The sequence below is a fragment of the Ostrinia nubilalis genome, chromosome 7 (genome assembly GCF_963855985.1).
Source record: "Ostrinia nubilalis chromosome 7, ilOstNubi1.1, whole genome shotgun sequence".
Taxonomy (NCBI): domain Eukaryota; kingdom Metazoa; phylum Arthropoda; class Insecta; order Lepidoptera; family Crambidae; genus Ostrinia; species Ostrinia nubilalis.
Window position 1 is genome coordinate 17,107,188 of NC_087094.1, and position 72,089 is coordinate 17,179,276.

The following is a 72,089-nucleotide window of genomic DNA, read 5'->3' on the forward strand; positions in this document are numbered from 1 at the left end:
TTAACAACAAAGCTTCCCTCTCGAAACAAAACGCTTCTTTTTCTTCTTCACGAAACAAAACTCAAAGCGGATAAATAAATAAACAAATCTTTGGACAATTTCACAGTGCCATCTAGTCCAAAAGTAGGCAACCTATATGCTTGTGTTAAGGGTGCTAGCATAATGGATATACTGTTTTATAATTTATTTATTAAATTAAATACATGGTACCTACATATTATACATAGTTACACCCAGATCCGTCAAAGAAATTAAAATTCATCATTTCAATTTCTGCTCGGCCGGCCGACTCGAAACAGCCTCTCGGCATAGTATCAAATGCATTTGGTCGCCGTACAAATCACCGCTTCACGACACGAACGCACGTAAACGTCACGGCGGGAAAAATGACACAGGTCCTGCCTTGACGGGCGCTCGCGCCATACTAATCGATGTCGGCTTGCGTATTGTAATTTATACTGATATTCACATCAATATTTTGACAAAGTGGTTACTAATATTTAAACAATAACTGTAGAAATCAACTCTACAATGAATATTCTTTATTTTGGGATACTTTTATTGCAGTTATTGCTGTGTTTTTAAACCAAAAACCACGATCAAAATGTGACGTTAATCTTCAAATTTGCCAAATTATTTTTAGATTTTACTCAATGATGGTAATGAAATTCAAGAATCTATTTCATTAATGGACTACAAGAATATATGTCCGATGATTACTATATATTTTTAAGCTTATTATATGAGCATAAATAATAGATACAGGACTTTGAAAATGAGTCTGCGGCATTTTTTCCGTAAAATGGTTGTGGGAGATGGGGCACTGTGAATTAAGCAAAAGAGTTTTAGTAAATCCGTTTCATTAATGGTCAACACCAAGGATTGACCTATCTTTCGCAGTTATTAAATAATCTCTGGGTGTTGCTTAAGATAGTAATTCATGCTTCCAAAATCTTAGAAATTCGCACGAAAATGTAAAATGGCTCTTAAGCCTACTGGAAATTGGAAATTTCGGACAGAGCTTATTTATATTGTGTTTTGTTTTTGTGTTCCGATTTGGATTCCGATTACGATGCAATCAATAAGAGGGTCATTTATATTATGTATTCGTGTGTTATGAGTACTTGTTAGTAGTTCTGGAACTTTTCTAGTTTACAAGTCGTGAATGGAATATAAATGAACTCTAATATTCTTTATCTCAAAATCATGAAATTTCGTTTCCAAACGTGATGTTTTAGATATTTTATTACTTTTTTCCCATTTATTGTGTGGAATTTTAAGCCTAAGAAAATAAAAGTCACGAATTGACACGCATTTTTAATTTAAAGGAAATTGTTTCCGGCCTTTTAGACAATTTTTAATACATTTCAAAGGAGCTGCTCAGATCAAAACGTGGCGACAACTCTTTCCGGAATTCATTACACGTTTATACTCGGGTGTGTCCAGTTCAGTGATTTTCGGGAGCGAGCAAGCCTTTTCTACCTCCGGAATCGTTCCGTTTGTATATGAAAGGTCAATTTTTTACATGAAAGATATTTTTTTGTTTTTGGTTGCTACGTGATTTTTAAATTAAGTATTTTTACCTTTGTGATAAAGCAACTGAGCTTTTGAATATTGTCCTCTTTGTAATAATTCAAAAGTCAAAAAATTAATTAACTTGTTTCAAACAGGCCTTGTTAAGCCAAAAATAATAACATACCATTCTTAATGTATGCTCATCGTTAGTCCACACTTTTATGTGCCCTCAAACTATAAATTTAAAGCAATAAATGTCTGTAGGAGGCATGAAAAGCGAACGGGTGGCCTTTGAATAAAATAGTAAATACCTAACCATTTATTACTTTGAAACAGAAAGCCTGAGCTGGGTAAATACTTTGTTCCTTCATTACTTCTTATTTAGGGCTTAGTATTATTATTTAGTGATAAAAAATCGAAACATTTATTTTTATTTTCAGTTCATTGTGGATAATGTACCTACTCGTACCTTTACCTACATACCCATATTTGAAACATTAGAATGTGATATACGGAATCTCACAAAAGTGTAAACCTTTATGCAATTGTGCGAATTGGAATATACCTACCTAGTGCTTTGAAAATACACCGTTTGGTCTTCTTGAGTTACAGTGCGGGCAGCTGCAATGCGTCAAGGATATCAAAATTAAACATTCATGGAGGCTTGAAATGACGCGATTTCCCCGGGATACCGAGCTAGGCCTCTCCCGGTGCCATAATTATGAAGCACGTCTTTCACTGAGATCCAACTACAGGCTTTGTCTTAGATGTAATTAGGAAGTATGGCGGCTTTTAGTAAGTTCTGTTATTGCGCAATTTGCGCATTTACAGTGCTTAACTTGATTAATTATTGCCAAAGTGCTGACATTATTTAGAACTAGCTTTTGCCAGCGGCTTCACCCGCGGTAGAAAATCTTTTGCTGTAATAATAATACTGTTACTTTTGGTCAATTATTGGCTTACTCATGATGTATATTAAAATTTAAATTAGGACTTCTAGTATTATGGTAATTCATAGAAATACTTCTATAGGTTGAAATATTTTACATGGCAAAAAAAATGTATGCTACATGTTTAAGTTAAATATAATATTATTAGTTAAAGATAACTAGTAGATCAACCAATGGCCATCTCAAGTAATGGAGTAAATATCTGTAAATACACTAAAGACCTCCCGAGGTGCCTTATCAGGGGAGCGTCTTATTTATTGTCTCTCGGGGCCCTCTGAAAAATTGCACCAGATAATAATATATTTCAAGTTGAATTCAAAGGACCGTTTAGCGCAAGGACGGGGGCCTTGGAAACGCTATAATGCTTTGATTAGACGTACCGTAAGACGAGGTTAAATTGAATTTGATAATATTGATAGAATTTTAACCTTTATTTTATTCATAAAATAACGCTGACTCAGAGCTCAAACGTTATAAAGCACTAAGAAATGGTTATTAATAATTGCATAGCAGACTACAAAATACATGATCGAAACATTCTAACATAATATTATCTACATAATGTGTTTCATAAACTCCGAAACCCCATAGGAGCATTCAAAACAGAATCTATTCAATTTTGGTTTCATTTACAAGCCCCTCCAAAACACCAGCTAACTAATTAACAAAACAAACAGAAAATGTTTTCACTAATATGACATCGAATTAATACAGCCCATTCCGACGCGAGAGCTCTAATTGGCGGGAAAATAATCTGCCCGTGGTTATTGAGGCGGCCGACCACTATTCGGCCCGCATTAATTTTCATGAGGGAGCGCACAAGATGTCCGCTGATTAAATTAGTACAGCGCCTGTTGGTTACCTTGAGAGTGACGGCATTAATCACGCCGGTTAGCGAGGGACGCGAGTCGGCACGTGTGTCTACTAGACAACGAATGTTGTTTGTACCAGAGTAAATACAAATGAGTAGGTCATCTTCATAGAAACGCCCGAGCGCGGTGAGGTGCGCTGAATTTTGTCAGTGCGTGCGTGCGCGCCGCATACGTATTGGCGCGCGCTCACATACAAACCGCGCTCGTTGCGTTTCTATGAAGATGACCTACTCATTTGTAGGTATTTACTCTGTTTGTACGCTACCTGTCATAGAGACGGCATGTGAACAGCAAATATTTCTTATGATTGTATCTTTGTATTTATTTTGTCTTTAGATTATGAGATTATATCACCCGTCTCTATCGCTCATAAACGCAATAAGCTATGGCGTTGGACGCTAAAAAGTCCTCTTAGATTAGACACATATTATAACGATGTTTTGCACGTGGTAGGTAGGTACTACTTAGTTTTGTTTTAGTGGAATAGCATGAGGATTTGGTCATCACAAAGAAAATGTAGCTGTATATCCGCTCGCTCACTGGATCCAAACGTAGATAGGTAGGTACATAGTTACATCAAGTCAGAATTCCCAGTGGAAACATTTCAACGATTTAACTTGAGAGCTAAATTCGGTACGTTTAACATTGCGTTGCCAGGCCAAAACATCCGTAAGAAACCTAAATTGGGCGAGCTCGTCCACAATAAAGAGGAAAACTTCAAAAATGTTTGGGAGAATTAGTGTTCAGTTCAAAGTGTATTCTGGGTCGAACTACTATTAAGGTCGACATTAAATTTCATGAGGGTGGCTCACGTAACGAGATGACCGGCCAATTGAATTAGGCCCACTGTTAATGGGGATGTGGGTGAACTATTGTTACCTTGGAAGTGCTGAGTGTCTGTGGTAATGTGCTGAGGGAGTGACATTATTCCTTGTAAGACGTCCAATATACATTGAAAGAATTTGTCGGTATTTAGTGTGACTGCTAGAATTATTTAAATCATTCGTGTTTGAATCAAGATTTATTTACCTACATTAGGAATCAGACTCGCATTAGTAATTTGAATAGAGAAATTAAGTTTTCCCAGGAATTAAAGTAAAATGAAATCTAAATAAAGAAGGACAATCTTAATTTTTTCTTCCGACTCCCTTTATAAATTGTTTAACAAAAGAGTACAATATCTACGTTTTTTCCTTTCTCGCTTTTGCGGTAGAAATTGTATTTCTCTGGACTTTTTTCTCAAACCAATTTGACTTCGTAACATTTAATTTAAAATAAATAACTCGCAAAATAGAACGTTCATAAGTTTGATACTCATTACCTACCTCAGTTACAGTCTCGGGCAATAAGGAACGAACTCATCTAACTACTGACAACTTCAAACTACTTCTGGATCCACCCTGGAAGTTAAATTAATTTCTTATGCAAAAAATACATTGGGTTCAGATTAATTTTGCTGTAGAGCTGTAATTCCGACCAGTTGATCTTTGTAGGTTAAAAGCTTTCGCAACAAATAAAGTGGCTGCGTGGGAAAATAATTCTAGTAAAATATCATATTTATTATAGTTAGGTCGTCGTATTCGTAAAGAAGATTCAAGAAAAATACTTGTTACTTAAGATTTTCATCAAATAACTTATGTAATGAGTATCAAAAAGTATTTTCTTCAATAAGAATCACAAAAAGACAAAAGGAGCACCGATTTTAGCTACACCACTTCGTAAGTAAATACCGAAATGCTCAGCGTCTGTTATGACAAACAACATAATCTGTCCATTTAGTCACTAGCGTGACATTAATCTCCGAACTACATTATGGCAGAAGTCGTAATAATAGATTATCTCGACTGCCGCGCCTTCATCTTGTTGGACAATCGGAGAAAGTGTAGAAGACTCGCTATGTGTATCTTAAAGGTACTTAGGATTTAATTAAAGGTTTATGTTCTTCCGAAATCTTAAGGCCACCTAAAGGCCCTAAAGCCATTCTGGTCAGAAATCAATCTACTTATTTTGAAAGCGTGATTATGATGGTAAAGCTATCTATCGATTTTACAGTCAGTAGTTTTAAGAACTTACTTACATTGCCTTGTCTTGAGTATTATCCAGCACATGATTGCTTGATAATGTTTAGCTTGAAGAACTGTCGTTTTATGCTAAGAAACCGTAATTTCATTGGTCTACTTAGCAAATTCAAAGTGAAAATTATTAAAATACTGCTCATTTAGATTTTCTAAATATCAATCTGTTGACTTAAGTGTAGGCCACTACATGAAGCTGAATTGTGTCAAACCCTGTAAGGCCACGTCAGTAATTCGATTTGCACCCACGTGTGTGTATGATAACATGCATTATGTATGAAGAGCACACCCATTGTTTTCCGAGCAAATTATATGCGTGAACGAGAGGAGGAAAAAGCGACAAGTTCAAGTTTAAACGGCACTTGCGTTTTGGATGATATAATAGGTACCTATTCATATTATTACACGTTTTGACGACTACGACACACGTAGGTATATAGGTATGCTTTTGTTCAATTTTACTCTTGCACATCTAACTTTGTATAGTCTACTCAATGTGTTTACTTTATTTCTTATCTGCAATCAAAGTAACTAGGTACTCTGAAAATAAGTGGTCATTCTCATCATACTAAAGGGTAAGACAGTCTCGTCATAGGGAACATGAGTATTTTTTTAAGTAAAGGAAATAAATAAATTTCATAACTTTAATCAAATATTTTTGGTATATAAAAGTGAAATTTTTAAGAATGGACGAATATAATTAGTTGGTCTAGATATAACTTTCTGTGACAGACAGAAATCCACCCGAATGAAGCTGCTTGTTCAGTGAAATGTAAATGACAAAAAATTGTTATGTAATGGTGCCTCAAATAAATAAAATAAACATGAAGATACCCAGGACTCTTGTTTCTATCAAAACATGTTCCTAGCACAAATCACGCCAAAACTTGGCGGTGTACCTATTACATTTAGGCTTAGCAATTTGTTTTTATGTGGTGTACCACATGTAATACAATATTTCAATTGTATGCTGCGAACAAAATATTATATTCCCACGCTCCATTTACCTCGTGTTCGCTTAAAATTTATCTCAGATCTGATAAGAGCTAACAGCTTATTTACCTAAAAGGCCGTTTCATAAATTATACCAATTCTGACACTATGCGATATTTTACGTGTAACCGTTTTTACTGGAATCGGCGGGAACATTTGGGCAGAAATATTTTCTAGTATTCCCACAACATTGAGAGCGGGATGTTAATCTCTGGGGCGTTATTCTGCGTCGGCTGGTCTGGCGTGGGAGAAGTTTCATAACAACTTGTCAGTAGTTTAAATGGCTCGCCGGTGAATCTTTTTATTCGTTTATATTGGCCACTGCTGTGCTGTGAACTGTAAAGGAGACGATTTATTTGATATGTTTCTTTTTGTTTCTCTTTTGTATCATTGACATTTCACAACATTTTTGTTTAGAAATCGAGTGCTCGGTGTATTGAAAGCAAATTATTCATTTTCAATTCGATGAACTTAAATATTAAATCTTATTTCTTAATGTTATGTTATTTTGTCGTCTCTTTAAGTAAACACTAATAAGTAATAGAAATAAGTAGCTTTGTTTGTAACTTAAGCCACCTTTGTTGCTTAATGTGATCGTCACCTAAACCGGTGTTAAAAACGCCTCCGCAATTTTATTTAAACCGAAATACCATTTTTAAGCGAAAAGGAACATAAAAACAATGGCTTGTATCCGCACAATGCAAAATAAGTGACAATCGCCCTCGTTTACCCAGTAACGAATACAAATCGCACGCAACATAACGCCACATTACCCTGTTTATTCGCAAAAATTGCCTCAAAACAAATACTACATTACGAGCGACTCCCAGATACCCCCCACAGCGCTCGCAAATAAAATTTTATTGCCAGAATTCGTGTTCTAGCCGAATACATTCGCGGCGTATGAAAATTTGTTATGCCCGCGTTTCGACGATACGTTCTATCCGAACCTAAGTATAACGGATGGCGATGCCTTTCCTATAATGTTTTATGTAAATAATCTTGTTTTTGGCAGTAGTTACGGTTTTTCTTGTGTGAACCGGATATTCGTGGGTTCTGTGAATACAGAAGTTTCTGAAAAAGGAATGAGTCAACTTTCAAATCTCCTGTCCTATATTCACTCAATATCATTTTAGTTTAGAATGTATTATTTTAAAATGCGTTTTTAGAAAAATTAATGTTTTGAAATTAAATAAACTACACAAAGTCTATTGTGGGATGATATACATTTTAGACAAAGTACGTCTTGTCATGCAGCCCGCACTCCTTTTGATCCGTGTCTGGAGGCTGCGGAATGGGGCCGTTTTAAACGTCTTGCATCTCAAAGGGTCCACTGTTATTTAGAACACATTGTACATGTAAACGTTGGTCGGATACACGACTACTATCAGTAACAACTAATGAAAAAAAAGGTAGAGCTCCTGATGTAAAACTTGAACTTTCCCATGACGAGATTTTATAAGACGTATTACATGGTTAGTAAATTCTTGCTTTGTTTTATTTTAATTTGTGAAATATTCGTTCGTTCGTTCATTAGTTTCATCTGAAAGACGACACTGCTGGACAAAGGCCTTCCCCAAGATTTTTCACAAAGGCCGGTCCTATGCCGCCTGCATCCAGGCACCTCCCGCGATCTTCACCAGATCGTCGGTCCACCTATTGGGAGACCTGCCCACACTACGTCTTCCGGTTCGTGGTCGCCACTCGAGAACTTTACTGCCACGACACTGCCCTCACTGAAATATTATGATCTAACATATTTTAATTACATTTCCAAATCAGAGATTTTATCGTCAAAACAGATCCTCAGCAATATTAGAGCTGTAAAGTACAATAGACAAAGCAGCAAAATGATTGCCCCGTCGACTGCATTTCCCAGTAACATAATACTGCTGTATCCGAACGCTCGCGGCAGAAGACGGAACAATTATATGCGTCCGTGAACGCTCCAAGACGACTCCACGTAGAGCCCGCCACTAAGAAGCTTTAGAAATGCATACATACTACTACTATGGAACTTCCTAGAGAATAACGTAAGATGATATTTGAGACAGGCATTAAATTAAATGTACGAGTAATTCAAACGCCTGGAGACGCGTGATACTGAGAGCCGACCCCAAATAAAATGGGAATGAGCCAGGCAAAGAAGAAAGAAGACGTAGTAACGTAATTCAAACCATAAAATTTCTCAGTTTTCATCGTAATTATAGTAAAGTTAATATAATTTAATTTCAGTAGGTACTAGGTATTAAAGATACATAGATATTTATTTTGTCTTCTTAGTTTATCTAAATATTTAAGCTGTCTCATGTCAACTTGCTACAAACTAGATTTGCGATAACATGACTCACCCGCGCAAAATTAAGCCACATTAAGATTGTGTCAAAACTTGCAAAAACTGGTCATTCCGTCCGAAAGCCGCCAAATGTTATTATTTTAGCAGGACGACATACCCCGCGTGTCCTTTGTGACGGTGGCATGTCGATGTCCCTGTATTTTTTGATGTCCCGGCTCAAAGGCTTCCGGGACAGGGATGCCTCTCACGCCGCCAGATGTCGCGCGGGTGCCCGCAGCGCTGCCTACACCGAGCTTTGAAAGCTCAAAGCTTTAGACGGGAAATGAGAACTGTTTCGTGCGAGAATGTCACTTTCCATTTGTGAAATCTTGTGCGTTGTTTTGTTTGCGTATAATATTCTGACTTTTAAAACTCTGAGCACTTGAAATATCATTAAAATATAATGTCATTATCTATTTATTTTTCTCATTTCATAACTGCTAAATAATAACATGAAGTATATATTTTTCTAACTTTTACGTATGTATACACGGCCACACTGTTAACTATCCATTTCCGTTTTTGCTCTCGCTCTAATCAAGTGGTGATTCTTTGCGATAGAACGAGACGACATGATAGGCAATGGATAGTTAACATTGTTGCCGATGGTACCTACCTGAGTTGGTTAATTTAAAAAAAACTTGAATTATGATATTGGTAGGTATTTTGTACGATACAATAATTTATAGCAAACCAGCGTTTCATTTTATCTAAAAATCTTACTTTTTAAAAACAAGATTCTTATTCTCATCTCCACATCATAAAAATACTTTTGCAAAACTCCAAAGAAAAACAGATAGCGATAGCAAAACGAATTGAATTTACATCAGTCGGGCACATTTCGCGGGAATCCTTCAAGCAACTTTGAAACCGGCGTCAGGCGTCACGTCGTATCGCGTCCGTCAGTCCGTCAGGCGCCCAAGCCTGCCTGTCGTAATTATTGCGCTTGTTACTTGTCCGACGCGTTTGTGATTTTAGTGGCTGGATTCCGGTACTGTGAATTCATGATAAATGACACGATAACAGGATATGACCTTGCCATCTGTTTTGAAAATGTTGTTAGTTTAATTATTTCGGAATCAGCTGTTCCTTTTATTTATATTTTGTAATGTTAAAATAATTAGTTAAACCACATAATAATCGCACCTTAGTGGCAGCGGAGTTGAAGCGGTCACCATTACTGAAAACATTTGTTTCACATGATTATGATAATTCTTGTTCTTGTTCCCCCCTGCTTTCAAATTATTTGGAGTCATACCTTAGTCTCATTATCAACAGTAAAATTTGCTCATCCCTTAAATATTCTCAAAATGACTAGGGTTTATTTTGAACGCAACAGTGAAGTTGATATATCCTTACAATTTCTCGGTGGAAACAAAGAGGATCATTTTATTCCACATCTTGTTCCAATCGTGTTCAAAGTACTGCGCGAATTGCATCAGAATGCAAAATGTAGGCGGAGAGATTTCGTAGCGCGTGTTGTAGACTTGAACGCGTAGCATGTAGGAGATTTCGTAGTACGTGTTAGTGACTCGTAGCGCGTAGCACATATGACTCGCTACGGCTACGCGGCTGCTTGCTACGATGTGAGCTTACGCGTTACGAGCTGCTATGGTCTACGTGTGTAGTATATTGGACAAGAATGTGTGACCTTAGGTGTGACCTTAAATGAAAAGGCTTTTATGCTGGAATGTTAATATCGCAGCATAATATCCTATGTAGGTTATTGACCCCATCGTGTTGGCGATATGCCAATTATGTTGAACTGGATGCGGAGTTTATACTAAAAGTTTGCCAACAGTGCGTGGTTTCGGCCGTTAGGAATTATTTACGGTTTTATCTATTATATTCTTCTTAGCGATCTCTTCTTAAAAGTAGTTTCTGTACAAGAAAATGTTTACTCAAGATAAATAATGTACATTCAGCAGTAGTCTGTTTCTTTTTAATTTATTAACCATTTTATTATTAACTAGCGGCCGCCCGCGACTTCGTACGCGTCGTGGATCCCGTTTTACCCCCTTCATCTATCTTACGCGGTTTAGATTTTTTCATACAAATGTTTTTTCCCGCTAACTCCCGTTCCCGTGGGAATTTTGCAATATCCTGTTGTAACTAACCTTTAAGTTTACTAAGGTACTTGCATGCCAAATTTCAAGCGTCTAACTTAAGCGGTTTAGATTTTTCATACAAAAGGACTTTCCCGCTAATTCCCGTTCCCGTGGGAATTCCTATGTATACTATAACCTGCCCAGGAGTATGAAGAATAATTGTACCAAGTTTCGTTAAAATCCGTCGAGTAGTTTTTGTTTCTATAAGGAACATACAGACAGACAGACAGACAGACAGACAGACAGACAGACAGAAAGACAGACAGACAAAAATTTTACTGATTGCATTTTTGGCATCAGTATCGATCACTAATCACCCCCTGATAGTTATTTTGAAAATATATTTCATGTACAGAATTGACCTCTCTACAGATTTATTATAAGTATAGATTAACGTACAATGTGTAATTTACCATGAAGAAACTTAATATGATATTTAAAATAACGGTGTAAAAATAAATATTCGTAATTAAAGTACAAATTTATTTATTAAATGTTCAATATCAAGACTTTGGTTAATTACTCGTATTTTGAAGTCGAAATTCAGTAAACTTATCCGAGCTATTTGTAAAGTCGAAACTATGAATTTCATATTTTCACAGCAGTAATTAAATTCAGGCAGAATTTCAATCAGCCTTTTGGATATTTAATCTTTTTATACTTTTATTCGGCACTGAGCCGACGCGACCCTTGATTAAAAGTTCCGAGATAATTGTAGGAAAAATTTATAAAAAAATTAAATAAGGTAATTTTTGGTCTTTTATCATAAATAGAGTTTGACTATTGTGATAAAATATAATTAATGAAATAGAGACCGTATTTCCATAATTAAAAAATATTTCACTAAAGACTATGCTTGTTCAAAATACTAAGGCTATGAGGGTTCAGTGTCAATATTAATCGGCTCTATTGTTTGCACAAAGCCAGTGTCTATTTGCTCGAATAATTTTAAATACCTAAAATATTGTAAAGTTATCTCCTGGCCTCAACGAGACAGGCTTGCCTAGTGTGCAGTCCAAGATTAATATGAAAAATGTAATTGTATTTATTATTTATTCATGGTACGGTTGAGTATTACAATTTCTCATATACACTATCTCCTTGTTACAGACTAAACCACGCTCTCTGCGGGTTCGCGCCGTGGTGGTGGCACGCGTGTAACGTGGCACTGCACGCGGCGTGCTGTGCGCTCGTCGCGCGCACAGGCGTAGTCGTAGCGCGACTGCAGCGCCCCTTTGCGGCACTAGCGGCGCTACTGTTTGCGGTCCACCCTGTTCATACGGAGGCGGTGAGTTTTATTTTGCTTGTACTAGATGGCACTGGAATCAAGATAGCTCGCGCGTATACTCGTTTGAAATTACTTTAAGTGATCGTTGTAAACTAACAGCTGTCTTGAAATCTCATTAATACACGGCAAGAGAATCTCTCCAAAAGCAATTTTTACCCGGCAGTTAGAAAACTTCATTGTCATAAAATAATCACAGTCGACGCCTGATATGTCTTTTATTCAAATAGGAAGATGCCTCGGGCACAATTTCTTAAAATAGCACCACTCTAGCGCGCCTGAATTGTCACATGACACGGGTAAGCTGTTCCCGTATTAATAGCTTATTGATTTCCTTTAGTTTGAACTCAAACAACGACTAGAATATGGATTTCTTCATATTGAGAAACGTTTGACGAGAATCAAAGTTTTATTTAAATAAAACTCTGAAATGGGCATTGATGTGCCTTGCCTACGTGATGTAGCAATGATCTGGTATATTAATAAGTCATCATGACATAGCTACCAAGAGTCATGCAATGTATATAGAAAATTAGGTAGTGCTTTTTTAACAAGTAGGATTTTATTGAAGAGAACAGCCGAAAGTAATGCTACTCGTAAATAAGCAAAATCGGTCATTCGCGTGATAGTGTTCTGCAAATGCATGGCATGTACAAAACATTAATACGACATGTGTTGCAGACAGACGTAAATGAAGAAAAAAGGCTTTATGAAAACAACCACAGTCACAACAGTAAGCGCCACTCACATATGTTACGTACATACCTACTTGTAAAATCAGAAACATTCATTTATAATTTTACTATTTAAAAGTATATCTACCAAACTATTGCGTACAGATGTGATAGTTATACAAAGTCAATGAACGAAACTATGCCCATGAAAATGTACGTTGCAAAAACTGGCGCAGGATTACAAAACAACTGAATAGTTTAGAAACAACAAACGGAATTCCGTTCCCAGTAAAATGGTTGTCTAATAAAAGAAAAAAATTGGTCAAGTCCGACAAAATAACATATCCATGGTTCCGTTCTGATGACCATTGGTGCTAACCCTTTTTAAATATTTTGTTTTTTCTTTAGGTCAAAATTTGCTGGATGATTTTAGGAGGTTAGAACGATTGCTCAAAATGCGTGTGTGTTGATTTGCCGCCTGTTTTTAAATATACTATCATAGCAGAAAATATAAACAAAGTCATGTCAAATTCGTTTACTAGAGCGTCATAAATTCACATTCTGCATTAAAACTCTAATCCAATAATCAACTTTTTTGTTTGGAACCCTGAAACCAGCTAAAAACCGCGTATTTTGACAGAACCGCGGACACGGGAGCAATTTCCGCGGTGGAAATAACGCGCACTCACGGCCGTCAATGGCGGCCGCTTTCGATCGAAACACCCGCGGTTTAGTTTAGATGATCCTTTAGTGCGCATACAGCTGCCAGGCCGGGGATTAAAAAAGTGAATACTCGAATAGGTACAGGGATATGCAATGCTAGTCACAGGTTGGATTAATAAACAAAAGCTTCTACCAAGCAATTCAAATGTCGATATTTATCAAAAAATCAATTTAAAGTACGAGCTGGAAGTTTACCATAACATCAAACCGCGTGGACCGAACCGACGTAAATTTTGTGTGTAAGTATTTTAAACTAATACTTTTTAAAGCTTTTCAAAGATTTCGTAGCTAAGGTACGTTACTAAAAAAGTAACGAAACGAAAAACGAGTTCGAACTTTTGTTGTAATAATTTGATAAATAGGTATTAAAAACCGGATTTCTAGACATAATACAAAGTAAGAAATATTATGTATGCGGACAAAGCAGCCGCATACGACTGCATTTATGTGATTTATGGAACGCCTTCTGGAATGCGCTAGCACGTACAGCCAGTCTCAGAAAACACACGCATTTCCTTGATAAAGCGAATGTTGTAAGTTGTTTCACAATAATGATAACCTGACTCCGTATTTTAGAACCTTTTTATTATTTATTTATAAAAATGTATTTTTATCTTTAGTAAGTCTTAACATTTTATTTATTTATTCATAATTTGTGAGTCTACCAGAATGAATACGATTTAAGCGAGTTGTAAGTCAGTGCCAAACTCAACATGACACTACGAAATGTACACTTTAGGTCGCATCTCAAATCAATAGAACTGAAACACCCACGTTCTATTGATAACTATGTCAATTTTCACTCGACATTGGCAGAAATAAACCTCCCAGAGAGGTTTGGTTGCCATTAAAAAAAAAAAAAAAAAAAAAATCAAACTGGCATGTTCAAGATTATGTCTGTAAAAACTTTTCGAAACAGAAATCGGAGAAGTTTTGTTACCATATCGTCTGGACTGCTCAGAGAACAGTATACATTTGGATCTTTGATTTTTTGGTATAGCCAGCTGCAAAAAATATAGTTATTCATAAACCTAATATTATTATGGGCATAACAATATTACACTACGTTTATGAATCTATGCATAAGATTGACCTAGAACTGTTACCGCATGTGTGAGGCCGACTATACATTTACAATGACACCGCAGTGTTGTTTTGTTTTATGGGAGCTCACGTAATGCGCATTTTCATTAGTAATGCTGGTCAGCGAAAAATGAACAAGAATCTAGTAAATGTAACACAACGTACCTACTACGTGTACACACAATGCTAATGAATCAAAAATAACTCTCTAATTTACTCCTTAAAACACACTTTTACTTTACACTTTTATAAATAAGTTATCACGTGAACGTTTATGAACGGAGAACTAAAAATCTCCAAAATGTCTGTATTTGTAAAAAATATTTTATCATTATGTTTATATTATTATCATGAAGTTTTGTTTTGTTTTTGTTTTCATCCAGCATCTATTTACATTGAAAATAAACGAATACTTTTTGTTGGCTTACCTACCGTTGTACGCTTTGAAACAATACTTTTGTTTAAATAAAATATGTAAATACGCAAGTCTGAAGGTAATTGTTTGATGTAATATCCCAAGCCTCATTAACAAAAGATGTTCGACCCATAACACCGGTTTAATAGGAAACCATCCGAGCAGGAGAAAGCGTAGGATATTGTTAGCCTCTAGCCTAACAAGTTGGTCGGAAGACGCAGATGTTGTGAACCTGCGGGACATTGTGCTTCTGCCTCTCGTTGGCTATTCAGCGCCGAGGCTGCCTGCGCCGGACAGGTCTTTCAAATAACGAGGTTGCTATTGTACCGAGTGTTGCCTGCATCTTACAGGTCACAGATTTATAAGGGTTGTTATCAATTGTTGATATAAACATGCGCAGGACGAGATCTAAGATTCAAGTTGGTGGAGTGATTACTAAGAAAATTTCGACTTTCTGTCTGCTAGAATAGGGATGTACTAAAGAGGCGTGCTGTTCTTTCTTCAAAGATAGATTAGCCTTTGACTTTAACAACTTGACTGCCGTTTGAAGCATACCTGTATCTTGTAACTCCACGCTCGCCTTCAGAATTATTGCTCCACTCCGCATTGAGGACGTGAAAATCCGTTTTCATTGTTACATGACAAATAAAGTAGGCACTGTACATTCAGGCCCAGTCCCCACTAAAACATTTTACTGCCCAAAAACAAAATCTGGAGCCTCACAATATCAGATTCAATATCGGGTCGCGCCGATAAAACAACTTTATAGATTTCTTCTCGTCCGGACTCCAGCCGGCGATAAAACTGCCGTGCCGGTTTCAATCACGGCTTCAGGAGACATCGTTGCCTAAAGGAGTTATAAAAGTCGACGGAATAAATCAATGTCAATTCGCAGTAAACGTGACCACTGACCATTTTGATTAGCCATATCTGGGTATATGAATATTGAATAGGTACTTATAGTTAATACCTATCTTGACTTTCCTGATAATATGCCTAGCGATAAAAGATTTATAACCAACAGATTCAGTGTTTTCTGTAACGAACCAATTTATGAATAGGTACACACACTTGAAAACAACCTACCTTCGGTGACGTAGTTTTTTACTCGACTGTCTCTAACACTGACTTGTAGTAAGTTTTTCTCATTCTAATAAAGCAACAACTGTTCGCCAAATTCAACCAGAATCGGAAATGGCCGCTCTTAATGGCCTGTATTCGAACATTCAAACTACCATACCATAACTCCCCGCGCCGGCCGCAAACAAGCTCCTCCGCAAGTGAGGGATAAATCCCGCGGGATTTAGTGGCATCGGGAAAGAAGCACTGCCTATTTACATTCCAATTAAGGAGAGCCGATGCTCAGTTGTCTGTGCGACGGGTTAACTGGACAATAACTAATGTAAGTAATGGGAACATACGGGAAGAAACTGTACAAGATTTAGCGTTTTAGTGGTTACTGGGTGAAGAAGAAACGGGTGTAAGTTTTGTCGTAGTTAAAATGTCTTAAGCTAAATAAAATACTTTGTGAAAAATAAAAGCCAGTATGATGTGAAAGTTAGTATCGAAATCACAGTCTTTCTTTAGTTCTTGAGTTAGTTGTGTAGGTATGTGATAAGAATAAGGCCCATTAATATATTGAGTTGTTTATATTGTGTTGTTTATAACAATTTAATTTTATAAAGTTAATAAATTGTGCTTAATCTCGTGCCAAATAGAATCCTGTATATTTGGATCCTCAGTTGCTCCGTTTACGGCTTTTCATTATAATGCTAAGAGCGTTCGTCTTGCGCCGGTTGCGGTTCCTTCTAAGGAGAAATTACATTATTTTTCGTATTTTGTTCCGTGAAAAGATCTAGTTTCGACAGTTTTGCCCGAATTAATATATGAAAAAAGATAAAAAATACTTTCTATACCCACTAAATAAGTAAAAATTCAAAAGACCTACTAAATTGGTTATCTGTCATGCCACTAAAGCTATTAAAGCTGGACTAAAAGCATAATGGAAGGTTAAGCTAAAACATTTCGAATACAAATGATCCTTATCATATGCTTCATTAGAATTAAATAAACGCAATCGTAATGGCTTAGTCAAAGATACAATCGGTTTTGTAAGCACAAAACTAAATAATGTTTAATAATTACAAGCTTCTGTAAGCTCATCATGTTATCGTTGTCAGTGAAATGTAGCAAAGAAACCATGCTTTATGGATCTTAGATGGCATGCTGCTCCATATCAGTATCATTTTATACTAATAATGGGCAATGCTAAATCCACCTATACTCAATACTCAATCGTTTATTGCATAACGACATTAGCACATTCACATTAGGTCTCACAATTTTAACCTAACCATAACCTTCGTTAGAAGTTCTGTTTGTTAGTCAGTCCCATTAACAATAACGAGCTTTACGGCACGTGTAAAGCCAGAAAACGAGCACAAGCACTAACCTACCATTAATGATATGCCTGAAAAACGTAACAACACATATCATACCTCATTATTTTACACGTGCCAATAATACGTCACGTGACCTCTGACCTACCGACCACCTACGGGCCTATTTGTCTAAATCAATAAAAATATTTACGTAGAATGAGAAGGAAACGTCAAATCACGTTCCCAAGTACATAAATAAACTTCGCCCGGCTCTTAACAATTTTTCGGGCACGTATTACGGCAACACGAAAACCCTTTTATCCGTAAATAGTTCAAGTGTTCGCTCGCAACGAGTACATGCAAATATTTTTTGTAAACCATTTCGAGCACTCGTGACATAGAAATATTATTTGTATGGCTCGTTCGGTGCGATTTGTGTGGCGCGGTCAATGTGGTTTAAGCGAAGTGGAATTATAGAAAATCAATAAATAAATTCAGTTTTCAAATCTGCGCTGAATTCGGAACTAGTGCATGCAAAGATTTAGTTTTGAGAGCTTTACATGATTAGAATATTATTTTGCACACACAATGCACAGTCAATAATTTTTATCATTCAATCGTTCGTTCTAAATAAAATAACTTTTTCGTCTTTCTTCTCATAACTCGAAGTATGAATTTGAATTAGAAATGAACTATCATCAGGTAATCTACCTATACAATACCTGTACATACTCCATAAGAACACATTATAAGATATTCTATTTCAAGACGTACCTACGTTTCGAGCAATGCTCGTATATTGGCTGAGACCGCAAACAGCCAAATAAACTTAGGTTACTTAGCGTTCGGATGGCATCTTGTTTAATCACCTCAACCTCTGCGAAGCAATATAGCATTCAATTTCGAAGCGCAGCGCAGCGCCAAGTGATATGTAATCAGACGTCGCCGCCCGATAGACAGCGGCGAGATTACAGCCGCTGATTTACGACTTGAGAACGAGCGGCATGTACAGGGGCTGGATAAACTGGCAATTAGAACAGCTTTTCCTGAAATTCTAGATAACCTACGAAATAAGGTAGAAGCTGGATGAAAAAAGCTTGCTTTTGTACACTCTTTGGATGAGGCTTACGCCCATTAGTAGACTGGCATAGGCTAAAGGGATGGGAGAAGGAGATAAATTGGCTCGAGCGACTGTCAAGTCTGCTTATTTTATTTTAGTCTATAAAATAGCTAAGTTAAACAATTAATTAGACTTTGTGTACCTACCGTAATATTGACTATTTGACTGTAAGTAATTCTCGTTTTAATTAACTACAAGTTTTATCACAAACGCCTTAATTACGGCGACGTGAACGTCTGCCTCATTTTTCTCGCGACACTCATTACGTTTAATTTATGTGTCTCGTTTATATTTCATAATGTATTCTCTGTTTGCGTTTAATACACTTGCTAAATTAGTTTCGTTATTTGAGTTGACGGTGTGTGAGACTTATTTATGCTTGGTTGCAGGTGGCTTGATTTATTTAAGCCACGACGTCGGGGATTTGCTCAAACAACATGTCATGTCTTGGTGTAATCAGTTTTGTGAAATTAAACTTCGTCTTTTAATTACAATTTGGTGTCAGACTCAACTGATAATGAATGACATCTAACAGGGGCCAATCACATCGACAGCTTAATATTAACTTTGTATTATTATACCTGTACTAACTTTTTTCGGCCAATCAGTTCATTGATTCGTATTACATGAAATAATTTTAATAAATCATATTGAACTTTTTTTTTATTACAAATATTTTTCCAGACATGACATTTTTAATCTAGGCAATTTTAGGCATGCCTCGATGGACGAATTGCCGCTCGGCGAGACGGCATTAATGCGAATCTTTAATTTAACTTAGAAATAAGAACCCGAGCTAACTGCCAATTAGAATACCTTTGAAACACTGGCTCCTTCTAGTCTTATAGACAATTATTATCCCGAAACTTTCGCGTTGATCTTTTTGTCTTTAATAATTTTGTGTCTCAGAGTCTTCAATTTTAACAAAACAATTTTCAAGCTTTTAATAGAGTTTTGAAATTGTATTTTATTTTCAAATGACGTCAATGGGATTGGATATTTTATCCTTTTATCTGAAACAGATCTTATTATAATTTTTATGAACTTGTTTTGCTTACTTTAAGTAGTATTAAATTATTATAGGTTCAGCATCTTTGAAGGTTTATAATATAATAACTTAGGACCAAAAACAATGTCAAATACCCTGTTTATTTATTAAATGAGGAACTTGGAGAGAGAGGTCTGCATCCATAATATAATCGCCCTACTCAAAATATAGTTTCGTAAACTCATGGATCAACACTCTTTAAAAACTAAAGGAACGAGATCATTAAAAGGCGATAAGCGTCCAAAAATATCTCTTTATGCACGGCGAGTGCCACTAATAAAAGTTAACATACTTTTAATAGCTCTAACTTCCATAATCCGCGGATTCGGTAGTAAACCAGATTCAGGCGCTAACGTTAAGACGCGAGCTGCCGGTTTAAATATTTTAAATTTCGCGAGTAAAAGTTTGCGTTGCCGGCAAGCAGTTTGCGAACTGAATTATTTAACAGGGGACGTATTAGTGCCGCTTTGGACGGTCAAATGGAGTTAGCATAGCGTTTACTGTTGTTTGATGGCGTCCGTCTGAAAGAGCAAGCGTTGTGGCACGAGCGGTAAGTGAATTCTATTTGAGTTTGAGTTTTCTTTATGGCGGTGAATTGTTTTGTTTATTACCGTACAAGAATGGTGATGTTAATGATATCATAAATTCGTAGCTGTTTATATTAAATTGTTTGTTCCTCTTACACTCACTAGAATACTGGAAATGCGGAGCAGTAGTGTTGTGGAGTGACACAAATGACTGGACTATTTAGTATTGTGTTTTCATCTAAGTACCTACTCGTAGTAAGTAGTGCATTATTATAAACAAACGAAAACGATGAAGCGTGAAAACCTATTTTCAGCCCAAATCACACAAATCATTCTCTACATTAGTATAAAGACAAAAGTTTCTAGACTTTGCTTAATTGGAAGATTTTGTTAGTCTACCGACTCCTTCGGGATTCGTAATAGATCCAGTTGGCTTCTGTCGAGCTGGCGTGTGTGCTGGTAATTACCGAAAATAATACTGTTCTTGCAAATTCTCCGGAATATCGCCGACTCGCGCGGAATCCGCGCCGGCGTTAATTATTAAAGACTCGTCTGTCAATCGAGTATAAGCTAATGATATAGACGCGTAATTGGAGTAATGTTATTTGATATAATTCGCTCAGCGTTGAATGATTGATTTAGCGACAACCTGGATGGCTCGGTGACGGGCGGGGAGATGTGTTCCGGGAATCCAGTAAATCAAATGATATGACTGTAATATGCTATTTTAAGCTGATATTCGCAGAATAAGTGAGAAAATTTGGGACTTTAACTTCGCAGTGCGTTGTCAAAAAGGATCAACATCATCGAATTTATAATGCTCGTATTAGAGGCATTACCAATAAGCAAGCTGCTTTTTCCTTTTCGCTTTTCCCGTAATTCTAAATTGAATAAAACAAAACAAAAGCTTTGTAAACCTAAACCACTAAAATTTTATGGGCTTTAGTTAGTATTTAGTGGAATTTTAACCACATAAAAGCCAATATTTGGCATAGCCTAAATAGCATGAAAGTGCTCGGCGAACGGTATTAAAATGCACGTAACAAGCGATCAAACAATAGCAAACCGCAACTAAGCTGATTCCAGTGTAATTCAATACAGCTTTCATACACTAGTTTTACAGAACATTTTGGTATCTACCACAATTATTTGGTGCTACGTACCAATGAGTAGTATTATCTGATGGACAATCAATAAAAATGTTACTGGTTCAATTGTATGCATTATCCAGTAAAATAATTAACAAGTTGAATAAACATTAATTTACTCATAATAAAACTACAAAGATGTAGTCAAAAAGATGTAAGGAGCAAGTGTTATTTAGGCATTTTTTTGATAGACGTATGAAAATATCGCGCAGTGCTCACGTCACGTCACTCACGCTTGCTGTTAGATGAAGACTTAAATTCTTTACGTGGCTTCACTTATCATTCTTAACACGATAAAAACATTCTTGGTTATCCTTACAATTCGGGATTCTCTGCCTTCTTGTATTTGAATATTTAAACACTAAATATGATTAATACCTATACCTCGTAATATACTCTGCAGAGCACAGGTAAGCTCATGAATTTTGCTCGCAGAATACCTAATTCCGCTACAAAGAGAACCCAAAGGCCACTTACTACTAAAGCTGGGTAATGAACGTCGCTTACCATGTAAAGCGCTGGCTCGCATGTTAAACGGTCAGAAGCTTTGCAACACTAGTGGCTCTTCCTGATACTATTATATGACCTAGTCTTTGAACTGAAGGCTAATGACAGAAAACAATTTCGCTTGGTAAAATAAAACGGCTCGTGTTTGTTGTGTACTAAATAAACAAGTAGTTTACTGTTAAAATAGACAGGTAACGCTTCGAATAGTCTGTTGAAGTTTTCAGTGGATGATGGTGATTGCATACCTTACTCTAGGTTGGGCTCGTATACTTTATTTTGAACCAGATTGTGTGGATTAAACTTGGGGTTAAAACTCCAAACATGAGTTAAACTCTATTTTATATGAGTTAAGATTTAATGTAGTATACTGAATGAGTAGTAAATGTTAGTCAACGCACGGGAATGTTTGGCTCGCGTACGATTGTTGATGATCGCCAATTTTACTCCCTTCAATGGTATTTTAAGCACGTTACACTTAATAGGCATGTTTCCTGGGTCAAAAAGCAAGAGTTTTAATTAGTCCGTCAGTTAACTTATCAAAAATACTCTACACGTATTTTTCAATTTTTCAAACTAATGAAAATATAAAGAGAAAGCGCGCCAAAGTTCATAAGAAGAGGCCCGTGACGTCAATAAGTGCATAAAAGTGCCGCACTTTGTGACGTTGCGCGGAACTTCAACGCACCATAACTATGTAATTATTTGTTAGATTGACAAATAAAAATATATGTGTCCAATATTTTTGATATTAAACATGACGGACTAAAAAAATTTTTTTAGGAAACTAGCCTATTTTTCTTGCCAAAATAGTATCTTTTTATCTGCGATATCATGTTGTCATCGGTAATTTGTTTTTGGTAAGCGACAAGACGAAGAACAACATTTCATTTCATTCATTGTACTTTGAATTTATCAAATGAGATTCAACAGCGAAATAATTGACTACATAAATCTCAGTGTGAATCCAATGTTCAGCAAGTTTTTAGGCATAAAGCCGTGTTTATATACTGGAGGTTTGCGAACGTTTTATCAGGGCCATTATCGGTAAGCCATGTTCAGCCGAATAGATAAACTTTAGCCGCGCAAATGGAATGTAAGTCCCACTAAAATATTGCCGAGGCTTTTGTAAACACCATTTTAATTTAGTGGAATTAAACATTTGCGTTTGGGATGTTTTTAAATCATTGAGTACAAAAAATTGGTCTAGAAAAATGTAGGTATAAAAACTAAAAAGTTACAAAAGGTGAGTAAGTGACAAAGTCCATCGTAGGATCTTAGGTACATAAGTGCTCAATTTTAGGCTTGACACTCCTATAAACATACGTATTAGTCATAGATTTATAGACACTACCTACAGATGTGTATGTACCTACCTAAAACATCCAAGTATTAAGAGTTTCAAACAGTTTCCATCTTAAAATTTCCAATTCTCAGACGTTACTGCTGCATCTGAAGTGCGGTGCGGCTGCATTGCGCTCAAGCTCAAGTGAATAGCCAAAGGGATGCGGGAAATTTGAACTTCTGTACACGCGCCGCCGAACTGTGGTAGGACATACTAATATTTTGGAACGTGTAAAGGAGCTTTAAAATCCTATTTGCAAAAAAGAAACGACAATAATCATGACTTCGAGCTGAAGAAAAAATACGTTCAGTTGAACATCCTCCTTTTTTTGAAGTCGGTTAGTAAAAATACACCGTGCCGCCTTTACGTAAAGAGCAAAGGAAATAAGCAGAGGTATTCATTCACCTTTCTCACATTTATTACTTAAAATAGCGTGTTTTAACCTTCTTTTTTCTTTTTCGATATTTTATGAGTTTATTGTGTGTAATTTGGTCTCAGTTTGTTTGCATTTCGATGGAAAAAATAAATAAAACCAGTTAGGTACCTACTAAAAGTATTTTTAACCATCGACTTACGATTATTCTAACTCAAATATTAAATTATTATGGTCCAATCGCAGATACTAAAATTCAATCCAAGAAATAGAATAGGCTTAAAATATTTTAGAGACGTTGAAGTTCTACCTCAAAAAGAACACCTAAAGAGGTTCGGCACGGAACTTCTTCTACACGTCGGCCGAATTGAAATGGGAAATGTGTACACATCTCTAAAACGCCGGGTGAAATATTCTCGAACCGAATGTACAGAGACTTCCGAGAATTTCTGATCAGTAAAGTAATCTCCAGCCATTAATCAATAGTGGTAGGTACTAAAGTAGGAAGTGGTAGCGAATATACACGTAAAAATGGTTAGTAAATAAACTTAAGTGAGTGTAATTATTTGCAGGTAAACACTCAAACTATCGAACCGATGCTTAAAATAATTTGAGTACACGTCATATTATTATGTGTTCTGTAAGTTATTTTTAGCCGTAGATTCTCAGAAGCAATGAGCGTATGTGATTGCAGATATTAAGGCATCAAAAAGCTCCCGTTAAGACCTCATTCCAGAAGCTATTTCAATAATAATTTAGACAGGACATTATAAGAGTACATAGCGTCACACACATTTCGAAATTTCAAAAACCCAAACGCCTGTGGAATCTCCTAAGATCTGCTATGAAATTGAGCCTCTCAGTTTAACAATCACAACGTTTCATCGCGGCATAACCGAATGTGCAATAAAGGTAAAACTTTTTTTTTTATGTGACATGAGGCTAACGAGCAGACGGATCACCTGATGGTAAGTTATTACCGTCGCCCATAGACACCCGCAGACCCAGGGGCGTTACACTTAACGAAAACATACATCTTTGTGACAACTGACGCCGCCTAAGTCTTGCTGACGTTAGTTCAGCGCTCTCTACATTGGCATTTGAAGAATTCTCATCCAAAGCGGCGCTTATTCCGCGAGAGCAAAAGTCAGATATGTGCAAACGACGTCTCCAATATCGGCTGACAGCGACAGCGGAATGCATCTATTGCGCTTTGTTCGAGGCGCGCCTTTGTGGTGCTGGCGACAGGAGCCACTGTTAGAGGATAGAATGTGGAAACATGAGACTTTTTAAACATATGACGCCATAATAACCCTTCCTGTTAGCTGTTAGCTTCGAGGAGGTATTCCTCGAAGCGCACCCATTTTGAGGCGCACCTTATAAAGCGCATCTAAACTGTTCCTTGAAGCGCACCTACGAGTATGTTATGTTGCCCTGGTACTTTTTATTCATCTTAGTGGACATAAAGTTCAAAATCTTTGTAAAAGTAAACATAGGTGCGCTTCGAAGAATACCTCGCTTAGAGTGCAGAGATTCTAAGTGAGGGAAAAGTAATGAATTCATACACGAAGCATTATAACCATAATCCAAAGTAGAATTGGTTTCCATGAAAAAAGGTCTTCTAGTGTAGGCACAGTTAGAATAAGTCTGATTAGAAAAGACACATTTAGTCCATGTTAGGCTACGGAACACTGTTTGTGAAAACGAATGGGTAATTGCCGGTACTGCCGGTGCGGCGAGCCGTAAAACGCTCCTCCATCCAAAATACATTCACACAAATGTATATAGCCATTATATGGTCCGTCCGAGCCACATTGAAACGCTCATATGGCCTAATTTAATAGAAATTTGATCAAACACATGACCGTATATAAAATATGCGTTTCACACGGAATGATGTCATAAAAAGACATAAATAACGGCAATAGGGAATGTTTACGCTCCACCTATAATATTGAATATTTCCATAAAAAGCCCATCAAACCCGAGCCTCGTTGTTGAAGGGCAAGCACGCCCTCTACTTCCGTCCCTACTGAAACATACTACTTTGCCGCCATTAATTTTGACTTATTTGAACTTAGTGTAAATAGCGCCGTTGACATGCTCCAGTTTAACTTCAAACAAAGCTTAACGGAGAACATACAATAATGAGGGTAGGCAAGTATAGGTAATATTTACGCGACATGGGGCCCTGGCACCATTTTTCTTTATTTCAACCAATATTAGGTAAGATACAAGTTCCTCGTCAAACAATATACGAGTACATGGATTCTAAAACAATAGGTACGAGTACTTAGATGTAAAACTAAATCGCATGAAGTAACCATAAAAACATAAATTTTAATTTATGTATGAAATCTTCATATTTTTTAATTTACTCTATTCGTTTTTTTATTTTAAATCCAACATTCGGTCAGTTGACCTAAAAAAGTAACCATATTTCCATTTCACTACATATCTACATAATATCTAGCTGTTGTTATAAGTTAGCAAAAACAATAGAATGTCGCTGGCGGCTGCGCGAACACAAAAGGTATTAACCGTCACTGCCTACTTTGCGAAAACGGTGTAACCACCTTGCAAAGTTTAATACCATGTCCAAACATTGGTTAGATACATATAATATTTACACTAATATAATAGACTTCGAGCCGCCCACACAACGCGTAATTCAAGTAACACAAACCCTAAAATAAGTTTGTTCAGTGTGGAAAGTATATTGGATTACCTACACTACTTTTTAGTACAGGTTTTGTACCGAAAATAACATTTTGTATCTTATAAAGAACAATGTACGCCTACGTCATTCTTGTGCCGCGGAGATACGACACCTACACAAATATAAAACTCATAAATAAGATTAGAAAATAAGATTTAATACAAGTTCTCCTTTTTGAGAAAAACCTGGCCTTGGTTTTAGTGATACGTTGATCGGCATTCGGCATTCGGCATTTAGGCAAGAAAAATGAAGGGATAATATGTGTACGATGACAAGAAGTCACGAGTGCATGCGAAAGATACTCGTATTGGGGACAATGTTTGGTGACACATTTTGATTGATAGGATAAGACTATTCAAATAGAGCTAAGCTTATTTCCAATTGTAGTTGTAACTCATAATCTAACGCGTGGACGTGGCGTGACGCGAGCGATTGTAACAGGATTTCGGACTTGGTTGTTGGCCGCAAATTCAAACTAGTCATAATTAACAAAAGCCGAGCGTTGCCGCCGGCCCCAAAAGCTTTTGATTAAATTTGCTATTCCCTGCCGAAATCGAAATCCGACCTACTAAGTGCATTAGCCACCGAATGGGAAAGACGTTCTCCGAACTCAGCTGATTTAGACGTAAAAGCATAGGTAAATAAATATAAAGCAGCTGTGACTCGCCCTTGACGCGACTCTCCTTAATTTGATTTGCGTAAGAAGAGAGACTGAAAGACTTATTATATTTGATGACTCGTACGCACAATGGCCATCCCATTAGCTTAATATTTTGGTACAAGACTGTGACTGACTACAGGCAAGACCCGCGTTTAACAATTGGTTTTTGTTTGGCAATAAGGTTCAAAAGAAAATAAATAAATACAGTCTTTAGCTATTAAGTTAAACAAAACACTGTTCATTAAAATATACTCATAATATAATATTATAATGAAATAGTAAAACATATAATCATTAAGTTATAAAATTATAATGAAAACAAAAATATTTTATAAAAACTCTTTAATCTCAAAAGTTAAATTTTCGGTTTTTTAAAATGTTGCAGAAAATTTCATTTATGAACATAAGAAAATACCTTCAGTAAATGAAGCTCATTTATATTTAGAATTTTATTTCAACAACAACTAATAGCGCTCGACCCATTTCTGCGTATTTTTATCTCAAAGTGAAACCTTAGGATTTACCTTTCCTTTTAATTTTTTGCGAGATTCATAATCATTGCTCTTTTACGCGGAATTCAGCAAACAAAAATTAAAGTACATTCGAAGCAAAGAGACGGCGGAGATCATTTTCAAGGAAATTTAATCCTATGAAAGGAATATCAGAGATTTGTTCATTAGACGAATTTCTGGTCGGGACACAACTTTGCTCTTACCTGTCGCCGACGCTGAAGAACCAATAAATCCGTATCGATTGGAAACTTTGCGAATAATAAGGTGAGTATAGCCTGCGTGCCTACAGCAGTGCCATACGGTAACCTTGCTGTGACAGTTAAACAATACCTAATGATTTAGTTTAAATTAAATTATAACAAACAATACATTTAAATTTACCTTCATAATAAAGTAGTGTATAATATGTATTACGAAATATGAAGCGATCCTTTCAGTTAAAAATTCTAAAACTTTGACGTTACGTGATTAATCAAGCAAATAACCAACTTACCATCAGGTGATCCGTCTGTTCCTTTGCATCCTGTCACATAAAAAAAGTAGGAATATTACCTCGAAATAAATGTTTTGGAATTTAAATGGCACACACCCAGTGGGTCTACTGCATTTTTGTACATTTTGCTACCTATCTTCAAACTGCTATCAATTTTTACGGCACCCCAAAGAACTCGGAGCGGCATTAAAAAAGTGAAATGGGAGATTTATGGCGTCACGTCTACATTTGCGTGCAACTATACGGATTGGAAAATGCCGATAACTTTTATGGCGTATAATAAAGTTATGGAAGAGCGTTTTAGTGTTGTGTTGTCCGGAAGTTGGTTTTCGTCAACGTCAGCATATTGAAGCTTAAGGAAATCTTTCTTAAACCTTTCAAATTCTTGCTAACTTGGTCCCCAATATAAATTCCTTCACAAAAGTTTGTTTTGCCATGGCTCATCAAGTCGGGATTAAATTAATTAAAAACATACAACTTTGTACATATTTTCACTTACATATATTATAATATTTAACAAAAAGGTAAAATATTATTTTAACGGTTCAGTATTAGTTCATGTATTAATGAACAATTGAATACCTAGCCAAACCAAATCAATTAAGTTCCTATCAACTTTGGCTTAATTATTCCAAAGAGATTACTTACATATACAAAGTAAGGCGCTTTTGTCAGAGTCTTCTCACGTTCCCCAAAGCTCGTCTCGTCTGCTTTCGTCATTTCCGGTTTCATTTGCCGGAGACGAGCTTCCTGGCCGCGCCCTGAAAGCACTCTATAAATAAGCATGCAGGTCCGATACGGAAGCACTTAGCCACCTTCCTTTGCTCTGTCCGGAGCTGTTTCTGTGGCTTGTACGAACAAGTCGATTTTGTATTCAGTCAAGACCAAGATCAAAGGTTCTAAGTGGTATGTTCAGCTAACTTCGTAACTAGTTGTTCTGTTTGGTGAGCGGAGGTATACTGGAGAGTTAGTGAATTTATTAAGTTACTTGAGGTTTAAATATTACTAGCTGACCCGGCGAACTTTGTTCCGCCTTAATGGCAATAAATAAGCAGACTTTTTTTTTAAATTTCGAACGGGATAAAAAGTATCCTATGTCCTTCTCCTGGCTCTAAACTACCTCCCTGACAATTTTCAGCTAAATCGGTTTAGCCGTTCTTGAGTTATAAGTGGAGTAACTAACACGACTTTCTTTTATATATATAGATAATATTCATAAGGATTAATACAGAAAAAAATGTTACCTATTAGTTTATTGAAGTTATTTTATAAAGTCCCTTCTAATAAGTCAAGAATAATGTAAGTACAATACTTTAGTGGTAAATCTGTCTGGAACAATTGTTCAATGGCTTTCAAAACCAACACCACAGGACAATAAAGGTTTAAGCAGTTCAATCCAGAGGCTTAGATTACGTCACTTTAATTTACTTACGCAATTAACTCCGCTACCCTCGTCCATTCCGTGGGGCTTCATATTTTGACGTCACACTACCGCACGGATTTGAACATAATGGCTTTGGAGATTTCAGTAATTAATTTCACTTATATTGTTAAAGGCAATCCTTTGCTAAAGTGTCTTACTATTCATCGTTTCTATAGTGATTGTAATGATTAGGATTATTTGCCAACCTACAATTTGCCTTGTCTGAAATACTGTTTTGGCTTTTAAAGAACTTTTACAGCCGTCGTTCGTCATTTCAGTCAAATGTCGTCACTGCTGGATAAAGGCCCCAAAAAAATAATTAAATATGCATTTTCTGTACTTATAATTCTTATAATTCATCATCATCATCATCAACAGCCCTTTATAGTCCACTGCTGGACTATGAGGACTATGAGAGAGTGGAGGATTTTGCCATAATCCCCACGCTTGGCAGGCGGGTTGGAGATCGCAGTTTAAAAGATTGACGTTTTTCAGAAACCGCTGCTTCCCATTCTCTGTTTGATATTTTCTGTGTACTATTCTCTGTGTACTTATAATTATTTTATCTTAATTGAGCCAAAAATTATCACGTAAGGCTGCGTGTCTTTGAAGATCAATTCGGTGTAACACATTCATACTTAGAGATGGGTTTGTAGCCAGCTAGTTTGGATAATAACTGATTATTATCTATTAATAGCCATTATTAGCCATCCATTGGCTAGTAACCCTGCTATTAATAGTTTCTTACGTTTTTTCTTCCACCTTTAAAATCAAATCAATATTAAAATCAAATATTACTCAAAGAAACAAAAAAGAACTAAAAAACATCAATGTAATTTATATAAACGACATTGTAGTTAAAAAAGAATCTAAATATATAAAAGGAGAAACTGACTGACTTAGTGACAGATCAACGCACAGCCTAAACGGCTAAACGTAGGCACTTGAAATTTGGAAGGGACGTAGCTTAAATACCGTAGAGGTGCACTAAGAAAGGAATTACCAAAATTCCCAAGGGAACGGGAATTAGCGGGAAAATCCTTGTGTATGAAAAATCTAAACCGCTTAAGTTAGACGCTTGAAATTTGGCATGTAGGTACATTAGTAAACTTAAAGCTTAGTTACAACAAGGAATTCCTGATATTCCCACGGGAACGGGAATTAGCGGGAAAATCCTTTTGTATGAAAAATCTAAACCGCTTAAGTCAGACGCTTGAAATTTGGCATGTAGGTACATTAGTAAACTCAAAGCTTAGTTACAACAAGGAATTCCCGAAATTCCCACGGTATTGGGAATTAGCTGGAAAATCCTTTTGTATGAAAAAAGTAAACCGCTTAAGTTAGACGCTTGAAATTTGGCATGCAGGTACCTTAGTAAACTTAAAGCTTAGTTACAACAGGATTTTCCAAAATTTTCGCACGAGACCGAGATTTAGGAAAAAACATTTGTATGAAAAAATCTAAACCGCGTAAGATAGATGAAGGGGGTAAAACGGGATCCACGCGTACGAAGTCGCGGGCGGCCGCTAGTGCTTAATAACAGGCGATACTAAAAAAATACGTAAAATACCCAGAAAATGTCAATAAATAATAAAAACTCAGATATTTTTTGACTTTTTTTTATCGATAAAAATAGGTTTAGTAGTTCCGCCTATTTTCATATATGCACTTTCTCAAGACTCATACTGTACTAGCGGCCGCCCGCGACTTCGTACGCGTGGATCCCGTTTAACCCCCTTCATCTATCTTACGCGGTTTAGATTTTTTCATACAAATGTTTTTTCCCGCTAACTCCCGTTCCGTGGGAATTTTGCAATATCCTGTTGTAACTAAGCTTTAAGTTTACTAAGGTACCTGCATGCCAAAATTCAAGCGTCTAACTTAGGCGGTTTAGATTTTTCATACAAAAGGATTTTCCCGATAATTCCCGTTCCCGTGGGAATTTTGGGAATTCCTTGTTGAAACTAAGCTTTCAGTTTACTAAGGTACCTACATGCCAAATTTCAAGCGTCTTTCTTACGCGGTTTAGATTTTTTCATATATTTTATTTTCCCGCTGATTCCCGTTCCCGTTGGAATTTTTCAATATTCTGTTGTAATTAAGCTTTAAGTTTACTAAGGTACCTGCATGCCACATTTCAAGCGTCTAACTTAAGCGGTTTAGATTTTTCATACCAAAGGATTTTCCCGCTAATTCCCGTTCCCGTAGGAATTTCGGGAATTCCTTTCTTAGTGCACCTCTACGGTACCTAAGCTACGTCCCTTCCAAATTTCAAGTGCATATGTTCAGGCGTTTAGGCTGTGCGTTGATATGTCACTAAGTCAGTCAGTTTCTCCTTTTATATATTTAGACTAGCGGCCGCCCGCGATTCCGTACGCGTGGATCCCGTTTTAGCCCCTACATCTATCTTACGCGGTTTAGATTTTTTCATACAAATGTTTTTTCCCGCTAACTCCCGTTCCCGTGGGAATTTTGCAATATCCTCTTGTAACTAAGCTTTGAGTTTACTAAGGTACCTGCATGCCAAATTTCAAGCGTCTATCTTACGTGGTTTAGATTTTTTTATACAAATGTTTTTTCCCGCTAACTCCCGTTCCCGTGGGAATTTTGCAATATCCTCTTGTAACTAAGCTTTGACTTTACTAAGGTACCTGCATGCCAAATTTCAAGCGTCTATCTTACGTGGTTTAGATTTTTTCATACAAATGTTTTTTTCCCGCTAACTCCCGTTTCCGTGGGAATTTTGCAATATCCTCTTGTAACTAAGCTTTAAGTTTACTAAGGTACCTGCATGCCAAATTTCAAGCGTCTAACTTAAGCGGTTTAGATTTTTCATACAAAAGGATTTTCCCGCTAATTCCCGTGCCCGTGGGAATTTCGGGTATTCCTTTCTTAATGCACCTCTGCGGTACCTAAGCTACGTCCCTTCCAAATTTCAAGTGCTAAATTTGTAAACTATGAAGGGATATGTTTAATCATTAGTATAACATTAATAGCAGGGTTACCATCTGAAATCGGCTATTATTGGCTATTAATGGCTAATAACTGCTTTTAATCCGTTACTAGCCAATTGCTATTAATCGGATTATTAGCACTTACCCATCTCTATTCATACTCCTCATTTCAGACACGTCCTTCGCCTAAGTTCTTGCCTTTGATATTCAATCAAACCTTTGGTCTACCTTTGTCAATCAAATGAGGAGGTCTTGTTAATTTCCACCGGGAAGGTAAATTATATTTCAGTGTGACGGGCTTTGCCCACATATTTATACATTTTCGTATCACTCTGCTAAGGGGTAAGTAAGTAAGGTAAGGGGTAAAGGGTAAGGGGTAAGGGTAAATACCTACTTTTATGATCTACTGTAAATTTCCCATGTTTATTGCGCAAATAATGTTATTAAAGCATTCAAACTTGATAAATGTTTCTCTTATTTCCGAGTTGTTAACTGTTGAGCTTGTTATATTAGAAGAATAACAATATTTGTATTTGCCCAACAACCGCCGTAAACAAATTTAATTCGCGTTTGCTTCGCGGTACGATAGAATAACATTAATTTAACACGTGTGTGGGAATACGACAAATGTGTGTCTGTCTGTACGCTACTTTACGTCTGTTCGTTTCATATTATCAAATAATATTAGTTTAAAAAGTTGGTATATTTTAATGGCAGTGAACTACTATACAATACGAAAATAATAATGGCAATAAGTAACTAAAATTTCATTAAAAAACACTTTATATAAATAGAAGGTTTTAGCAAGATTGTGGTTTCTTATAAATAAAACATTTATGAAGCCCTTTCTATTTCAAAAGATGATTTATTACTTACAGGTGTAATAAATCAATCTAGCTAGTTTCATTTTGATAAAGTGTATTTTCAGAAGTTTCTGTAGATTACAAAAGAGTATTAAGGTCGGTAATACTCTTAGGCTGGGTTGCACCATCTTACTTTAACTTTAACAAACGTTAAAAGCCTGTCAAATTCCATACAAAAACACCGCTTATCGTTATAGCTACGGTTAAAGTTAGGTGGTGCAATCATTAAATCAGCCTAAGTGTATTTTTATTAAGTTTCCTTATTTTTTATAACAACAGTACTACGATTTACCACCAAGATTCGTGCATGCTCGGTAAAGTTTACCTTAGTTAAGGCCGGGTAGCAGAGAAAATGGCGAAAATGAGGTTTTCATTTTTCATTTTTGAGGTACTAAACACTAAAATTAAAGGCTAAGATTTTTATTGGGCATAGTTGAGGATATTTTCTAGGGCTATTAACGGATGGAAACACGATTTGATGAAGTTGACTCGATAGAATATATTCCCAAAGTTACCTCTATTCGTTTTCTATTTATGGTTTTATTTTTAAAATAAGCGATTTGAGATTCTAAATCTTTTACTAAACTAAAGTTCAGAAATAACTTGAGGGCTTTTAACGGATGAAATTTTTATATTGCGTCTTATTTAGTTACTATGTTAAAAAATGTGGAAAAAATCGTCCATGACGGCTTGGACAATCTCAATCAGTCGCGCGGTGGCGCTTACAGAGGACGGACGCGTGTCAGTTTTTTGGCCGTGACAGTTCGCGATTTGTCAATATTTTTGACAATGATGACTTTGATGAGTCACAGTATAATAATATCAGTGTTACTGGAGAAAGCTTAAATTTTTGATAATTAAGAATTATCAATTTTGTCTACCTATTGAAATTTAAATCGTTCGCATCCTTTTAAACGAAGACTCTACTCATGATACATAGTACATTCCTCAAATATGAGACAAAACCAATGAGTTAAAATTACATTTTAATAGTACCTACATACAATCGTCTTACACTCTTTAGAAGATCACACTGACACAAATAAATAATAAAAAATACTGTCTAAGGTCTGTAGCTAAAGGTCTAAGCTGTAAGATAGAAGAATCTTCTAGCCAAAAAGATGGCAGATGCAGCAGATGTTAACGGATTTAAAACTGGAGTTCATATGTCTCCTTGTAGACTTGAGTCTCTAGAGCGTCCCTTCCTCCACCATGCGTAAGAATTTTCAAAAATATACTGTCTAAGGTCTGTAGCTAAAGGTCTACGCTGCAAGATGGAAGAATCTTCTACCCAAAAAGATGGCAGATGCAGCAGATGTCAACGGATTTAAAACTGGAGTTGATGTGACTCCTTGTAGACTTGAGTGTCTAGAGCGTCCCTTCCTCCACCATGCGTAAGAATTTTCACAAAAATACTGTCTAAGGTCTGTAGCTAAAGGTCTAAGCCGTAAGATAGAAGAATCTTATAGCCAAAAACATGGCAGATGCAGCAGATATCAACGGATTTTAAACTGGAGTTCATGTGTATCCTTGTAGTTTTAAGTCTCTAGAGCAGTGGTTCTTAACCTTTAAGTCATGAGGGACCATTTTACCAAATTTCTGTCTTGTCAGGGACCATCTCATAATCGGTCAAAACCAGTTTGACTGCAAAAATCAGTTAAAAGTGGTTTTGACCAAGGTGTGCAAGTGCACATCGTGGACCACTTGGAATGCCTCCAGGGACCACCAGTGGTCCGCGGACCACCGGTTAAGAACCATGCGTAAGAATGTTTCAAAAATACTGTGATAAATAAAAAATAAATATACTGTCTAAGGTCTGTAGCTAAAGGTCTAAGCTGCAAGATAGAAGAATCTTCTAGCCAATAACTTTAAAACTATAATTTGAATGAATTTTGCTATTAGTGGACAAATTTCTGCTCACGATAGACTTATTATCTGCTATACTCTCGACTCTCTAAAGCACAACATTTATAAAATTTTTGCTGCGGTAATGCACTCCAGGTAACAGTGTGTGATGCTCATTGCTCATAGTGATTTTCGATACAGAGCCCCGTACATACGTTATACATAAATTATGGAAAGAAAACACCCAGACCAATACAAACAAATATGTATGCAATTTTAGTATGATATTTTTATTTATTAATAAACAAAAAGACTGAACAAAATTGATGCATGTACTGATTAATGTAATTAACCACATGCAAAGCTTTGTGAATTGCAACAACTATAATTTATTATCCAAGCTCTAAATAATTACTACTACGAGTAACTGATCATAAAATGTTTTTCCAATCGCTCAAGCTCCCGAGGATCTACCGATAGGTCGGGTGACGTAATCTTGAAATTCTTTTAGCCGGCGCGGAACTTCCGGAAGGTCGGGTGACGCCACGCCTCTTTGAACCGTGTTTACTTTGGCAGTTATATTCTATATTTATTCGATTCTAAAATATATTCCCAAAAATTTTGAAAGTTGTTTTAATTTGTATCACTTGGATATGATTTGTATTAGAAAGTGCTGTGAGTGTGACGCTTGAACGGAAGGAAGTCAACCTAACCTAACCAACTGCGTATTTCTAAACTGCGTATTTCTATACTGTGTAGCCGCGAGAGCTCTTTGGCGCGCTGTCTTCGGCGAAGTATTGCGCGCGCAGATTTTGACAGCGCGAAATACCTACTTTAGCAGAAATACCAAGCCTTAATATTATTTTCTACAATGGTTGAAATAATGGCTAATGATATTAAAATAGAAAATGATTCTTGTTTTATAAAGGCTACAGTTATTTATTAGTAGGCATATTCAGTTATTTACCGCACTGCATGCGGTTAACCCGCCCAGGCGCTTTCCGGAAAATGGAGGAACAACTAATTCTAAGCGCGCTAGTTTGCGGGCTTTAGGCGATGCCTTCGTCTATTAATGAACTTTGATGCACACCTACATCTTCCTTCCGAATTTATAACCAAACATTTCACAAGCTTTCTTGTGAGGATTAAAACTTCTTTCTTAAAGTATAAGTAAGAGTTCTGCGATTAAACTATCATTTAGCACGTCACTACCTTGTTTAATATACCACGCAATTTTGTATACCCATTCTTATAAGATACACTATACAAGAATGCATGGTAAATTCAGTGAACTGCTCCTGAATCGAATGTACCTACTACTGCTATTTCTATTTATTTATATTAACCGGCAGACAGTGGTGACTGAGTTTGTTGCGGCGCTTCTTCTCAGCACTTGCCAAATGTTGGTCTCGAAGCGCTGGTAGGGTAAAAAGATTATGAGACATGTAGAGGCTCCTTAAGAGCAAAATGACGATTTGTAAGAACTATTTATTAGTCTAAACAAATAAAGAAATTTTGACTTTGACTTTGACTATTTAACTCGTTCATAGATACAGGCATATAATATATGTATATTGAGAGCCAGTGGTTTACGTATCCAGACATCGAGTGTAACCTCAAATACGATAGCATAGGTACGAGTAGCTCTGTTTGGTAAAATTTTATGTTTGTTAAACATTGCTGCTTTATATCTACTCGACTACGCCACATGGAGAGTTATGTTTTATTTCCTATTTACATATTATGTAGCTTTCTACAAACTTTTCAGTATATTTTTGAATTAACTCAAGTGAATGCTGCACACTACGAAGACGCGTTCTCCATTGAAACTTATTTGTTTCGGGCTCAACAGGAAGTGTGACCGGCCCACTTCCGTTTGAGCCTCTGCCCAAAGTACCGCACATCGCGAATTGCCCGCACAAAGGCGCCGCGTCATTATCGGCGTTGTTTATTGACGCCGGCGCTTCCGACTCGTTAACATCACTCGTGAGCTTCACGACTTTCCGAATTAATATCTCAACTTATTTATTTTTTTGTTAAAGGATAGTTCAACTTATTATAAAATGAGGTCAATATTTTACTACGCAACAAAATTGTAGCATAGTCCACAGCACACTAGACAATATTTTTTACAACAAACCAAGACACTCCAATGTTCATATTGATGACTGTACGGTCTTCCGATTTTTCATCGAATTTAAAATGAAAGATAATTTTATATCGTGACAATAGAATGAAACTCACCAAGCTATTCCCTTTGTAGTTTGCCGAGTTTCATATTGTTTAATAACTCTACAATAACTGACGCACCTAAACACCGTTTGATTTGCGTTTCTTTGCTCGCAACTGTCAAATAATTATCATAGCTTCCCAACTGCAATGAATCCCCGCTAATCTGGCAGATAATGTACAATTATCAGGCGGGTCCGCGGAGACGCTAATTCGCGCCGTTATGCGCTGAGTTACGGCCGGACAGGTAAGTGTTAACGAGTTAGATAACCGTTAATGTCGCTGTTATACAATAAATTCGAGGGAAATTATGGCGGAGTTTGTGGGGTCCGTGAAAACCATTGTGTATTTGGGGAAATAAGCAAATGGAAGAATGGAACCACAAAATATCATAAGATACCTATAGGTATAAAAGTGCTTTTTAAAAGCCTATTTGCAAAAATAAAATATGTTGTTTTATGAGTTTTTTTTTATTATGTCTATGTTAATCATGAAATGGTAATATGTAAACTCATACACAGAATCATCTAAAATAACAATCCTTTCATTTTTGTAAAGTGCATTCTTCACTACAGGTGGACATTAACATAGTGTTCGAGACGAGCAAATTCAGAGAGAGTAGTTTCTACCGATAAACGCTAAACTATTTCAACTCGACTATGAGTATGAATAATATCAAACAGCATAATAATATCTTAAATAAAACACATTACAAAAGTTAAATACTGAATGGCAACTACACAACGTTCAGCGCCCAATGCAAACAAGCAAATGACATGCCATCCGTTCATATTACGAATTCATCTGAGCAGGGCACACTCATTTGCCGAGGCAAAGACCTTGATTAACGCTCGCAATTCGTTCCAAATTCAAACAGAAGATAATTAAAATGGCGTTGTTCAAACACAGCGTTCGGATTGGCTGAGCGAGCGCGATCACGGCCGGACCAATCACGAGCGCGCGTTTAAACGTGTAACGTTTATTGTTTGTCGCGTTCCTGTAATTTGAGATAAGTTGTTTGGTTTCAAGCAGTGTTTTTAATTAACACTTGGAGGAATATTTTCAAAACATTAAGGGCTTTACCACAAAACTTTTAATCGCGCGTTGAACATTAAATTTAAAATTACATTTCCATAATAAACTTTTTGTAGGGAGTGAAAGGGTTGAAGCAAAAATTTTTCAATGGCAAAAATAACAAGATAATAATAGTACATAATAAGAGTAAACAATAATTAGCATGTGAGAGTTTATGTAATTAAAAAGTTCAATTTAAAATCGTCCTTCAGATACAGTACCAGAACAGCTAGGGACTGGATTTCGCTACCTGCTGCTGTATTTTCTCAACACTATAATCCGGGCGTTTTCAAGGCGAGAGTGAATAGGCACTTACAGGGCAGATTTATGTACCATCCTAGACTGCATCTAACTTAACACCAGGTGCAATGGCGGTCAAATACCTGCCTTGTCTTGCATAAAAAAAAACCTTTATGTACTTACCATTTACATGTTATCTATTAATTTCAATATTTATAAATTAGTTAGTCACATGAAATAATTATCTTACTATCGTCACGCAGATGTGGGAGCTAAATATAGAGTATCAAATTACTAGCGCAAACGCTAATAATAATTATAATCACACCTAATTTGAGCTCATCTAAAATACCGTCTCTAAACTATAATTTAAGGAAACTAAAATAATAACCTGAAATAGATTCTAGTTTACTTGACAAGTGTATTAGGCGGCAAGCTTCCACCTTCTCCGTTTCAAACGCGATGGAGTGCCACGTCCTTCTTCGTTACCAACACAAACATCTCGACTCAGTCGCAGAAAGTTACAAGCGCTCTCGAAAACAAGATTCAATTCTGTTCAAGATGTCGAAACGAAGTTTGCCGTACTCGCGAGCTCTCGAGTGGTGCAATTAAAAATGTAAAACTTGCGATTTTATATCTTACACGAGTTTCTTTCGCTGAAGTTTCTGGTGTTGACTGTATCTTGGAAATAATGCCTTTAGTATTCAATTGTCAGTTAGAATGTTACCTTCTTTAAATTTAATTCAATGTCAAGCTCGTAGTCTAATCTCTTACTCTTCTTTTGTTATGTTAAAAAGTGTTACTTAGTTTATGAATTATTTTGTTAAGGGAGAGCGAGTCCTTCTGTCACAAGGTGCCATTGCACTTACAAGAAAGAGTCCACCTCAAATTCTATTTAACTGTTTGTTAACCAAATAAACATATTTCTCATTTTCTAGCTAGCAATAAGATCGTCAAATTGTACTCTTGTAAGTTAAGAGCGAAATACCGCTTCTCACAAAATCTTGTTAAAACGCTGTATTTTTTTGTACTGAAATTTTTGAAGTATATTGAGATAAGTGGCACTAACATGCTCAGTGAAGAAAAATGGCAGCAGCATCGTGCAAAAATAAGGCCCTCGTGTTGAGAGAGATGCTCCAATGTTATTAGGTTAGTTGCAATATATTTCAGGCTTGATGCACTCCATTCATATATTATTTATAGTTCAGTCCGTAGAAGATTTCCACTGTCTTAAACAGGTTATCTAACTTCTTTTCTAGTAAATAAAAGGGTATGTTAATGGATTGCGATATTGAAAAGAGAGAAAGGGAGAGCGATAAATGAAAAGCTCTCTACATAAATGGTTGCAATTTTTTCACATATATCAACAATATTGCAGCATTGTCTTGTCAGAATACCTTAAACCAATAAAAAGAACTTTGTTTTATCGACAACACCTATTTATAATTCAACTTAAAATTTTCAGCATCATCTTTTAGTAAAGTTTTTATTACTTTTATCATTAACCTTTCTTAAACCCATCTGTGCTCTATTAATGTTTTGGCATTTAGTTTTGTCTTGTGTACTTTTACAATTCCTCGTTCATAACGAGGAGGGGTGCGCCTAACAAAAATAAAGCACCTAATGCCGAGAGATGCTGCAACTTTATTGGGTTAGCTGCGATATATCCCGCTTGATGCAGTGGACGCTCTGTCTTGCTCCGGTGGCGCTTAAGGCGAGTGCTGACTTGAGCGTTCGCCTGTAAGGCCGCGTAACTGAGATAAACGGTTATGGTCCAGGCGGTTTGAACCCTATTGTTGTGATTTGAATGTTCAGCTACATACTGCGTCGATGTCGGCAAATGCTGAGGTTTAGGTGATTAAAGGTTCGGCCAAACCAACGCGATCACACGCGATCAGCCGGCGTGCAGCGATGGTGACCAGACTTAAATGCATTGATCGCCATCGCTGCACGCCGGCTGATCGCGTTGGTTTGGCTGAACCTTAGATAGTAGCGTTTTCAGATTCCATTTTTTGTGCTATAAGCATTAGATTTATTAGAATCGAGAGGTGTTTTGTTAAAATATGCAAGTTCCTCTTGCGTTTCTTTACAATTAAAAAAAAGAGTCACGGATTTTAACGCGACATTTACTGTGTAGTACTTGTGTACTTTCACAACGATCGGTCCTACGTTGCCCACATGCAATCTTGTGGAAATCTTTGGGGAAGGCCTTTGTCCAGCAGTGGACGTTATTTTACAGTGTTGCTATACATACAAGCTTGTGACTTGTGCTACACATAAATGAATGTTAAATAAAAGTCTTATGAAAACTCGTGACTCTCTATTTTAATTGCTTGCATCTCCCAACATAAGATGCTCCATTTAGCAAAATACTAGCAGCAGCAGCATTATTTGGTTAGCTGCGATATATCCACTTGATGCACTGGCTCGGGCGGTGCTTTATCTTGCTCAGGTGAGTGCTTAGAGGTGAGTGCTGAGCTGAGGATTCGCCTGTAATATTGCTCGCAACGTGCACGTACACATTAGATACGCAGATTATTTTACTAGGAAACTAAAGCTGGGTTGCACCATCTTACTTTGACTTTAATAAACGTCAACAATCTGCCAAACTCCATATAAAATACGCCAATTATGTTATAGCCACGGTTAAAGTTAGGTGGTGCAACTCAGTGTAAATCAATATTATAATATAGAACTATTTTTAGTACATAAAGTTGATTATGAGTTTCAGTTTTCGGCTAGTGGTATCCAGCTTCTACCTTTCGAACATCGTCACCAAACTGAAAGAGACACTTTGCTTGAGACGTAGTTCCACTGAAAAACCTCTTTTATGTACCCCAATAGTTAATAGTTCTTCGATAGATATGACCAGCTCATCAAATGGCAGGTAAAGGCATTAGAAAGCGGATAATATCTTTTTACTTTTAAAGAGTGGACAATATTTCAACACCAAGTTGATTCCCATTTGGTTTTAATTTCATACATAAGCCCCACGCGAGCCGACGATCAATCTGAAGGAAAGTGGCTGTCGCCGCCCACACTCTTCGAGTTAGGTTCCTACGCGTTGTAAACTTAACAAAGTACCTTAAGCAATGGACCGTAAAACTAAAAAGTAGAGTCAGCCCACATTACGTTCCGCTACAGTTAAGTTGTATGGGATAATAAGGCAATATTCCACCTATAAGATTTTAACCTAGGTACTTATTGCTAGTATGGATTTACATAAAGATAACTATAATTTGATAGTCATATCTATAAATTCTGGAAGTCAAAAGAAGGGTGAACTTTATTTCTTGATGTCTTAAGAGCGTTGTAGCAAAAAGTTGGCGTTCGAATTTTAGGTTTTTATTGCTTGACGTCGCGTAGTGAGTGCGCAAACTGCATTTATCTGTACAATTTCAACGCTGCGTCGACTAAACGATCTTAATCCGTAGTTGTATCGTACCTAAGACAGTACATCATACATATTTTTTTTTTTATGCATAACAAGGCAGGTATTTGACCACAATCGCACCTGATGTTAAGTGGGATGCAGTCTAGGATGGTACATATCTGCCCTGTAAGTGCTTATTCACTCTCGCCTTGAAGAGGCCCGGATTATAGTTTTCGGGCTGTTATGTCTGTTTAGCTGTTCGCATTATAAAAGAGTCATCGAAACGCTTAGTGCGAGCTAATAATAATAAATAATAAAGAAATAATGTATAATTTACCTATTTGATTTTTTCTCAGATCAGACTTTTAGCAAAATCAAGTTACGTAATTAATGTATTTTTTGCACTAGTAAATCCCGCGACAAGTTTTTAATCTTTAAATTGAGTAAAGTAATAAGTTGATGGGTTTGAAAGAATTTATGTTTTATTTTATTCTTCTTACAGCATCAAAAGCTTGTTTATGAAAAATATTTACTATTTAAATTTTACTTTTGACTTTTTAGTTTTAATGATGCGGGTTGGAAAAATTAAAATTTATTCTGATTTTGTGACGTTTTCGCACATAAATATGGATAGGTTAAATAAATAGTGCCGTGTGGGGACGGCCGTAAAAGAATACTTTTCCCCACCGCCGACAGGAGGCGTGTCGGTAGCGGTCACGGTAACGGTGGGGCAAGGGGTGCGAAGAATCCCCGGGGGATGCCAAGCTACCAACACCGACGACCTCTGGCCCTGGCAACCTTCAACGCTCGCACACTGCGTACAGACGTGAAGCTAGTGGAACTCGAGGAAGAATTGAGCAGGTTACGGTGGGATATCGTAGGATTATGTGAAGTCCGAAGAGAGGGGGAGGACACCATAATCCTCAAATCCGGAAACCTGCTCTATTTCCGGGAGGGCGACCAGCAGTCCCAGGGTGGTGTCGGGTTTATCGTCCACAAGTCCCTTATCAACAACGTGGTACAGATCGAGAGTGTTTCGGCGAGGGTAGCATACCTTATACTCAGAATCACCAAACGGTATTCGCTGAAGGTCATACAGGTATACGCACCGACCACGGAACACCCCGACGACGAAGTGGAGACTATGTATGAGGATATTTCCAGAGCCATACATAGCTCCCGGTCCCATTTTACCGTTGTGATGGGGGACTTCAACGCGAAGCTGGGAATACGAAGCGATAATGAGCTGAAAGTGGGGCAATTTGGGTACGGAGAGAGGAACGCACGTGGCCAACTGCTGGCTGGCTTTATGGAGAAGGAGGGCCTCTTTATGATGAACTCCTTCTTCAGGAAGCCAAAACAGCGAAAGTGGACATGGCTGCATCCCAATGGCGCTACAAAAAATGAGATCGACTTCATCTTGTCGACGAAGAAGCATATATTCAATGATGTCTCTGTGATCAACTCGGTCAAAACAGGAAGCGATCACCGAATGGTAAGAGGCACATTGAATATCAGACCCAAGCTCGAGAGATGTCGACTGTTGAAGTCTACACTCCGCCCAGCGCCCATCCAACTCCAAAACCCCGAAAGCTTTCAGCTCGAACTGCAAAATCGTTTCGAATGCCTAGGAGACTGCGGAAATGTGGACGAATACAATGACAGGTTCGTGGAAATTGTCCAAACGACTGGGTGTAAGTTCTTTAAAACCCGTCGTTCAAAAAGAACCAAAAAGATCTCTGACCTCACCAATCAACTCATGGAAGAGAGACGGAACTTGGTTCTGCAGTCCTCTGAAGATGCTGCTCAGTATCGGCGTCTTAACAGACAGATCTCCAAGTCTTTGACTCGCGACTTACGCCAATTTAATACAGACCGTATTAAAGAGGCGATCGAGCGAAATAAGGGCTCTAAAGTGTTCGCAAGAGATCTGTCTGTTGGCCAAAGCCAACTGACCAAGCTGAAAACCGAGGATGGCAGAGCCATTTCGTCGGGGCCGGAGATATTGGAAGAGGTTGAGAAGTTCTACGGACAATTATACACGAGTGTACGCACACCTGTCACAAATCTAGCCGAAGACCCAAGAGCTAGATTGATCCGACACTATACCGAAGATATCCCGGACGTCAGTCTGTACGAGATTAGAATGGCTCTCAAACAGCTAAAGAACAACAAGGCACCGGGTGATGATGGAATCACGGCTGAGCTTTTGAAGGCAGGTGGAACGCCGATACTGAAGGCTCTTCAGAAGCTGTTCAATTCCGTCATCCTCGAAGGAAAAACGCCTACGACATGGCACAGAAGTGTGGTGATACTCTTCTTCAAAAAAGGTGACAAAACCTTGTTGAAGAATTATAGACCCATCTCACTTCTGAGCCATATCTACAAGCTGTTTTCGAGAGTCATTACGAATCGTCTCGCTCGCAGGCTCGACGACTTCCAGCCTCCCGAACAAGCCGGTTTCCGAAAAGGCTTTGGTACCATAGACCACATACATACGCTGCGGCAGATTATACAGAAGACCGAGGAGTATAATCAGCCACTTTGCCTGGCGTTTGTGGATTATGAGAAAGCCTTCGATTCGGTCGAGACCTGGGCAGTGCTACAGTCTCTCCAAAGGTGCCAAATTGACTATCGTTATATCGAAGTGTTAAAAAGTTTATACAAAAACGCCACAATGTCAGTCCGCCTCCAGGATCGGGACTCGAAACCTATCCAGTTGCAGCGAGGGGTAAGACAGGGAGACGTCATATCTCCAAAACTGTTTACCACCGCCCTGGAAGATGTCTTCAAGCTCTTGGACTGGAGCGGATTTGGCATAAATATCAACGGTGAGTACATCACCCACCTTCGATTCGCGGACGATATCGTAGTCATGGCTGAAACCTTGGAAGATCTAGGCACAATGCTCGATGGCCTCAGTAGAGCCTCTCAACAAGTGGGTCTCAAAATGAACATGGACAAGACAAAAATCATGTCTAATGTCCGTGTCGCACCCACTCCTTTGAAGGTTGGAGACTCTACACTCGAAGTTGTTGACAATTATGTATACCTGGGACAAACAGTCCAGTTAGGTAGGGCCAACTTCGAGAAAGAGGTCAATCGTCGAATCCAACTCGGCTGGGCAGCGTTCGGGAAGCTACGCAATATACTCACGTCCGAAATACCGCAGTGTCTCAAGACAAAAGTGTTCGAACAGTGTGTGCTGCCAGTGTTGATTTATGGATCTGAAACGTGGTCGCTTACTATGGGCCTCATAAGAAGGCTCAAGGTCACCCAAAGGGCGATGGAGCGGGCCATGCTTGGAGTTTCCCTGCGTGATCGAATCAGAAATGAGGAGATCCGCAGGAGAACCAAAGTGACCGACATAGCTCGCAGAATTGCTAAAACCAAGTGGCAGTGGGCGGGGCACATAGCTCGTAGAGACGATGGCCGTTGGGGCAGAAAAGTTCTCGAGTGGCGACCACGGGCTGGAAAACGTAGCGTGGGCAGGCCTCCTACTAGGTGGACCGACGATCTCGTAAAGGTCGCGGGAAGAGCCTGGATGAGGGCAGCGCAGGACCGTGCATTGTGGAAAACCTTGGAGGAGGCCTTTGTCCAGCAGTGGACGTCATTTGGCTGAAACGAACGAACGAAATAAATAGAATGAAATGTATGAAAACGAGCGTGCCATTTTTTAAACGTTATCTATAATATATCTGTGTCCATCAAAGAGCTCGTAACTAAACATCGCAAGCGCCATTCAAATTATTATCTAAAAGTTAATAATAAATATTTAGTTTTTGTAAATCTAGCAAGTCAGAAAATCAAAGAGGTAAATACTGATATCATTGTGATTTTATAGAATTTATTATTATAAACCACGGTCGTATAATGCTAAAAAATCAGAGGTAACTTTATGATTTTTATCCATAGAGCAAAATTTATCTAATCGTGTTTTTAAACAGTTATCCCATTAGGTACACATGCGTTCTGTAATACAAACCCATCAAAAACAATACTTGTCAAAAAACCAAGTCTACTCAGTTGTTCTACGGTAAAAAGTTGTGAGATCCATGTAATACCAAGTCCAGTCCAGTAAATTATTGACGTTTTACATAAATATATTGACTTGGCCATCGCATGAAAACACGTGTAAATTAAATTGTTTAGTGCGAAATGAAACGAAATTTTGCATGCCTGTGTAGACATGCAAAATTTCAGCTCAATGGGAAAACGGGAAGTAAGTAAATTTTAAGTTGCAAGATTTTACAACTCCAGATGTCAAAGAAAATACTAAAAGCTTGTATATAGCTTTACAAAGAAAAGAAAGATTTATGAAGAAAATAAAAAGTACTGTCTACGATACATTTGTTAGGCCGTGTTGCACCGTCTTACTTTAACATTGACATCAAAATTTTGGATGTCAAAAATCTGTCTAACATAAAACACCGGTTATTGTCAGTTAGGGTCAAAGTTAGGTGGTGCATCTCAGCCTTAGTGTATTTTAATTAAATTTAATACAAATAAGGATGACGAAAATAATCGATAAGTGATCTCACTCGAATATTTCTTATAGTAGGTATACATTTATTTTTTCCTGACCAAACAGATACCATAATAATATCTTTTATCTATTCTACCCATATTCTGTAAGTAAAATAATAAAAAGTTTGAAAAGAAAGAAATTACAAGTGCGATTTACCTAAACAAATAAATTAAAAATACTTGCGGATCAAAAGTACTCAATCATACTACAATTTACGAAAAAATCACGCGTGACGCATATACGTCAGTGGGCAGTCAACTGACATAGACCCGGCGTCTACGAGTGCCAAAGCACGACTGATTTATGCGATTTGATGCACCCAATTTTATAGTATTTTCAAATTAATTTTTCATTTGAAGATTGAAGATGGATATTTTTTCTTTTTCACACAATAATAGTACTATGTTTCTTCTTAAGTATAAAGCAGTTTATGTTGCCAAATGACTTTTAGATTATGAGATGTGACCTGTTTTCTTGCAGTAATTTTCTCGAATTTTGACTATCTTAGACATGATAAAAATGCATTTTAATGAATTAAACATCAAAATTTTCTCAATACACTTTCTTCTTCAGGGTATGCTTATTCTAATGAATACATTCTATCTTCTTACTTAGAAATAAATTTGTTGTAATATTAGTTCAAAGTTGTGCCTTCGCGAGTTACCTGGAAATCGGGCTTTCGAAATTCGCTGTTTTCGTAGGCAAAAATCCAATTTGAACGAGATTTTGTCAATAGACATTCCGTAAAAACGTATGATAATTACGATGATATAAGTCAAAAGAAGCTATAACAATAAATTATATGACTAAAATCATTTCGAAATCTGCCAAATTCTCGATTTCTGCATGAAAAATGTGACAACGCTCTTAAGTGGGTTGCGCTATCTTATTTTAACTTAACAAACATCAAAAATCTGTCAAACTTCATACAAAAATCACTGGTTATCTTTATAGTCACGGTTAAAGTTCGATGGCGCAACCAAAGCTGACGAAGGATCGAGTGGCAATTATTTAAGCAATTATTTTACAATCTCACTATTGCTACTCCTGTTTAGACAGACTGCAACTTGGCCTCGAACAAAACTACATTTCAAGGTAGATGTCCCTTAGATAACTGTTGCTAGACCCGCACCGAGCGGCATGGTTCACTAAATTTCAATAATCATTACTGACAATTACTGTTACTGAGCTACAAACAACAAATCACAACTAACACTAATAAGCAGACAAAGCTACCTAGTTTTATTAAAACGTAAGCCGCATTCATCTTAATTAGTTCGTTTCACTTTGTCGACGCTGTTAATGTCCGGGCTGAAGTAAAATAATAATGACAAAGCAGTAACAGAAGCTGTACACAGTGAAAGTTGACACAGTGGTATAACTGATTCTACACCGCATAAACAAAAAAAACATTGACTATCAAGCGAAAAGTCCAGTCACTAGGGTATTGGCGAAGCAAGTGTTGGAGCAGAAAAGTTCTCATAAGACGTAGTATGGGCAGGTCCCCCACTAGGTGGACGGACGATCTGCTGAAGGTCGCGAGAAGACCCTGGATACGGGCAGCGCAGGACCGGTCGTTATGGAAATCTTTGGGGGAGGCCTTTGTCCAGCAGTGGGCGTCTTTTGTCTGAAACGAACAAACGAACACTTTAGAAATAGTCCACATAATTCACTGTAATACTACGATTATCGCGTTTTCGTGAGCGTGTCCTTATTTTCACATTATTACAAAACTCACTACATCCACTTCCATTATGATAGCTACTCGTATATGAGAAAAAGCCACTAAAGCGCTTTATGAGTTGTAGCAGGATTATCGCTTGTTTCAGTCTCATTTCGACACATAAAAGTTTGACGACCGCGTTATGAAATATCACAATTGACCTCTTGGGCGGCTGGACGCAATCTAGATAATGACCAAGACAATGACAATAAACCAGTAATCTGAATCGCTTTTTGATTGAAATACAGCTAGTCATTATACTAAAAGCCTAGTAACTTCTCCATCCAATGTTACTTAAACAATTTTATGATTTTGTGACATAATCCAAGAGGACACAGAAGCTCTTTTTCTATATTTACCAATGCATATTTAAAGACATTAGTAAGCTTTTGTTAATAAATACATTAAATATGTTCCATACATTAGTGCTCCTACCACATGTAGGTAGTCGACCACTTCATTCATTCTTCCTTAGCTGTCAATAATGCGCTTGCATATTGTGTGGCTTATTCTGCATAGTAAGCAATATTTTATGCTAAGATTCTGGCATAATTAGGGATTTTATTGCGCAGGAGGTTGAGGTTTAAATTTATCACTCTTGGTATTACGATGCTCAGATTTCATTGACAACAGGCATAGTTCATCAGTACCACTTCAGTACTACTGCAATCTACTCTGCTGTGATTGTGATGCTCGGAAAAATGGGCAAGTTAAATAGAATTGGACTTTTAAAAGGTCATGTTGTAAAGTTTCGTGCTTTTAAAAGTAGCTGGATTTTTAAAAGGCGCATTAAGTAAATGGAAAATAATATTTCGTTGAAAGATAATTGGTCGCGAGCTACGTGCTCTAATTGCAAGGATAAAAGGCGAGAGAGAACTTTAATTGTGTTGATCTGATTATGCTGGGACATGACTCCAGCGAGTCTTAGGTGTTAGTTAGGTATAATGGAAAAGCTAACGCCTGGCTCCTGCAAGAATGCGAAACGAGCTGTAAATGTCTCAAGGCTTCTTATTTTCATCATGAATAAATCGTTTACCAACTAAGCTACTGTTTTTGCCTACTACAAGTAGGCTCAAACGCTATTAACATATTTTTAGCATAATTTATAAACTTGTTAACATTTAAAAGCAGTCAGAATTTTAATAGAGCACCCTTGTATAAAGTAATATGAGTATGTAAATTTTACTAAAAAACATGTGTATAAAAATAGACATTAATAATTTTCTATTTTCATAGCGGTTTCAACTTCAAAAAAATATATAAAAACGCGGAGTATTTTGCCCAGTTTTTATTTGCAGGGTTAACTAGTTCAACCCGCTCGCTGCAAGTCAAACAAAATGCTGAGTTGCATTCTATTGCGGTCACAATCCCACTTGTTGCGGGCTTATGGCGGCCATTTTGTTGGTTTTTCATGAAGATTGCGATGTTTATTATGTCCAAGCATCAACTTTGTTTTCAGCTTTAGTGGGGTCTCTTTCAATGGCTTTTTTGAAGTCGAAGGTTGTACACTTCTCAACAATCTTTCTTGAAAAGATAATAAATGCGTTTTTATCGTGTTACGATCCCAATGAAGTTTGTATTATAGCCAAGCAATTTAAAAGAATGTTTACAGATGGGTAACATTTTTAAAACTATTGGTAACAATGAAACGATGAATCATGTTTTCCATAGTAGTCAAATCACACAAAAAGAAAAGTTTAGCACTTACTCGTATTTCTTACATAAGCATAAACACCTAATATGAGAATTAAGAATTAAAATCTATCATTAAATATCACTTATTATTTAATTCCATACAAGACTAGGCGACGTGACTTTTGCTTCTTCTAAAAATAACACCCTAAACACTACGCCCACCCTCTGTACAGCCAGATATCCCCAGCTATACCGATGTAGTATCGAGCTCCAAATAAAACTCTCGCGGATCGTGACCCGGACTTTTCCTTTGCCCAAAACTTGCTTGTTGCGGGTCGTTGTACAAAACGTATGATAGTTTGTAATTGAGTTGTGGGCAATAAAAATCCTCGGACGGCAAGTTAAATTGAGTTCTTTCGTTAGTGCAAGGCAAGTTAGATTGCGGCTGCCCCAACGACTTGGATGCTCCGTACTTTGTGTATTACATGTAATACAGTAGAACGTGAAGGCAGAAACGCTTGTATTTTTATCGTTATTGAAATGCTACACTTTTGAGTGAATGTACATTTTGTTGCAGTAAAAATGCGTAGGAGTAAGCATCACGAAGCAGAATATCGTATGTAACAACTGTACTGACTTTTATAACGTTGTAACCATTTTCCGTGGCTTTTTATGTTATAAATCCATACATTTCAATGAAATTGTAACCCTACTTTTCATTTCAAAGGGGCAATAATTAGAAAAAAATATAAAAGTCTTTACATTAACTATTCATGAACCAAAACACCGATTTCAGTTACACTAATGTTATTGTGCTATTTATGAAATTCAGTAATAAATAATATGAATAAGAATATCGTTATTATTAGATACAATAGTCCAAGGCTGTCTCGGAACCACTGCCCTGGAAAACGTCCGAGTTTAGGCGGTCTCAGAAATATTGTGTTATTAATATTAGATGACATGTGGCCCAAACGATATGTCTTGTAATAAGACAGAGGGCCTATCAGGAATGGAATTTTCCTGGAGTCTAAATATTCATGTCTTCTTTTACCTTTTATTACAAACGTATATTTCAGTTTCTATAATTATATCAAACGGAATATCATTTAAAATGAAGCTTCTATTAAAATTTGAGGGCGGAGGCTACTAAATATAAAATATGTACCACTAAAGATTAAGATTACTGTCTTTATTTGGAATACTACAAAATTGTATCTAAATTGTATTTGTAATCATTTACTTACCTTTAAAAGACAATTTTTTCCATTTTAGACCTCACTAGACTTACAAAAACTTGAATCATGTGACAAAATTCATCATAGGAAAGTTCAAATCCATTCCAAAATATTTCAAGTTGAACTGAATACATTTAACAGAACTCTAGATGTGCCATGAAAACCAACCGCCAATTTGTATGACAATGGTATGAATGAACAAAAGAGACAACAAAAGAGAGAGACAAACCAAATTAACAGCATTCGATACAAAAACGAGTAATTACTACTTCAGTTGGTCCACAACACAAATAGACACAGAAGGTCATCACATTAATGTTGAAGGATATCTAAGCATTTTATTTTCATTCCTTGATTTAGTATCAAAGGTTAAGAAGCAAATAATTTGGGAAAGCGTGTAATATTAATTGCTGTAGACTGTTGTGCCACAATTTACATAATAATATTATTATTAAGTATATTACCCAATATCTGAGTGGCTCTTGTGCCCATATTTGTGTTATGGTCCAGTGTTGCTCTGACGCCAGCGAATCAATTACATTAATTAAAATTACTCACAAATTTATCAGTAATATTTGCATGTGCAGATTCATTCCGAGGTATTTTGGCCAAATGAGGTGCGAAATAAAACGAATTGACAACGTCTGTTTTAAAAGGTTAATTGTATGTATCCGGAACAATATTGCGGTTTTGCACTACAGTATTTTAATTATGCTTGCATTGTTAGCAATATTGGGAAGTGCACTATCGTATTATTATGATAATAATAAATTGTTCGAATAATCACCCAAACCGTGCAGGGTACTATAGTGATAAAAATGAAATTAATATAACGGCTATAACTCCGAGTTGTAGTTTTGCATGCTATAATAGCCATTAGGTCAGGTTATAGTTATGATGAAACATCCTATTAAAATATTTATTTTGAATTCTTCAGCACATCGCGAGAATGATGATGTTCTTATAAAGCAAAGCGCTAAGCAGGCTCCTTTTGATAAATAAAATAGTCATTTCATTGCCATATTCTGGATCTGAGTACCTTGCCTTATCTTCTTTCTAAAAATAATTATGTATGTATAAAAATTATAAAAAAATGATATAGATGTAGCGTAACTTCGAACAAATATAGGTATTAATTTCAACTTACCTACATTACAACTATTGACTAAAATTTGATTAAATTTTGAAAGTTATAATAGGTAGGTAACGCAACTGTAACAACTTTCAGAGATATATCTCCGTGCTCCAAGTTAGACTTGTAACTTGTATAAACAAAATACATTCCACGTCGTCACCTACGCCGATAACGCGAAATATCGTCACAATCGTTAATTGCTAAAGTTGCGAATCAATAATCGAGTGATTATTTGCTGGGGGCGCAAAACTCGCACAAAGGTTGGGATGCCCCCGGGCACAACAAAATTCCGTAGAGAGTTGGAAAATATTTGACATATCGATTGCTCTTTTTAGTTTATAATATTCCATGGAACATGGAGTAAAAAGGAGCTCCGGGTTAAAAAATAGAGCTCTATAATAGAAAGATTTGGGTCGAATTAATAGATGCTATTTAAAATAATTCTTGCATAAGCCTGGTCTTTAATTGTGTTTTATGAGCCGTTTCATAACATGTGCCTTAGAGTATACTATAGATTTCTTGTAATGAAAGTTAACGTGAACAAAGTAAATATTTTCCTGTAAGTATCTATTGATTTCAGTTTCAAGGTTCAATCGCGCTTTTCAATCAACAAAACTATCGCTATCGATATACATAATTATAATTACTCTTATCGATACAGTAATTATCGTTTAATGAAGAATGTTCACTAATTTTGTTTTTTAGCTTTCTGTATTCTCTGTTAAAAATAAAAAATACACGTGAAAGAATTATTTCGATACGTCAATTAGTTTCCAAGATATTGAATTTTAAAAGTGCGGGCGGCGGCCGGCCCGCCATTTTATGCGCGTGACGTCATATTACAGTGAATGGCTCATATTTGTATGGGTGGAATCTTGCAAGCTGAATTAAGACCCACTTCCAGGCAACCGACAAAGCTGAAATTTCGCAAACACATGTGATTTGGATGACCATGCAATATTATGATGACATGGAGCTGATCTGATGATGGAGCTGGAACGTGGCCATAGGAACTCTATAATAAAACGACTTAAATGCATCGAGTTTGGGCTCGTTCGTTTTGTATTGATGAGTATTTTAATTCTATATAGTAATCAGGGTCTAATGATGGAGCTGGAAGGTAATTTGCAATAAAACGACACAATCGCATCAAGTTTGGGTTTGGTTCAATTTTAATTTCTGTGATGGGTCTGGGTGTTAATATGTATAATAAGTTTGTATTTACAAAAAAAAAATATTTAAGTATGTTTATATCCGTTTTCTAGTGAGCGGACACTGTGAATGTACGTCAGGCGGGGTCACGTGACCGTCGGCGGTACTCAATATTTAAGCGAACTTTGAATGCCTATAAAATCATAACTACTGGGTATTTTTGAATGAAATAAAAACTAATGTATTTGTAAATGTAAAAGCTAAAACTATAACATAGGTTTCAAGTGATTTTGCATACCTAGTAACATTCTCAATTACCACGTTACTGCCTCGGCTACGGACCTCGTCCTTTATTTGCCTTATTATAAATATCTCAAGCTACAATATAAATTATTTCTCAGTCAATGATAATTATGTCCGGCTCATAATAAAAATTCTAGCAATATTTTAGCAAAGCTAAATTGTTCTAGTATCACAATTTCATAGTTGCTCATTAATTTCAATTAGACTAACAACTTTGTCAGTGTCTTGTATCAGTTTTAAAGTTTCATTTAGTTTTCATGATACAAGCAAAAAATACAGAGCACAATATTTTTTATTATTAAGCTAATTAAACCTATTTCTTCATAAAATATTTTCACCACGAGTAACCTAAGAAACATGTTATCGCGTAATTCTTTACTGAAACTTATTTTCAGAAAAGAAAAAGACAAGATTCCTACATGACATTGATAACATAAGCAGTAAATACCGATGTTTTCAATGAAGCAGACTGAAACAACGTTATCGATCCAGCTGGTTACAAGTCCTAGGACTGATACGATATACAAGTTACATACATAATACACTAGCTTTAGCCCGCGGCTTCACCCGCGTGAAGTTTAGTTTGTCACAGATTGTCATAAATTATATCCTATAAATGTTATCCTGGGTTATAAACAATAATACTGTAAAGTTTCATCAAAATCCGTTCAGTAGTTTTTGCGCGAAAGAATAACAAACATCCAGACATCCTGACATCCAAACTTTCGCATTTATTAAGTAGGATATATCGATTTTAAATGACAAATGTATGGATAGGTCGTTCAAAGCCCAGCAGCTTTCTATGGGCCCAGGAATACGTATTTAACTTTAAACTTGCTTTTTAAATACATTTATAGACTGCAAACGAGCTTGATTGAAAACTTTCAAAACATTTAGCTTTTATATCAGATCATTGTCCAAACTTCCAAGTAAATAGACTGCAAATATCTCGTGTGCCTCCCGCTCAGACCAATATTTGCCGAAGTAACTGATATTTGCTTTGTATTCAGGTGTTTGTGCTCACAACGGGTCTGGCTTTCGGCCATGTTGGTATTGGTGGTTTTAGCTCAGACATCTATTCGCCAGGATAATATGTAGATGTTCTCGTTGTGATAACGAGAACATTTGTTTTTAACAAATCAATATGAGTTTAATTGCATCAAACTTAAAGCAGTATTTCGTATTTCTGTCCAATAAGTATCTCAGTATTTAGATAGATGTTCCAAATAAAGATGAGTGAAACATGATATACGTAGCAGGTAATAAAAAATACGCTTCTTTTTGGAATTGTTGCACATCGTGCGCCCGAAATCATGATGAAATCCTGTACATGATAGCTTTTCCAAAAATCCGATCTGTGTGTTCGGCGCTTGCGTTGGTGTACGTACAGTATAAATACACGCAGTAAGCGTTGTATCATTTATCGCTCCGTTAAAACAATGCGATTTCACTTAATAAAGTCTCATCATCATCATCATCATCATGTCAGCCATAGGACGTCCACTGCTGAACATAGGCCTCCCCTAATGCTTTCCACGTTGATCGATTGGTAGCGGCCTGCATCCAGCGCTTCCCTGCTACCTTTACGATGTCGTCGGTCCACCTTGTAGGTGGCCGTCCCACGCTGCGCCTTCCGGTACGCGGCCTCCATTCCAGAACCTTGCTGCCCCATCGGCCGTCAGTTCTGCGCACTATGTGCCCTGCCCATTGCCACTTCAGCTTGCTAATCCGTCGGGCTATGTCAGCGACTTTAGTTCGTTTACAATGTTTAATACAGTCTAGTGTCCTATATATATATATACCTACTTGTCTATAGATAAGTCGTATGTTTTACTTAGGTACTGTTCGTGCTATAAGTACGATTTTAAAACCGACCTCAAATCGTTGAATACAAGCATACACCACACATATCTACTTATATTAGAGGTGTGTTTCGTTTGTCCATACGCGTGTGTGAAGCAATATTCCGATTTAATTAATCCGGTTCGATCGGGGCGCACAAAGACCTTGTGGCCGAAAAATTGTCACGGATTTAAATAGAGCTTTTAGTTTTTTTAAAAGCCTCTCTATACTTCTTTATTTGTATAGATTTTAATACATATTTTATATAGGTACCTAGATTTAAAGACTACGTCTCTCTGCACCATGTTTCAAATTATATTTTATTTAAATCATTGTTAATATAAACACACTTTTACGTACGTTGATGGCAGCGTGTATCGCGAAGCGATCCGAGATTATTTATTTATCCAAAATGTTATGTTAGGTTGACATGATAAACAGATGCCTACATCAACAAATTATTATCTCTACAAATTATATCTGGGTAAGCGTGTTTTATGAGTGACCTCACGGTCACTTAGGTATCGTCATGAGAGATTGAGGTCAGTCAGACTGAAACTAAGCTAAAAGATTAGATTACCGACCCTAAAAGCTTATTATATCCTGGTTACTTACTTTACTATTGGCCTAAAATTTTAGGTTATAATAATTTATTTGTAATTTATTACATGACTAACATTTGTTTCATCATTAGATAATGTATTACTTGTTGGTAATAGACTTTTATACACTATAGCCGCGCTTCCGATCCGTCATAGGCAATACGGTAACTTTCTGCAGCATTAATTCGCTCGATGTATTATTCAACCTGAAATGGAAGAGATTCGTCGCATCGGGAAGAGGGATGAATATTCATCTCACAGGGGGTTAAAGTGCCTAACCTATTATTGGATCGGTGCTTCGTGCTTCGTAATTCGGCAAAAAGTATTTTCTTTTCACTAAGGATTATCCTCTAAATTACTGAAGCTGCACGTTCTTTATTCTCGGCCCAAGTCTGTATAAGAGCAGCTATTTTGGGAATGTTGATTGAATGATTGGATGCTTTGGCTGTGTGTTTTATGGATCAAATAATCGCCAGAGGAAATTGAAGAGTGAAAATGAAGTAGGTACCTGGGTCGAATATGGCCAGCCGAAAAATATGGCCACATGCCACTATTTCAAATACGAAATATTATAATAACCTGAACGCGACCATAAATTGTCGCTAGTGTAGCGTGTATCCGAACGGCGTACCTGTCACTCCTCCCGCGCGCCCGCTAGTCGCCCAGTGTTTATTAAATGGAAACGAGTTTTAAGGTTATAAAAACATCAAGTAAGTATTGTCCTGTATTTTGTTAGTTTGAATTTAAGAATCTTTGTAAATCACATTATGATTTTGTGTGGCGATTGTAATTTGATATTTCTTTGTTTAATTACCAAAGTAATAATGAGTTTTTCATTCCTGATATAAAAACGTAAAAAATGAATGACTGCAAATATGGCCACCGTGTGGCCATATTTCCGATATTAAGTAAGTAGTAACCTTTTTTTTTGTTTTAGACCATGGCACGCTATAAATCTAAAGGGATTAGAGGTAATTGGTCAGAAGCATCAATGAAACAAGCATTAACTGCAATCAAAAGCGGTAAGATGAAAATATATACGGCTTCAAAGCACTATAATGTGCCAAGACGTACTTTGAGGCGTTATTTACTAGAGAAAAAGGAGACAAAATCTACATTGGGTCGGAAACCGCTTCTTAACCCTGAACAAGAGAAGATTTTAGCATACTTAGCATTTTAAGTTTAAAATTAAGAAAGACTTGTTGAGTCTCATTGTTGACTTTATCTTTTAATTTAAATTTTTGTAAAGGTACTTAGTTCCTTATTTGTAATGAATATCGCCCAAAGAATATCTTTCAAATAAATATTGTATTAAAATATAATAACTATTTTTATTTCATTTTATTTATAAGTTTTTTAAACTAACTAATTCATACAGTAAATATGGCCACATGTATGGGCATATTTACCTCCCCCGTCGGAAATATGGCCAATTTCTATATTTTTAAAAATGTTGCAAATACTTTTTTATCATTTGAAGTCTTTACATTTTTTTGCCTTTTTTGTAAAGATAAATAACCACTCTTTAGAAATGAGTGCTAAAACTTTCTTGTTTTAGCTTTATTATTATTAAAAAAGCATACCAAACCTTAAGGTGGCCATATTTGACCCAGGTACTTAGATTTCAGTGAATTTTGTCTCGAAAATGGGAATTTTTCAGTTTAGATTGTCTATTATTCCCGGTTCGAACAATTTAATTCTAGTTGTTTTGACCAAAACCTTTCTATATTAAAATTAAAATGTGATGTAGTCAGGTAAAAGTTTGCGTAGTCACTTCTTTTCTTGTTGCCCAAATAATAAATCTTCAAACTACTTCTCACCTATTTTATTATTTGAAATCTTGAACAATAGATTCAGAAACAAAACTCTAGTTGTAACCTTATTTCTGGAAATTACTAAATCCACTTCCATAAAACAAAATCTGCCTTATTCGAATGTCCCAAGAAAACGCGAATAAATAACTTACTTCAATCAACGAATTTCCAAGCATATTCAATGCTTTCTTACAATGTTTATTTTCGAACACCCCTTTCTCTGCTAATGGATCTCGAGTTACGGGAATTAGAATAAACAAGATTCCCGGTTCCTGGAACCAGAATAGGTATTCCCGCTGGATCATGAGCACGTCTGAGCCTGAACACGCTAATAGTGGAATTGAATGTTGTAGCAAAAAATCTATTACTCTTGGAGTTTCTTCGACGCCGCCATGTTTATGATAACTTTAAACCGATGTTGTTTCTCAGTAAAAAGGTAAAGATATCGTGCAAATTGAAAATTTCTTGAAGTAAATTTCTCTACGAGCTATATGCCAGGCATGCCGCTTAAATTTAACAATTCTGCTGGCTTTGGCGGTCCCTTTGGTTTTTCGAGTCCACGAGCCCTTGGGCTGGAAGACTGGGTAGGTCTCCTACTGCTAGGTGAACCGACGATCTGGTAAAGGATTATGTTATAATTAAGTTTGTGATAAGCACATCTGTCCAAGAAAATTGACTAGTTTCCTCCACTCATGGACCTCCAGATTATTAGCACTAATCTATTACGATACGAGAGACCCGCCGCCGGAGCCCTGATAAGGCTGTTTCAATTTATCCGACACAAATGAAATAACACCCCTCCCTAACTAAAATAAAGATAAAATCTTGTTAGTAGCTCGGAAAAGCCCAGTAGGGCTGTGGTCATGTTACAGCGACATAATAATTTACTCATATTATGAGGACAATAGGCTGTGTAGTTAAGTCTTTTATTTGAATATTTCTTATTAAACAGCATAAACCAAGAACAAACCAAACTTAAAGGTTAAATTGACCTCATACCTTCTAAAACTAGGTTAGGAAAGGAACTCTTCCTCTTTTATCTTGAGTTGCTACGTTTTTTTTACGAAATACTCTTTGTTTTATTAGCCTTAAAACTCGCTTGTGGGACGTGACATATCGCTGTTGTCAGGCCGTAGCTCTACATCGGCCTCCACCTCCGAGATATCTGCCGATGGCCGGACAGAACTGGGGGCACAAATAGAATCTTTGTGTTGAAACTCGACCGGATTGTTTGTCCCGTGTTAATTACGATTGCTCCGGTCCGAGTTAATTAGCGATTTCTTTGCGCAAAAGAACCGAGGAAAAGAATAAGTTAATTAAGAGAAGACAATAATTTTATTCTACGTCCAAATCCGAGACATTATTTAAGAAATGAAGAAGGAAAATGCCGTGGTTAATTTATATTTTAATGACGCAAACCCAACAAACATAATTACTAGTTGAATCTCATTATTTTCTGTATTTAGTTACAAAAGGATAAAAAGGGTTTATAATCTACAGAACATTTTAATAACGTAGGTATGTAAAAAATACGTTTTACTTTTTAAAAGATACGAAGAAATAAAAATTTCTGTCGCAATCGAAATACCTACTTCTTACAAAAAGGCTTCTCTTTGTCCTATCATATCAGTAAAAAGTAATTGAGTAAAATCAATTCTTACTTCAAACACTATTAGAGTAGGTACTAAGTGAATAATAAATCGTAAATTAACATGCCTAAGTTGCCAGACATAAGATATCGACTTCCACCGACCCACAATCGCGCCTCGTTTAAGATAGGTACGTTCTTCCAAAGACATTTTGTTACCGAAATACACGCGGGAAACAATTCTCACGTCCTTACATCCCAGCACAAAGACCTCCGCATCCCAGCGCCTGCTGCAAAATAAAAGCTGTGATTACCTAAATGCCGAGGAAGCAGTTCAAACAGGAAAAAGCACCTTAAGCTGTGTCTAATTTCGCGAAGGAATCCGGGTCGCAGGGGACAATTAGAACCTCCCTCGGCACAGCGTGGAATAGTCAGACAGCCCATTTTAATACAGTAGACTTTGGTGGAGGCCATTTGCAAGACTTAAACTTTCAACTCTCTTTTCTTATGTTTATTTTTCGATCCTCCGTAACTCAGTATTGTTTTGCATATCGAAAATATGAATGGAAATCAGGAAAATAGGAAACCTACCTGAGATTTTTTTCAATATACTTTAGTATTTTAATGCCTGACAACAAATGTTACAGGAGCAGGTAGGCTCTTTATTGAAAAAAAGGCAATTCAATTAACCTACATTACATTATTTGACTCTACTTTCGGTTTTCCTTGAGCTAGAGCCGGGGTGGCGAAGTTGAAAGGAAACCATTTAATGGCTCAGCCATTCATTGTTTAACGCGCAGTTTGAAGTTTTGGCGGTTGCATTTGTATTGTCGGCGAACGCCGCGAAGTGCCGTGAATCAAAATTAAACGCCCAAGTTACGTCGGGGCCTGCTCTTTGGAGGATAACGTCAATTGGTGTGTAGGTTCTTGTTTTGCTTTTTGGTTCATTTTGTATTGTTATGTGTTGTTAATTCGACGAAATGATACTTATTATATTGCTGTTTGATGTGTTACTTATTTATTGATGTTACAACATAAATAAATACAGTTTGATTAAAAGTCACTTTGGTCAGTAGGTGTTCAGTAGGTCTCGGGATTTTCTTATGAGATCCATCCATGTCTTGTATTCTTAGCTACGCACGCTGTGGGTTAGATATAATAGAAGATTAAAGATGTGGGTAATGAATACCTACTTCCATATCTTTATGTAGGTACCTAGTTATAATAAATGCCATTATTGAACTTGTCAAACGACTTGGTCCTTGTTAGTGGTAAATCCTATCCCCATTTGCTGTTCTTTCATCTATGGATATCTTTATTGCGTTGTTCCGCCCACCGACGTTTTTCCGATACGTTCTGTGGAACACAGTCGGCACTTGAATAAATATTGTCAAATTAAATGCCGTGTGCGGCGCCGCGGCGTGGTGATGTATGCTCGGCGCAAACCGCGGTCGGGCGTGGGTATTTAGCCGTAATGGGTAACTTTATATTGGAGTAAAATCTATGATATTACTTAATAATTTGAGGTATAAATATACTTAAAAGAGATGATAGAACTTAATGAATCTCAAAATCCTAACCAAGTTTGGTTTTGCCATAATGATGTAGTTTTCCGCATTAAAAAAATTAAAGGAGCTTACACACAACCTCTTCCTCTAGGGAACAACCATACTCGTTTCTGTCAATTTATCTCCCGTGGCGTGGTTTCAGGCTATAAATTTGCTGGACGCGAACTGTTAAAAAACTCCAGCCAGGTCAAATGTAAAAAGTGCAATATGAAAATTGCTCTTATTTGTTGTCGACTGAGCTATTTGTAATGTAAATACGCCTTATTATAGCTGGTGCTCTTCTATTTACCTACCATATTAGCAAAGTACAGCGATTTCACTGGCTTATCTGTATTGACAAAGTAAATAATCGAAGCCATAATATAGGTACTATCTAGCTAGATTATCGCCGACCATATAATTTTGTTCATTCACGGTTCCATTTCATTTCACTTATTAAAATAAACTTCGAATTTAGCCCAAAATTATTATGAAAGCATTTGTGATTCAGTAGCTACTAATGAAAATGGCTGTTATCGCGTGGTAAATATTATATTTACAACGCAATGCATTTTCGAGTAAGTCGCCAGTTTAATGATGTACGAGGTAATTAACATCTGAATTTGATATCTTTTTGAAAATTATGCGATGAAATTATGTTTTGTTTATGTAATGTATTTAAGCTGAATGCGGTTCAGATAAGTCTTTTTATCCACCAATGAGATATAGTGCTTTAATACTTACTATTTGATGTACAGTCAGCACCAAATAGTTCGTATACTCAAAGTGGCCAAAAAGTTGACAACACAACCGTATTCCAATGAGAGTTTTCGCGAATGAAAGATCCGCTAGATGGCGGGACGTGGATGTGGGGTCTGACTGCTGCGTGGATTGGTGGATTTTGACATATCTGTCAATGTCATGTCAAAAATAACCAATCATGCAGCATTTGGACCTCGCGTCTACGTATTGCCATCTGGCGGATTTTTCATTCACGAAAACCCTCATTGTAACAAAGGCGTGTTGCGAACTTTTTGGCTACTTTGGGTGTCACGAACTATTTGACACTGACTTTAAGACAAAAGTTCAGGTGGCAGGACAATTCCATTAACGAAAAAGTTTATTTGTACAGTATCTCCAAGATTAAGTACTCGTACCAAAAGTAGGTTACGTGTAGTAATTAATATCACTGTCTATAATACATTTTACAACTTTAATCACTAAATACATAACAGCCAAATTAGACACAGGCTGGTACGTAGCCATGGGAGGAAATTAGAAGTCACCAGCTACGTCTACGCAAGCCGCAGTAAAGAAAAATTAACAGGAAATAAAGAAAGTTGGCAAAAACTAATATCCCCAACACGAGTTGTCCAACTCCGACAAGCGTGTTGTCTGATAATTCCAAATCCGTCCATGTCACGATGGCGGAGACACAAACTGTGACGTTGGATGTAATTTGTCATGACTCTTTTTGTAATTTCACTGCAGATTACAAACTTTTACTCACATTGCAAATAACATGCCAAACAGTTTAGTGAACAAAAAAGTGGTTTCCATGTCAATTAAAAATAGGTTTCAGCCGAAATAATCAAAGTTAAAGTGGGCAGGTATCAGAAAAACTACGTAGTCAGGTCGAAAATACCTACAATTAACGGAAATTGTGGTCACAAAAGCGCAAAACAAATGCGTTACGCATTCCTGCTGCAGTTGGTCTGCAGAAGCTTATGTGGGCTCCTTGACGAATGGCGCTGGCCAGCCGCCAAGCTTGCTTAGTACGCCCGCTAAACCTTCGCGTGTTCTTCAGGCCGCTATTAACGGGACCATGGCGGTTGGCTATTGACAGTTAAAGTATAGTTTTTTTAAAGAATATTCGTCATTTGTGTTATACAAATTACCAATTATAGTCATGCTAAGCTATTGTGCGAGTGGATTCACCACAATAGGCCAGCGGCGGCGAGATTTGAACCAGCTTTCCTCGGATCTCGAGTTCTACTGTGGGTTCTATTGTCGCCTTGAAATTGATAATATAGGGATGAGAATTTCTCCACCACTACTAACCCACATTTTGAAGTTTAACTTTAGAAGAGGTTTATAGTTGACTTACTCAGTTGCATGAAGAAATTCTGGTCGTATCAGTGGTAACTTTTACTTCCAATACCTACATAATACACCTGTAGTACCTAGGCTCTAACTCACAGCGCAGCTACTTGTGTCAGTTCGAAATATCCGAGAGGCAAAATCCAACGATCTCGGCTGTAGGTGAAACTAAAAATGCGAAGTTTTGTCTAGTCGAGTGGATTGCGGCGCTTAGTTCCGCGGCACCGTGCACCGGCGCCCACAGTCTGACTGTAAGAGCCTACACAAAAAAATACAGCAATATTTCTCAGAACAGTGAGTTGGTTACAGTTACAGCAAGTTATTTTAGGATTTTTTCAACACGTTATATTATCTAAAGGGCATAGATCAATTTACTAATTTATCTGGAAAGGATTTCAGGGATTTTCACTTCCCGAATTTGATGTATAAATAAATTGAAATATTTTTTTCACATCGTCTTTTTTTCACATTGTCACATCATAACTTACAAATATTAGTGCCTCTACACATTAGATGGCATAATGTAGAGGTCATAATGTGAACCTTTAAATATTTTCATAATGGTGCTCAAATATATTTGTTAATAGTTTTAACAAATATGTTACATTTTTATAGTTAGACTTTTTACTTGTAAGTAATATTTTTAACCTAGTGTTTTCAGTCTATAAAGCCCTATTATTTTTATCATGTAAATTAGGATTTTTAAATGTTTTCTTTTAAAGTGAGCAGGCGTTTTCGCTTACCTTATGGTACATATGCGCTCGCCGTTACGTAACACGGACGCTCTTGTTCGAAACATCCAAACCTGGGCTAAGTGTTGGCCGCATGGAATATTTAAATGACTCTACATTTTCATGCAGCGATAATCCTCCGAGTCTCAATTTGCGACTTCTTTGAAGAGCCACTTTAAATTTATGGTCGTATCATTGCTCCTGTTTTATAAGTCTTTCAAGGGGCGTTGTTTATTTCTTTTTCTAAAAGTAGAGCAAGATGTACCTATGTGTATCCTAAAAACACGTGTAGGGGTTTGATACAAGGATTTTCGTAGTCGGATTTTTCGTATAAATTCATAATTTTCTTCATTCAGTAAGTAGCCTTCGTTTTTTTTAGTTAATTCCAAACATTTATTAATACACTGTAATTAATTTTGTTTTCATTTTAAAGTATATTGACTGGTCAATGGGCATTGTAGTCGTAGTCGCTGCGTGTAAATCCCGCCCAACATACAAAGAGGACAGCAATTAGAGAAGTTGTAAAGTTGAAAGAAATCCATTTGGGCTTAGTGCCGCCATTGTTTGGAAGTATAATGGTGTTTTGTGCCGCCATGATGAATTTTCTAGTGGATATTATAGGCAGATGACATTATCTTGTCGTGGTATTTGGACTTTTCATCCAAGTAGATTAAGAATATATTATTTTTATTTCAATATAACTTGATTTATATTATCAGCCAACAACTTTATACAAAAGGTGCTCAAAAATATAAGTTGTTTGTCGGTATAATAATATAATCAAAGAGCCATGAGCTTCACAGGCAATAACCAAGTTTTCGTATTAAATGGACAGCTGAACTGTTTCTGAGGTTTATTTGAAAAGTTGAGGATAGCTAATTGTGACCACTATAATAGTTATTGACTGTTGAACTTATGAATATTATTATGTAGTTTTTGGTCGATTTATTTTTTTGAAGTTTGGACATAACTCATAAGTTAGTCATGTCAACTCATAATATCTAAAGTGATCTACATCCTTAGGATTCGTTAGTTGAATTAACAACCGAATTGAGAACCTCCTCCTTTTGTTGAAGTCGGTTAAAATAGATTACTTAAGATACAATATGAGCTCCGATAAAACGATAAAAACATTCCAACTTTTTTCTTTACAAGTCATTAACCTATACCCACTTATGTCCAGACGTCTACCCATTTCATTCGATTTTATTAAGATAAGTTTTATTATTTGACTTCAAATACTTACGTTACAATATTGGAATACTTTTGAATTATTTCAGTATTATTAAAGTCCATGCCAAAAGAAAATGTACATTTTATAACAAACTAGCTTCCCGCCCGCGGCTTCGCCCGCGTGCAATTTAGTCTGTCACAGAAAAACTTTATCACGTGCGTTCCTGTTTCAAAAACCAGGATAAAAACTATCCTTTGTCCTTTCCCGGGACCTAAACTATCTCTATGCCAAATTTCATCAAAATCGGTTCAGTGGTTTAGGCGTGAAAGAGAGACAGACAGACAGACAGACAGAGTTACTTTCGCATTTGTAATATTAGTATAGATTGGTAGAGTAGGTACTGTAAAGGATACTGAAACAATTCAATTTTATCCGATGCATTTACGAAATTGACAGTCTATTGACGCAAACTATAGGTCTATTAAGTAGCCTCCCACCGATGGGGCTTAATAGTTAATTAGGGCTCATTCACCGGCCTGTCCGAGGGCTCCGGAGACAGGGACTACGCGCGACAAGCCGCCGCGACAGCTGTGACTGATTAGTACCGCTGTTTGATTGATATCTGCTGATAGTAGGTACATAGTAGATATATTTATATGTATAGATTAGGGGACTATAATTAGGTTATCGAAGCTACGGAATAGAATAGTTTTTTATTTGAAAGAAAGACTTACAAGCAGGAAAGACATAGGTACATAATGAAAGAGATACACAAATGGACAGATAGCTGCTTGTGCCCCTCTGACAAAAAGGCACCCGCTCAGCATACATCAAGACCGTGCCAGGGCTTGTCTCGAAACTGATTTTCTACGGAGAGCACAATATCTTCAAGGAACATTCCTTGTGCATGGGCCTACCTTCTGCATAAATATCCTCTATCTCCAATCTCGTATACGAATATAAAGACATAAAAATTATTGGCATATTAATAATCATGCCATCATTATTATTCTCTACTATAGGAGCACGTTCCTCTCTAATTTGCCAGAAGCAAAATGGAGGATTTAGCCTACTAACACTTCCCGGGCCAGGCTGTTTGGGAGGTACTTTTTCTTAAAAATATACTAAAATACGATACTGTGATCTTAAGAACAGTTTAAGCCCTTGTAAGTCTTATTTACTGGGTCGACCCCGATAAGCTCGTAGTCGGGACAGACCTAACTAGGTTAAACTAAGGACAAATTTTGCTACCCTATTAAGATTTAACATAATTTACAATATTTTTACAATTTGGAATTAAGGCTTGGTATTTCTTCTAAAGTAGGTATTTCGCGCTGTCAAAATCTGCGCGCGCAATTCTTCGCCGAAAACAGCGCGTCAAAGAGCTCCCGCCACAATTTCCAGCTACACAGTATAGAAATACGCAGTTGGTTAGGTTACTTCCTTCCCTTCAAGCGTCACACTCACAACACTTTCTACTTATACAAATTAAAACACCTTTCAGACTTTTTGGGAATATATTCTAGAATCGAATAAATATAAAATATAACTGCAGAAGTAAACACGGTTCAAAGTGGCCGTGGCGTCGCCCGACCTTCTGGAAGTTCTGCGCCGGCTTAAAGAATTTCAAGATTACGTCACCCGATCTATCGGTAGGCCCTTGGCAGCTTGAGCGATTGGAAATTTTTATTATGATAAGTTACTCTTAGTAGCGATTATTTAGAGCTTGGATAATAAATTTAATTATAGTTGTTGCAATTCACGAAGCTTTGCATGTGGTTAATAACATTAATCAGTATAGGTACGCATCAATTTTGTTCAGTCTCTTTGTTTATTAATAAATAAAAATATCATACTAAAATTGCAGAAACATATTTGTTTGTATTGGTCTGGGTGTTTTCTTTCTATAATATGTATGACGTATGTACGGGGTTCTGTACCTATCGAAAATTGCTATGAGCATCACACGCGGTTACCTGCGTACCTCTGTGCACTCATGGGAGTTTAAGCAGAGGTCCCTAGAGTTTGACTTTGAGCTTTGTTTATAGTCATTACGAAGCAGACTGATGGGAAACTGCACTGTCTTGAATTCGAAAGGGTAATTTGACGGTGTTTGGGGAATTCTAGGAATAAATACAGAGTCTCCTCATTGAGATTGAGACATTTCAATTTGAGATTTCACTTGACATTGAACACAATCTGAAATGGAGTTTTCAAACACTTGTAAAAATAAAAAGTAATTAAATCAAAGGCACTAAGTAGTATTGATATCAACTTCGAAGAAAATGACTGCCAAAATTACTTTCTACCCGTTCCACACGTCTTTCATGAATTATATTAAGGTATTGTTAAACTAAATTTCAAGTAGATTGAACCAAGGAATCACTTTGTCCCATACAAACTTTGCCCCCTTTTTTCACCCCCTCTATTTCATGACCCCATTTCGGAAAATCTTTTCTTATGAGATGCCTACGTCATAAAAAGAACACACCTTCCAACTTTCAGGTCTCTACGATATCCGTCAGTCATTTAGGACAAAGCATTTTTATTAGTTTTTCAAAACTCTATCGTTCCAGGTATGTCATTGACAGGAGGGCGCTACTATCTTAATGGGTTATTCATTAGTCCACTTGACATTTCAGAATCGTTTGACTTTAGATACCTAAGCGATTTGATATTCGGAGTCTTTTAATGAAATCAAGTTCTGAAATAACTTGAGGTGTTGTACCCGATCAAGCTTTTCATTGCAGGACAGTTAAATAGTTTTATTATTAGTTTCTTCTCTAAGTCTTAATTTGTCAGAGTAGGTAAAGGCTCCATGAGAGCAAAATTTAGCTTTATAATAGTTTTTAATTTTTTTCTTGAAATATTTGACGCCTTGTAATCTCTTGTAATCTCTCGTTAATATAGGTCCACACAAATAAAGAATGTTTGACTTCGACTTTAATGATTATGCTCTTACATAATTATAAATAAACTAGCTTTCCGCCCGCCGCTTCGCCCGCGTGGAATTTTTTGGTTTTTATATAACCTATTACACTCAGAATGATATAATGTGGCTTTCTATTGGTGAAAGATTTTTTAAAATCAGTTCAGTAGATCCCGAGATTCTTACAATTTAACAAATATACAAACACACAAACTTTACCTCTTTATAATATTAGATTATAAATAGGTAATTTGAAACCCTATTTTGTTTTATTCTTTTTTTTATTTTAAATATTTCACGATCCAAACTAATATTTACTGTAAGTAAATGCTAAATAGTAAATATTAGTTTGGATTGTGAAATATCCTACTAATATTATAAAGGCGAAAGTTTGGATGTCTGGATGTCATGATGTCTGGATGTTTGTTACTCTTTCACGCAAAAACTACTGAACGGATTTTGAACTTTACAGTATTATTGTTTATAACCCAGATTAACATTATGACGATATGTGGCAAATAAATTTCAATAAATAAATAAGACGTGTCTAAAAGCGCCATCTATCGTCATTGGTTAAAATCTACAGCACTGGACAAACTACGGTATGACGTTCGTAAATATTCATTCGGGGGAAACCGTGAAACGCCATCTATCAACATGGGTAAAATGAGGTAAAACATCATATCTAACGGGGGTAAAACGAGGTCCACGCGAACGAAGTCGCGGGCGGCCGCTAGTTTATAATAGGTAGCTTTCCCTCCGCAACCTTATTGGTATTCCATGTATGTGTCTTTTAACTGAGTTCTGTTAAACATTTCATGTAAAATTTGTCCAATTATAACTCTATTTACATCTGCATCTGTAAGCAAGGATTCATGTTCTCCAGCCCAGATGCCGAGTAAACAGAATCGTCTTTCAGTGACGTGCAGCTGCCCCTATATTTGACCCACTGACCTAATTTTTTATTATTTATTTGTGTCAGTGTGCTCTTCTAAAGAGTGAAGACGATTGTATGTAGGTACTATTAAAATGTAATTTTAACTCATTGGTTTTGTCTCATATTTGAGGAATGTACTATGTATCATGAGTAGAGTCTTCGTTTAAAAGGATGCCAACGATTTAAATTTCAATAGGTAGACAAAATTCAGAATTCTTAATTATCAAAAATTTTAGCTTTCTCCAGTAACACTGGTATTATTATACTGTGACTCATCAAAGTCATCATTGTCAAAAATATTGACAAATCGAGAACTGTCACGGCCAAAAAACTGGCACGCGTCCGTCCTCCGTAAGCGCCACCGCGCGACTGATTGAGATTGTCCAAGCCGTCATGGGCGATTTTTTCCACATTTTTTAACATAGTAACTAAATAAGACGCAATATAAAAATTTCATCCGTTAAAAGCCCTCAAGTTATTTCTGAACTTTAGTTTAGTAAAAGATTCAGAATCTCAAATCGCTTATTTTAAAAATAAAACCATAATTAGAAAACGAATAGAGGTAACTTTGGGAATTTATTCTATCGAGTCAACTTCATCAAATCGTGTTTCCATCCGTTAATAGCCCTAGAAAATATCCTCAACTATGCCCAAAAAAAATTTTAGCCTTTTATTTTACTGTTTAGTACCTCAAAAATGAAAAATGAAAACCTCATTTTCGCCATTTTCTCTGTTACCCGGCCTTAACTCGCCAATATTCCATACGGAGATTCCATCCCAATCATCTCGCATGAGCTGGAATCGGCTCCAATCAGCTCACTTATTAATTAACAAAAGGAATACTTTATCACACTGCACATAAATTACGTTAATCGATTCCGTGTAATCGCTTCGAGGCCGAATATTACGGTCGAGTTAATACATCGAGTTGAAAACCATGATGGCTCGAAAAATACTGTTGAAATTTTGTGAAACGAAGTGTCTCTTTGGAAGAACCTTACCTCATTTTTTGCTTAACTTTATCAGTTAACTCTACAAAGCACTTATTCTATTTACCTACAGCAGAAGTATTCACCTACACAAAACGTTTTAAAACCTTTTTCAAACCATTCACAAAATAGGCATTGATCGAGTCTACAGTTTGAAACAATCCAAAACTCCGCAAGCATTTTAAAAAACAAACTCGCCAACAATCCGACGCGGGTGTAACAATCAAATTAAACCGGCCCTAAAACTTTTACAATAACCATTTATATTGATAAGGGTCTAATTGTCTATTAATTAAATATTAAAACGGCGGCAATCTGCCAAGCGCAGGATCTAAAAACTCTTCTACCTTTTGTTGTAGTGTGGTTCAAGGTGAATGGCGTAGCGTTAAATAAGTGCGTTGCTGGCAACCACTTTTAAAAGTAATATTTTATGTGTTAAGTACCAGCTATGAGACCACGGATTAATTATTCCAAATCAAAGTTTTTTTAAGTAGTACGCTTGTTCTTGATTACTTTTTTCACCCGAGAGATACAACTGCTAGCTTACCCAGAAGATGCCTGTCGTAACTTTAAAGTCTTGAAAAAAAAGATTGTACGAGTATAATGCCCGTTTTCACCATCAATCTCTAATTTTTAAGTTACCCCTATGAAAACAAAATGCCTGTTACCATAGGGGTCACTTAAAAATTAGGGATTGATGGTGAAAATGGGCATAAGCCACGTATTCCTTTATTCATGGTAACCTTTTGTTAATTTACGAACTTCAATCATCATGTTCCTGACATACTACAAATGAAGTTTAAAAAAGGTTCAAAAAACTTGATAGCTGACGATCTACAATGTTGACCAACTGTTGCACTACAATTTGCTTCAGCTGCTGGCACGATAAATCGATCGTTTAGGTTAAAGCCATTTAATAGGTATTCTCTATAGTGGTGAAAGTGGCCCTATATTAGACGGTACCTACCTAATAGATAAATAGGTACCGTAGAGCCTCATTTCAATTGTCCGCCAGTACTTATCCCTTGTAAAGCGCCGCTAAGGCGCGTGTATCGTTCCGATTACTCCGGAACGGCCACTTAAGGGGAAGCTGCCGTTTAGAGCATATAAACGAAATCCTAATGCAGCCTGGGATCTTCTTAATCGTCCGATAAAACCATTATGTGCTTAGATTAAATGTTTTCCCTGTATTTGGAGCACTTAGTTTATTGGGCCACTGTAAAATTAATAAACAAACGTTGTGATATTATCGGTATCGTATCGTTGTGTCGTTTGGAGTAAAATTTTCTGATAATTGACAATTTCAGGTATGCCCAAATCCAAAGTTCACTTAAAGGGATGCACCGACTATATTAAAGTGTGAAATGAGCAATCTGTGATTTTATCGGATTTTGTAATTGTTGAACTTCCGATGTTTCTTCATTCTTGCATTTGATTTTACAAAACATTGGTTAATTTAGGAACCAGTTGTTCCGTGAACATTGCCGCAATATTGGAAACTCAAGAATTGGGGAGAGTTTCTTTATTTTGCTCTACCGATGCTCTATTACTCGAATGTCAATATTACTGTGTATTTATAAAAATGTTACTCATTAAAAACTATACAGCATTAATCTTATAGAAGATATTTGATTGTCTTCAGGTGGCAGGAGTGGTGGGACGAGCCGATGTTCTGGCCTGTATGTTCTTCCTATCTTCTCTGCTTCTTTATCACGGGTAAGTAAGATGAAATTCTTTAATTTATAATAAAAATGAAGAAAGAAAAAATATTTATTTGATTCAAGTATATCATAAAAAGATGGAAAGTAACATTTGAGCGTACTTATGCCAGTTTTCACCATCAATCCCTAATTTTTGAGTGACCCCTGTAGTAACACAATTTTGTTTTCAAAGGGGTCACTTAAAAATTAGGGAATGATGGTGAAAACGGGCATTAATTGTACTAAGAGATACGCTTTGACTGAAAGCATTGTCTGTATGAAGCGAGATTTCCCTAACTTTAGACTAAGAAGTTAGTAGAAACGTAGCGTAAATGTTTTACGACCTCGTTTTGAAGGAAACAGTCCAGTTTCACCTCTAATAGCAAAGTTCTTGATACGTTCTCCGTCTGAGCGTCGTTTACTAGAACTGAAACTTTTGTACAGCCAGTGCAACTATCAATAAATTAAAACACTTAGATCATTAGTTATTGTTCTAATCATAGCTTATTAATTAAATAGGTGCGGTTGTAAAATATAATCAATGAACGTCCATCCAAATTTA